Source organism: Nothoprocta perdicaria, unplaced genomic scaffold (assembly GCF_003342845.1).
Source record: "Nothoprocta perdicaria isolate Ctin4 unplaced genomic scaffold, notPer1 scaffold_179, whole genome shotgun sequence".
NCBI lineage: Eukaryota > Metazoa > Chordata > Aves > Tinamiformes > Tinamidae > Nothoprocta > Nothoprocta perdicaria.
In genome coordinates this window covers 616,295-683,525 of record NW_020454971.1, presented here as the reverse complement: position 1 = coordinate 683,525, position 67,231 = coordinate 616,295, and the positions used below count along the sequence as shown (strand labels likewise).

The following is a 67,231-nucleotide window of genomic DNA, read 5'->3' as shown; positions in this document are numbered from 1 at the left end:
AAAATAAAATAAAATAAAATAAAATAAAATAAAATAAAATAAAATAAAATAAAATAAAATAAAATAAAATAAAATAAAATAAAATAAAATAAAATATAAACAGAAATAGCAGCAGGGATGACGCTCTACTTATCTGACCCTCCTTGCTGCAATATTGAAAGTAAAATCAAAGTGGATAGCGCAGCTTCCCTGAGGAACTCCATCCATCTCCTCAGCACTAGCTCTTAGTTAGGAGAGCTGAGTCTCTTCTGGGAAAAAATGAGCAACTAAGTTTTGAAAAGCGCTGGGTATCCTGCAGTTCCTACCAAAACAGAACAGAGCTGTTCAGAAAGTKTAGTCATTCGTTAAGATGCCTAATGGGAACTGACGGATGCAAAGTTGTTCTAGAAATCGGGCCTTAAAAATCTGTTATCAAATTCACTGCTTTCGTATAAAAGATTATTTGTATCTCTTTGCATCTACTTTAGCAAGCAGAAGAAACCACAACACTCAGATTACCGTAACATAAAATTAGCAGTCACGTTCTCAAGTGGGAGGCAAAAGATAATGCTGCACTAGAAGCAGATAATGTGGAAAAAGTCAATGTATGTTTTTACATGCAAAATTATGAATTAGTTCTGTGGCCACAAAGGAAGGTTTTTGATGATACAACAGCAACATAAATGCACTTTTTCTCAGGAAAGTCATAACAACATGCATGAAGATTTGAGCTGGACCCACACAAGCATAACACAAAACCAAATTTGCTCCCTGACATCTTTCTCCCCAGCCACCTGAGAAACACTGAGGCTCCACTGCAGTGCTCAACCAGCCAGCTCTGATTATCTGCCTCTTTGGCTCACCTTACCTCCCATTCGTAACAGGGAAGGGAAATAAGGGCCAGGTTCCCTGTTGCCTTGTTCTGTCTGTGGTCACATTACGTTAAGAAAGAAGGGATTTTGATGGTTTTTTTAACTTTCATCTCTGCTTGCAATGTGTCAAGGAGAAGACAAGAGGTATCAGGCAACAAAGTGCATCTGATAACACACCTTTTTTATTCCAAAATTATAATCTGTACAGCATTATTTTATACTGAACTGTACATTTTTCTTTCCTAAGGAAAGTAAGGAAATCTCAGCAAAACCCATGAGAAGCACTTCGGAGCACTGAACTTGTATGTGAACTTTATTTTCTCACAAATTTCTCCCTGTGCTTTTTCAGTGGCAAAGGCAAGACCAAACTGCATTTACTATCCTTAGAAGTCAAATAAAGCAAGGTTGTCTAGGGCTGTCCGCTTGACACCTGTTGAAGGTGCTGCTCTCCCAAACACTATGTGCACTGTTTCAGCGGCAATTTGAGAAGCTTTCACCTGCTCTGCTTCCCAAACATCTCCCCATGGGGCTTCACCACTTGGTAGACTATGACAAGGAAAGGGCAAGACTTACAGAAAYGGCAAAGTTAGTATCAAAGCAAAGCACCTCAGGTGCAGAGAAGAAAGCAACATGATAATGTTAATAGCCTTTTAACATATTAAACACACATCTATATAATATATTGCTTGTGTATACATATGTATATGTACAGACCTAGCTTTTATACACACCACTGTCTAGTGGGATAAGAATTTGTGATTACAGACACAATATAGACAAAGCTACTATGGTTAAACCCTTTGTGAGAGTTATTAAGCTGTTGACAATATGAGAATCAGATGAATTTACCACTGGTTCGGTAATTGTCTTTCATATATGAGCAACCCCCTACACACAACTTTTATGATTCATCATATTTATTTTTTGTTTCCTCAAGCAACATCTTTTATTAGTTGCACACTCACTACAGAAATTTAATTTCTGCAAGAGAACAACAAAGCAGTTGATTATTATTATTGAGAATCTGGTACAACACAGAGTGAAATAAAATCTATAAGGCATTAAAATGACAGATTAGGCAAGAGCTGTATTCATTTACAAGTGTTAGAACATCATGTTAATGCCTCACAAGCACAACATAAAATGAAAATCAACTCTTTCATGCTGCTTTACTAATACTGCAAAGCTCCACGGAGCACAAATAGTAGTCCCAGTTAAAGAGGCACTGTCCTTTTCCAGCTTTGATGTGCAGCAGGTTTACCACTAAGCCGCGAAGGAAAACCCTCTTCGGATATTTACTGGCAATAAGCTTAACATTTTTATCACTTGCCTATCTACAAGTGGCAGATTATGTCTATCAATTCATATAYGGCCCTTGGTTAATGAAATTTTGATATCTGTGCTCAAAACTCTACGGTTTAGATATATCGAAGAGTCCCATATTAACAAATGCGCTTTTCACAGTCAGTGTTAAGGCTACTGCATCCTGTTTTAGATTCAGATTATTCAGCAGCTTTATTTACTACCAAACTTTTGAACACAGTGACAGGACATGCAAATATGACCTGAAATATTCACTGCATTCACACCAGTCCTAGTCTATGTCTTTGATATTGTGGTATTTGTATTTTTGTGACCATGTTTGATGATGTTAGCATCATGATTTCCTTGGACATATCACCATTCTCTCCCCATTCCTTTTTTCTTAAACTCACGCCTCATCAGAGCAGAAAGGTATGAAAACTGCTTTGAAATATGATGCAATTTGCTCAAATTGCTCTCTGTCTTGAGAAAAGAAAATCAGTGGATTTTCTTTAGTAACAACAACTCTAAGAGCAGGCCGTTACGTGTTGTACCTGAACGCACTGTCAATGACTGAACCTTTAAACGTTAAGGCACACATGAGCTCCAAAGGACACCTGCCACTTGTGTAGATGATTGTGTTGTATTGATATAAAACTTAGTAACATATAAAAAGCCTTTTARAGAGGATGGGTGAGTGTTTAGCCTGTGCTGAATGCCATGGAGTTGTGACTACCAAGCTACTGCTGGCRTGAAGGATGGTCCCAACTCCCAAGCCAAGGTATCTCCTGACTGGGTGAAGCAGAGCACGGGGCAAGGACAAGTCTTGACCAAGGAGAAGCCAAAATTTGTTGAATAAGTGATGTACTGTGGTGTTGTATAGGCCTGTAAATCAGCTAAATARTGGGAGTTGATCTCAACCACTATCCTTTAAAATGAGATTAGAAATGACATGAAAATGAACAGAAAAATAAACACTGGTTAGGATCCTGTATTTGATAAGACCAATAATAAAACTTATCTAATCCCCGGGCAAAAAATCTCTCTGGTTACAGGTACAGCATTAACAAATAAAAAGCTAATTCCCTATCTTACAGCACTACCAAATAAAAAGCTAATTCCTTACCTACCTTTGCCATAACCTGGTATTTTACACCAAAATCAAATGTGCTACTACAGAACTAAGAGGTACGAACGCAGCAGAAGCAGCTCAGAAACTGCACAGTCCCAACACATCTCAGGGTCAGGCAGAATAAAACCCTGCGGAGCAATGCCTCACACTGGTGTGAAATTGGCATTTTTGGCCATTGATGTGAAATGCATAAAATAAAAGGGAAGTTGCAGACATGCAAAAGTATTTAGTAAGGTTCCCTATAGCCAGTTGCACCGTTCGTACAAACACCCATACGGGAGACACAAAGGACATGCCAATATACTTAGGAAGTTGCCCCAACAAATGTTGGTTCTTAAAATGCACAGCCAAAAGCAGATATATACTTAAATATAYATCTACCAAACAGTAAATGATATGATGTAAAATCCTAAAGAGTATGAAGAAGTTGTGAACAGTGCTTTCCCTGAAGGCAAACCTGAACATGGCAACAGAATTTCTGCTCTCGTCCTTTGCAACTTGAAGATGTCCTGTCCTCATCTCACTTGCCAGAATGAAAGGCAGCAGGATGGCAATTCTGCAGAGCTGCTCTAACCTGCCTGTGTCCTGCAGTAATAAATTGTTTTGTTTTCCAGTAAACCCAAAAGATTATCTCTTCCAGTATTAAAAAAAAAAAACTTCTTCTTCCTAAGTTCTTTAACTGTTTCCTTCCAGCTGCACTCAGTTTTTAAATTAAAACTGATTGCTCTGAAACACCACCCCAAAATTCAGTAAAAACCTCCAAAAGAAAAAAATGCAGAGAGGATATTGTGAGTTGTAACCAAACTAGATACACATCTCCACTTTGTYGTCTTCTTGAACCTCAGATTCAATAATAATGTAACAGACACCATTCTAAACAACGTGTTAGTCATACAGGATATCATGTTAGCCTCCTCCCTACCTACCATCTGAGCTCTTCAACTATCATCTCCAGCACGGCACATTTTTTTAATTTAACAAAACTTATAAAAGAGTAGGCTTCATCTTACCTAATTGCAATATCCACTCCCAAAAAATCCACATCTAAATGGAATACTTTAGTTCTCCGTTTATGGTCAATAAATACTTTGTAGGTCACTTTTCACGTGACCATTCTAGATGATTTGCTTTGTGATGAGATAGTATTTCCAAACAACTACATGGGGTCTAATATTTGGAAACAGCAGCCACACTGCAGATAGTAACATTTGGTCAGAGGAGTATTGTGATTTCTTGAAGGGAGCTCTCTACACAAATAGGAGAATTTCTGGAAAAAATATAAATTTAATTTCTTAACACATTTTTTTAAAGCACTTGATACAGTAGTGTATTTGTATGTACAGTTGAAAGATTGGATTGTCACTATGCTACATATATGTTGCCTTATCCTAGATCATAATCTTCTTCTGGCGTCAGAAGGGAATTTTTCAGTGACTAAGGTCTTCTCTCTTCCATGGATAATGCCAGAGTCTTTGCTCTGCTACTGCAGGTTTATATAGTAAGGTGCTGGGAATCATTTTGCAGCCAGATCTTGTGCAGACACATGGATTAAGTGTTTTATGGACCCTTCTAAATGAAACATAAATTTCTCTGCAATTGTRACTTGGGTGATCCTTTCTGCTCTTATCTTCCTATGAATGTGTCAGAGGCAACACAGCTGTGTACACAGGCCAACCCAGTATAAGAAAATTGTGTAATCTTCATGTGATTCTCCCCAAACGTGTAGCGAATGGTGTGTAGGAAGTATTTTAGTAAAGCACAGTCGGTAGAAGAGAGTCACCAACTGTTGAGATAGGCAAAATGAATCTAGACACAAGATTAGAGTTTTGGGAAGGTTGAATCACATCCTTAGATCATATCCTTCAAAAACAGTGAAAAAATCATTGCAAAATCTCATAACCAGATGTTTGACATTCAGTACCTCCCAGGCAAAGATTTTAATATTTTAAAATTGATAAATCAAATCAAAATAATATCATGAAGAACTTAAAAAAAATAGGCTTGATTGGAAAAGATCTTTCTTCTTGAGTTGTTTTTAAGGATATACCCATAAAGTTTCATATAAGGCTTTAAAAAAGAAAAAAAAAAAGCGGTGTGGGCACAGAATAAATGACACCACCTTTTAGATGTAGAATATCATTACACTTTCATTTTACATTTATTTGAAAAGACAAAAAAAAAAAGCCCAAAACTTAAAATAGAATKTACACCTATATTTTTCTTCCCGCCTTGCCTAATTTTGTGACCTGCCTTGAATAGTAAGCTCTCCACTGCTACAAAGACAGAAGAATAACACTATTTTCCTGCTATTTGCCTCTGACACCATCATTCACAAAACAGATTTTTTTTTTTTTAACAGAATATTTCACATAGTGAATTACATCCAAATAAAACCTTACTATGTAAGGCAAACTGCAATAGCATTCCAGCTCTGTGCATTCCCTCGTTATATGGAGCTCGCAGCAGTGACAACGTCTGGGAACGAAGGAAAAGGCAAAAATGGAGAAATATTGGTAAAGCTCAGGAAATGTGTGTGTGTGTGTATGTGTGTATCAACAAAAGATAATAATAAAATCATACACCGCACCAACATAGAGTTCTCTCTCAAATATGATCACCCTTTCAGAGATTCCTTCTTTAAAAAAAGCTAAGAATATCAAGCTTAAGCAAAAGTTCAAATAAACATTTGTTCTCCTTCCATATCTGCACTGTACAAGCAGTTTTACTGAACGCACAATCAAGAATCATCTGAACAGTAATTTACTCAAAGGATTGATGACTAAATATTCAATCTATAATCCAAAATTTTCTATTAACATCTATAATTTTGAAAAGCAATTTTGAAAATGATAGCTTAATTCTGACCAGTAAATTTCTTATATTTTTTCAAAGAACAAGCACCTCTAATGATGTTATTGCTGCACTCTCTTTACTCTAATTCARGGGACGCAGGTATCAACAACTCTTTGTTTACTTGTTTGCCAAACAATCTTTTGCTACAGGTGTCCTACTGTGCAATATTCTAGGAATTCTAGCTTCTTAAAAACTCAGTATTTTTCTCCCAATTGCTGACCACTATCCTCTCATATAAGAGAGGAAGGAAGGTAATGCAGACTAGATTCACATCCAAAAATGTGAATTGATAGATTCTGTGAAGGATTGTTGTTTTGTTCTTTTTATCAAGAGGAAAGAGTTATTTATTTACAGCATTATATTTTACAACATATCTACTTGTGAGTTTACATATACTTTCCACATAGCTGTATATTGAAAGGACCCATAAGTAATTAGAACCATTGAAACCCTGCATCATCCCAGGGAGTGAAAGCCAAGGAAATGAYGCTAATATTATTATTTGCAGCAATAATGGATGCAAAGACTTATTTCCCCCAAGTAAGTTGCAACACACTGGAAACTGAGGATGTTGTAAATTGCCATAATTGCCATTGCAGTAAAAGGATGATTGGATCAGCAGCTGAGTCCTCTCTTGGCCAGTGAGTTTGCTTTGGGAGAAAAATCTGAGGAAAGCTATCATTTTTGAGAGGATTTCAGCAAGAAAAGAGAAAGAGGGAGTTTTCCAATAGGAAGTAGAGAGAATTCAAGAATCTGAAATCGAAATGGGGGCAAGAACTAACGTTGCACAAAAAATCTCAGTCTGATAAAAGAGTCTGGAAGAAGGACACAGACTGGCTTGAAAAAAGAAAAAAAAAGAGTAGCTTGAAAAAGTGGCTGTAAAATAATTTTATGAAATTTTGTGTGTGAAGCATAAACACGTAGCCAATAAAAAAGGACATGCTCATTCTGAGAGACTTGCATCCTCCACTTRGAAAGGCCTTTAATAAGAAAAGGTGACAAGTTGCTTGGAACACCATGAAAAAGACTATGGGGCAGTGCTTCTGCTCCTTCCTGTTGAGGAGTTCTCAAAGCCCTGGCTGCGCTTTCTTGTCAAGGTATTTCTGCTTCCTGATCTAACAAAGATAACCTTGTCACCTATCCTGTTTGACARCGGTGAAAAGGACAGTTGCCATATTATCATCAGTACACTTTTCCTTAGTCTTAGAGCAATTCCCTCCCTTTCCCAGACCTGGGAAGAAATAGGTGCTTGGATAAAAGTAATTCAGTTAAAGTTCAGTCTAGTATAAAGAGATCAAGCCTATTGTCAAAAGGAAATACCTAAGACTCTGTAACTGCTCTCTTACCTACAGACTTACAGGTCTGTCTGTCGTCACGTGCAGATGAAGCACCTAGRGACACGGTTTGACAGGAAAGGTATTGAAGGGCTTACGCTTGGCCTCAATGATCTTGAAGGTCTTTTCCAGCCAGAATGATTCTGTRGTAACTATTCATAATCTCCAAAACTCAGCAGACATGTCTGTACTCATGGAGTCCTAAAGAGCCAAATGGACAAGGGCAAACTATCAACATATCTAGCTTCATCCAAGAGCACTCTTCCTTTCCAGTTTGATGGATCTTCTTACTCACCTTTTTCTTAAAGTACATTAATTCTACCACTCTCAAACTATAACTAAATCAGAAAGCAGGTGGAAGCCACATCTTCATGGAGAGGGGGTGCCGATCAGTTAAGCCAAAGACATCTGTAAGAGCATAATTCACCTCTTTCATTCATTTACTACCCATTTACTACTCTTTGATAGCTGCAGGAACAAAGCACATGGTGGGTATGGTTTATAAACCTTGTGGACTACTACGTGGTGAACAATCACCAGCACCTCCAAACTGAACTCCAGGAGTGGAGGAGGAGGAAMCCCCTCAGCTACATGGAATTAATCTGTCAGAAATCTAACCTGCAGCTTGAAACACTTCCAAATAGCTGACCAGAACAAAGTCATAGGTCACACTGGGCTACTACAATAAAATACTGTTTTGCTCCCCACTGATCTACAGAAGAATCTACCACCAGAGGAACTTCAGACTCTTCCAAAGGAAGGTAACATTTCTGCCACTGTCATCTCTTACGAGGAGTAACTTGGTAGGTCCACCTTTAAGTTACCAAGACTCACTTAACTGGGAAAATCTTTCTGTACTGTAAATAGTTGGTCTCTATATTTCAGTCTTGCATTTGGTGATAGTAGCTGGAAACAGTCAAGAAAAAGTTGACTCAGGCTAAACAAATGACACTTGGGTCAACTATTTCTCCAGTGAATATTTATCAGTTAAAAAAAAAAAAAAAAAAAAGAAATCAAGGTATTCTTGGAACAACACAAAGAGTAAAGCACTAGCCCCACCCTTTCCTATTTCTTTTCTCTAGAGCACAGAACACTTGGCCTCTAAATGCAAGTTTGTAATAAAAAAAGTTTCTAGAAATATGAAGAGCTTTTTTTTTCCCCCCTTTTTTTCTCTCTCATCTGCAACAGAAATTACACTCTTGTTCCTGCTAAATGTAGGATTTCCTTTGGTGGCAAGACAGATCTATTTGGAACTTTGGCTGATGSTAATAACTTCATAGATCAACGTATGGTTTAATTGATGGAACAGATGGAAGACACAGACTCTGCAACATTAAAGAGTTATACTTAATGCATTGGAATAACTGTGACTTGGTTTTAAAATGTTCTTCTAATTGTTTGAATAGTTAAACAGTGCCATGAATTCTATTTGAAATTTCAGTTCATACTGGTTTACAAGTTCATACTATAATTCTGTAAAAATCAATGACTTGTGATTTTCTCAGGGAAAAACATAAYGTATGAATTAACAAAAGGAAGAAATATCTTAATGAGAATTACTACTTGTAGGATAGACCCTGCGTGTGCAGCAGGGTTGGACTAGATGATCCCTAAAGGTCCCTTCCAACTTTAAGGATTCTATGACTATGATAGAGAGCTTTGCATAACCAAGTCCAGGACAATTCAGCCTTCAGGTTAACAAGGCACTTCAGTACATGTTAAAGCCTCTCCAAATCCCCAAAAGAATCTTACAGCATGTATAAATGTTTTGATGAATTTGAATGTTTGGCATAAAGTCTCAACATGCAAATGAGTAAAACATTGAGCAAAAGAGCCAGCTCTTCCAAAACAAAGTATAAATATAATCATATCTTAAGAATTACAACATTTTAACTTTAGATTCCTGTGTGTATTTGATGTTAATTGCGCATGATTATTTACACACAAGATGATGGTGAATTTGTTGACAAATCAAAGTTTCTTTTTAAGGCTACTTGACCCTCAGGTTATCTTGAAACAGTCATTCTTTTTGAACAGTCATTCTTTTTGGTAGCACACAATAAATGCTAATTTGATAAAAATATCTCTCCTTCACTCATATCATTATGGATAGATGAAATTTGACCAAACCTAAGCAGAAATGACCCATAAATCACATAGAGTGGCTGAGGTGGGAATAGAAATGAGAAACTATGTGTTGAACAAGATTACAAACTTACCCTAAGTTGTTGCTACACTACATTCAAGCTATATACAGGTATATGCGTTTATATATCTCCATACATGTATACATATATATTCCAATATCTTTCCCACTCTTGAATTTATAATATCTACTAAGAAAACTAAATACAGCAATGTAATGGGAGAGSAGTGCAGGCTGGATTGGGTCTTTAGACCAAAGCTAGGGCTGCATGACCTGCTCGGCGCCCAGAGGGGCTGCCGAGAAGCCCCAATGATTCAATTCACACAGTTCACACAAACTCCCCCAGTTTCTCCTCTCCTTGCAAGCACCCCTGTATCAATGTGATCCATAGACCAGCTTAAAAGAAGAATCAAGACTCGGCTTCTCCTTGCGCTGCCAACTGCTTTCCAATGGGTCAGTCCACGGTATGTTCCTCTCCTTATCCGAAGCTTGGACTTCAGAGCCGGCACGATCTAGCAAGATTGATTATATAGTCCATGTTATTATGTAACTGCATCAGCCACAGCCCACCCTGGTTTGTTTAGACATTTATCTTGTAAGCAACGCAGATAGGTTGACATAAAACGCTCTAAAATGGCAGGCTTGAAACCTGCTAACCCTCTGCCACTATATTTTAAAGGCGCTGCATATCTCAAAAGCACCTAACTCCTACTCATCTCAAGCAGAGTTAGATAGCCACGTATTTTCAAAGATTACTAAGCATCTGTTTGCATTGCTAGGAGCACAAATGCCTCAAAAACCTGCCCAGTGCCCTTTAGAGCACCTGGCCGACACTCAGAATATGGAATTCTTCGTCTATGCTAATTAACACAGCACAATTACAGGTGTAAGCACTTTCTAATCACTGAAAGCGTGAAGAAGTGGTAAGCTGCATTTCCCCTAACGGCTACACCCACAAAGATTAGATCTCAGTGGAAATGGGGGCACCAAGCCCCCCTGATTTCCTCCTCATACTGCAGCATAGAGTGACTCTTTCCCCTGTAAGATCCACTTCTTTCCTGTATGGAAGGGAACAACTACCAGGAGGAGCTACCAAAATCACTCTTAATTTATCTGTTATATRAGGCAACTCTGAGAAAGGAAGAATTTGAATAAATGCCCCTCTAAACACACTTCAGCACAGCACTGCCGCTGTGCTTCACCTTCCTCAGTGAGGCTTTGGCCATATTTTTTTTTTCTCCATGCTTTCAATAAGCGCATGAGRGTCCCAACCCTGCTCTAACAGCAGTGGAAATCCAAAATATAAGGAGGGGGAAGGCAGCCTCTCCCTCCCGTTAATATTCATCTGTCCTTGATTAGACAGGTAAAGGATCCGCTATGGGAATACAGAAGAAATCATTTCACTGTGTGGCTTCAAGCAGAACATACACCCTGTGAACAGATTGGTGTAAATTGTTATGTTTCCATCATATATGAAATTCAATGGGCTTTTCATTCTCAGTATAAACCTAAACTAGTTAAAGTCTGTATRTAGACGCGCTCTGCTATGAAACAGCAGCTCACATTAAAATTACATTATATTGTTTTGACAGGTCTGAATCAAAGGTTAAAATCATCTTTTTGCTGGACATTGTTTCTGTGATATTGCCCCACTGCCAAGCCTCAGTATGAACAAGCCCAGAATGATGTRAAATATTTCTAATACAAATTTTATTTTTATGTGAAACTATTCAAATGCTGCTGTACAACATGAACTACCTGAACCAAATCAAATCCTCAGGTCAATTCCTTCTTCCAAGTGCTCCTTAGATAACAAAGTCTTGTTCTGCGAATCTGTTCAATATATTAAAGTTGATTCACTCGGACAGTGTGTAAGATATAATACATTAATCTGGGCCATTTCAATTTCTGAGGCTGGGACTATAAAACTGGTGTGCTGCATATCTAATTTTTTTTGAATACCTGATTTATGCATCCCTCTGATGCACAGTGTCGATGGTGTGGTGGATGCGGCTGCTGCATTAACAACGGGCTGCATCAGCACTCAAATCTTATCTTGTTAAATCAGACAAATGTAGCTCAATGAAAAGGAAGGAATAAATGCCTAGGATGGTTGAAAGGAGTGAATTTTAATCCTGTTTGTTAGGGGACTTTCATGGTGGGGGCTGAGTGATTGAGGCTGGAATGTCCACCAAGAGCTTATGGGAATATGAATTATTATATGTTTATACATACACACAGCTACACATGCAATACACACACAGTTTTTCATTTTATTTATGCACAGAAAGGTAAACATCCCCACACCGATACTCATCCATATACAAGCATACACATATTTTAAAAATTGGGGGAAATAAATGGCTTTTAGGAAGAGTAGTTCTACACTCACAAATGCATATTTCTTTCAAGAGCTACAATAAAGGCTTCTTTGGAGTTAAATTATCATTTTGGCCACACAAGCAAAAGTTATCACATGGACTATGTATCCAGAAACAGATTGGATTCTCAGAGTAATTTTATATATTTTTTTATGGATAGATGGAATATTGATGTGGTTCTAGGCACAGTTAATTCTTAAGGAAATGTCCCTGTGTTTGAACAAGCAACAAGACCTTTAGAAACAAGCTTTAGGCCAGACAAGTATAAAGTTCCACCGACACGTTTAGCAGATCCAGCCTAGGTAGGTACCACAAATGAAATTATTATTATTGGAAAGAATTCTTAAGGAAGACCCAAATGACTGATGTTTAATTTKAGCTCCCTTCCTTTATAAATTCTTGCATTTTATCTGCAAACCCTAAGTCAATAAGGAAGCTTTGTTTATCCATCAATAATGACACATTAACGAACAGGCAAGGAGCACAGAGCTGCTCTGTAGCACTACTGCTACACCAAACAAAATCCAAYAAGGACCAAACGCTTGAAACAAAACTATTTGAGTGCTACTTCTGTTGATGTTTCAACATCAACATGSTTCAAACACAAAACCTCACCTTTACATTCATTAAATTAAAATTTCCGAGTCCTGATCCCAAGTTCACTTCACCCAGCAAAAATACCTAAGTAAATAAGARACAGAAGCAGTGGCAGAGGCCCAGTTCCTTAGAAACGTTCTCCATCCAGTCACACAGGAGAGGTTGGGAWACGGAGCCCACATTTGTGCAGGCTAATGGAAGCAAATGCAAATACAGGCTGCCCTCTCCTTTTTCCTAAAGATTGCCATACCTTTCCTACATACTGTGTGGAGATGAGTTGAAACCTGCATTCCTGGGTAGAGAGCAAAGAGGCAGGGGAAAAAAAATAAAGGAGATTTCTGCCAATGACGCACAATTTTACTAGTAAGCCGAAGTTGACAGGCCTGGCTTCTTTGGAGAAGGACTGTGCAAGAAGAGGGAAGCTCCAGCTCTTTGTTAACCTGGAGAACACCTCCAACATGCAAACAAGAACAAGTTTTCCATGGAATGAAGCCAAGGCCCTGGGTTCAGCGCGTCCCCGGATCAGCACGCGGMGCCCACCGCAAGCAGCGCGCGAGGGGCACCGGGGCAGCGAGCAAAACACACCGGCCTGGGGGAAAGCACGCAGAAACCGAGCGAATCAAGATAATCGTGCTAATTATCCTAACGAAGGGAACGGCCGCCCCCTCCCCGCTAGGCGCGGGCAGGCRCGCCGGGGCACCGCGCGACGCTCGCGCTGCCGCCGTGTCTCTCAGCGCATCCCCCGGGCTCAAAACGCCTCCCCAACCGATATCCAGCGCCTGCAGCACCTCTTCCGATTTTATTTTTATTTTTCCCCCCCTTTATGGGGAAAAAAAAAAAAAAAAACCACACACCCAACAAACAAACAAATCAATCCGGCCCAGGTCAGGCAGGGTGGACCTCGTTGCCAGGGCTAATTTGCTTGTGCGGGAACAAAAGCGCGGCTCCGCCGGCAGCCCCGCGCATGCTAATTACGCGGCGTGCCCTTGAGAAGACCTTGGCGGGTCACTCGGCAGTTGTGATCTGTCACTGACTTCTAATCATGTATTATCGCCCGGGTGAGGCGGAATGGTACCCGGAGCTTTCTGTCTTTGCGGCAGCGTGGCACTCTAATTACCTTATGCCAAGTGGATACGCAGGGACTGAATTAAGTGATCACTGTGATTGCCTTCAAAAAAAAAAAAAAAAAAGAAAAAAAATCTTCTCTTTATCCTTTGTGTTGCTGCTCTGCAATTTACATTTTAAGATGCCAGGGAGCTTTTGGTAAAAAAAAAAAAAAAAAAAGAAAAAAAATCTTCTCTTTATCCTTTGTGTTGCTGCTCTGCAATTTACATTTTAAGATGCCAGGGAGCTTTTGGTGAGACGGGAAATGCCACACTGAAAACAAAAAATGTGATTTTAATTAAAAAAAAAGCTTAACACTGAATTTAAGTCATACCCATTTCTAAAAGAATTTAAATCCTGTTAAATATTATAGCTCAATAAGAACCTTTCAGGAAACTTCTTGGAAATTAAGAGACAACCTCTACCTTTCAATCKGCAACTAAAAGAAAACAAAAAGAAACCTAATCTCTCTAAAGTTTCAACAATTCAAAACTGCTACTTGACAGACAAAAATAAAGTGGTTGCTCCACATTTTTACTATGTCTGTATACAGTCCCATACAACAAAAGCTATAGATTAAATTTAAAGCCTGAAAAGCTTCATCATCGTGTTCATCATGTTCATTAACAACAGTGAAGATGAGTTGACCCTGCAAGTCTTACAAATTTGGTAGCAAATTTCTCGCAAATTGGTTAATTCTTTCAGTGACAATTTTAGGCTTCTGTGTTATAACAGCTACAGAAAATGATCTGTATTTTACCCTGCACTTTGAAAATCTGTTGGAGCGACATTACACTCCTCTATTGTTGCATAGCAACTCTCAAAAACTACAAAGCAATCTGTTATGGTAAACCAGTTGTATTAACATCTGTATTTGCCCAAAGAATCATCTAACGCCTTTTGCAAAGAAAATGGGGCAGTAYGTTTTCTCTAGGTTAAATAAGCAGAGTAATGATTTATAAAATTTGATAAGATACATTTTTCAGAATCATCCTGGAAAAGATGAACTCTGAAGTGCTACTTGAAAGTTGTCATAAAACAGGCAAAAATTCCCCACAATGCTATATTTATTGTACCACTAGCAGAAAATCAGGATTTCCAAAGCCTTTCTGTACTGTATGTCAATATTGCGGTATAATTTTTTTTTATAGAAACAAACTGGAAAAAAAAAGAAGAAATAGTCAATAAAAACTATAAAGGACAATTGAGAAAAAATTGCAAGCCTTATTTTCCCTGCATCACATGATGCACAAGCAGCATTATTTGCTGAAACCTCCGTTTGCTGGGGCGGGGGGAGAAGGAGGAGAGAGAGGCAGAGACGGAGAGAGCGCGCGCCTAGAAATAAGATGCATTCCCTGGGTGGCAAAACAAAAGAGCCCGAGAAAAAAAGAAAAAAAGGAAAAAGGAAAAAAAAAAAAAGCTGTAGAAAGTTGACACAGTCAAGAATAATGGCTAAATCTATCAAGTTTGATCAGGTCTGCTATAATGAAGTGGAGCTTCATATTCCGAGCAGGGACAATGAAGACAGAAGTCAGGCTCTAGAAATGTGCTGCTCACTTTGTGCTTGGAATATGCAGCAGCCAGCAGGGAGCCACGAGATAATTACACAGTATTTGTGTGGTTCCAGGAAGCTTCCTGCGCAGGTTGAATGCCCGCRCTATATTAAAAGGCAGCACAGTGAAATGTTTTTAATGAATATTTTTGTCAGAGAAAGAAAAGGCATTTGAATGATTTTTGTGTATGCAGGGAACCAGAGGTGGAACATCACTGTCAAAATACAGGTACCTTTATTTATATTTACTCCATTATTTACAGATTCCAGTGCCTAATGTCCTTTCAATAATACAAATCACAACACCGGGTTAATGCTATTTAGGGCTAATTGCACATACAATCCCTTAACTAATGTTTGCTGGTAATGTGTTGCAGCGAAATCCCACATCAAACTGTGGCTCGAAACTACTTTTATTTTTATTTCCAATAGCAGCTGAAATGTTTAGACATATTTAATCAGAAAACTCAAAGAAGAAGTAACACAGATGTTGATACTTACTATTCAGTAGCCCTTGGCAGTGATAGATCTAAAACACAAGAATACATTATTTCAGCATTCTGTAATTCTCACCTAACAGATGTGAATAATCCACTGAATTAAAAAACCCAGACATGATACTCATAAATGCTCGTTTTGCAGCACAAGCAATTGTATTGATCAAAAACAAGACTTTGGTAAAAAGTTAATTTGAAAGGTTTGTCACTGGTCCAGATTTCAATATTATCTACACCTAAGCAAACCCATATTTTGCTGTTTGCAATTAAAATCACTTCTGGTATGCATGGACAGAGATAATTTACTGTTATGCGCTCCTCACAGAATCCTTGTGGAAGATTAAATAGAATACAGCCCTCCGAGAAACACATGCATATTYCTGCTTCTTAGTCCTGACCAGCGACCACAATTCCCAAGCATTCCCTGGTATGCACAATTTTGGTAGTTTTTAAATAACCATCACTGTGACTATTATAATTATAGCAATTCAAAGAGAATTTCCCTGGCTGAAAAAGGTGGCRCAGGCACCGCTCAGTTGGGCGGCCGAGGTCAGTGGGGACCTCTACCCATCCTACCTCAATTCCATACAATGCTCAGGGGGAAAAAAATAAAAATAATTATTCCTAAATCTAACCTACCCAAAAGGACTGGGAGAAGATCTAGTGGCTCCGTAGGGATTTTCTCAACTTCATTGTTGGGGAGAAATAATAAAATCCTTTCCAGCCTACGTGCAAACAAGGGAAGTACATGGGAGGAGATGCTGATGCTTCAGGTGACCCATTGCATTAGAATGGGTTTCTCAACAAAAGATATAAAAAGTTCATCCAAATTAGTAATAGAAGAGAGAATTCCTTCCTCTCCGCTTTTTAGCTCATTTTTTAGCACAGTTTTTATGGGGTTTTTTTTTGGAATTATGAAAATCAGTATGGAGAAGAGCAATTAAGTAAAAAGATGCTCCTTCTGAATTACACTATTGAAGGAGAAAAACAATGAGTCAACATAACATACTGAACTAGAAAGAATTGTTTTTCCTTTTTTAAGAGGACATCAGAAAATTGTTCAATGCTTCTGATATAGTTTTAATAAATAATTGATACTTTGGATATGGATGGTTTTAAAAGTCTAGGTACTTATGAAGAAAGGTTAAAGTGTCCCAGGTTATGTAATAGCATAATTATGACAGCAAATTAAACCCCAGGGTAATGCCATTTAATTCCTATTTTGCTACTGGAATCAAATGCATCTATGGATGACTCGTACTTTTTTAAACTTTACGTTTGCTTCTTCAGCAGCTTTTTATTTTTTCAAGAGGAATAAAAATGAAACTTCATTGAATCTCTGAGTACTTAAGCAATGTTACTTAGTCCTTGATATCCACAGAGACCGATTCTGCACCTCTGTATGGAAGATTAACCATAGGCAGGAAGCAGACTGGACATAAAAGAAGAATAAAAGGGGGTTCACATATTTATTTTCCGCCTCTTTTCTTGTTTTGCTTCCTATTTTAGCCACACAGAATAGAGCATTTTTAGAAGTGACCTAAGGACTAAGATCGAATAGCTTGCCCAGAATTATCAATGCAATACATATATGTATATATACACACATACACACATTATTTTTGCCACAGAAATGAATATGATTTTGACTCCCCTCTTTGTCTATCTCAGCTCTAATTTGAAAGGAAATCTTTCAATTACTAGATGAAGTAAACAGTGTCACGTTTGGAACCCAAGTAAACATTATAACCTACATTTCATTCCCCTGAGCAAAAGAAAAAAATCCTCCCCTACTGAAAAGGCAATGGGAGTTAAGTAATAGTTTTCATTTTATTTTTGGCAAGTTTTTAAAATTTTTGCTCTTTTGAATGCTCAAGCCCTGCTCTCAAATGGCAGGGATGAGAATAATTATTACTTTGGACCTCTGGCTGTTTGCAGTTGCCTTTTGCAATCAGAGCAAATAGTTTGCAACGAATCAACCAAGACAACTCATGTTAGCTCAGGTTCAAACTGCTCTCTCTACCAAATGTATTTTTCAGTAACTAAAATATCTAACTACAGCTGATAACTTRTTTATCCAGAGCTTTCATACAGTTGCCAGAGCTCAATCGATATTAAACCATTCATTTTTGTTTTGTTATTGTTATAAACAAACTGAAAGCACAAACTCAAAAGACCAGGTTTGCCCTTTATTTACACCTGTCCATTTAAGTCCATTACCTGTCTATTACTTCAGTTTTACTTGAGATTGAGTAAAGAGGAAATTCATTAATGTCTTTCAATCCATTTGCATTTACTCGAGCTTTACCAACACCATAATTCGGCCTTTAAAACAAAATTTAATGGAAAAAAGCAACATTAATATAATCACTGGTGTACACAGTTTTTCCTTACAACTGCCATACAAAYTATTTAATGTAGTCGGGGTTTCTTTTTGCATTTCTATATTAAGCAGTTATTTTGCCAATATTTATACACACCCAAGCACAGACACAAAGTACAAGCAGAGCTGGGAATACCAACTGTAGCTGTTAGTCCCATTGCATGAGATGAGCTTTGTATCAAAAGGGAAAAAAAAGGCTCTTCTCCATTTCATATGCTTTATTTTATTCAACCAGCTCTTTTTCACATTGTTATAAGCAGTGAATATAGCACGGTTGGATTCAGAAGAGAACCTTAAGCGTTATCATAATGCTTAGAAGCAATGGCTTCACACTGTATAATCTATCAAAGGTGTCAGATTTACAAAATGCAGATTTTCTGTCACATTTGGGCACTRTAAGCACTGTATCTTTTCACTAAGGTGCTGACTGCTGTTTTAATGAGGCCCTTTGGTGGCTGTAAAAAACTGAAAGGAGAGGATTATAGGGGTTACCCTAGGTATTGTCTATTTGTCTTACAAATTTCACACTAACTACCAATTACATCGCCATAAACCTTTTGGCTACTTCAAGCTATATGCCATATAATACATAAAAAATACGCTATGTTAACCTCTTCCATATTATACGAGTAACTACAGCCACTGATGCAAGTAACATATCTAATGAAGCCAATAATGAGCCTCTTTAAAAGTAGTCTTGTTATAGGAATAATATTAGAGCAGTTCAGTTAAAGGCTAAGGTCCATTATGGCTCGCTTCCTATGTTCTGCGGGCCCAGGTCTGAAAAGATGCTGACACACTAATTCAGGCTCAAGAAGGGCATTAATCTCACAACCTTCTACTTGTCATGCTTAATGGGACATCCTGCCTAGGTGAAATGAACCTGATGTATTCAGGTAAACATAATTTAATAAGGAGGAAAAAAATAACGAAAGAGCTGGGGTCCAGCATAATAGCAAGGAGAATATTTACAATTTAGTTTTAGCAGAGAGGTTCATTAATGTTTTACTGAGAAGCAAGCAATGCAAAGGGAGAAAAGGGCAACTCACGTAGGATTTGTTTTTTTAAAAAAAACTGAAATATTAGTGCATTTAAAAGAATACATTAATTTGGCGGAGGAAGAGATGTGCTGATGTGGGGCTTAGAGCACTTGAGTGTAAAATCGAGATCTGAAACCATACAGTATGATATTTAAAAGGCAAGCATGAATGTCAGCGAGTAGCTGTATATCCTCTTTTGTCTGTCATCAATCATAAGCCTAATAAGCCACCTAAAATTATGTCAAAAAGATAGGGAGCACTACCAACCATGACTGCTAGGGAAGCGCGTGCCTTCCTTGCGAACCAGGTGGTAAATGCAGGACCCACCTCTCTCCTCAGAAAAAGCACAAGGTACCACAAGGAAAACGCACCCATACACAGTCCACCATACACAGTCCATCACTGATACAGTGCTCTATGATGCTGGATATAAAAGTGTTTTTCACCATGTTGGACACTCCCGTATTGCAGAGTTAACATTACGAAGAGTAGGAAAAAAATAAAATAAAATCAGTGTGAGCTGCTTGGAAATTTATTAAATTGGATTTTACCTCAGGAATCCAAGTCACCAACCTAAAAAACCCCCAAACATTAGGATGAGCCTTCTTATCCAAGAAGATGCCTTGACTTGCACACACCTTGCCCTTCACTGCCCCCAAAGACAAAATGTTGGGCTACTCCTTTTTCCCCTGGAGGAGAAAGATTAAACCCAACTTGTGAAAGGAATAAAACCTTTCTAGGTGCTAAYTGGTGATCAGAATGAGTAGAGGGCTTCTGAGAAAGCAGAGCTTGCCACATCACCATAGAAGATGAAGAAAACATCTTCAGGTGTTTTCTAGCAAACTACATGTGTCTCCCTTACTTTCATCTGTAAAGGCCCAGTGATGGCCAAGTACTCTCCTAGTAATGAAGGCTCAGGGGAACATTTGCAAARACTCTTTTGCTGTTGCTGAATTTTGTTTGGATCCTTATCCGCAGTCACCGGATAACTAGGTAGTAGCCTTGCATCTGATCACTAGAGCAGCACTGTTGAGACTGACCAGTTTTAGGCTGTTTATTTTCTCTAGTTTCTTAACTGCTGTATTTATAGCACAGTTGTGTCGTAGTGGTGGTGTGTCCCCAGAAGAAAACCAAACCTACCTGTCTTCTAACATCTAATCCCTTATCAGATGCAACTGGCAGCATAGCAAAGCAGAGCCCAAACTGCATGTTTTGCATTACTAAAAAGAAATCAAAATTCATCTTTTAACAAGCCCCCCCCCCCCCCCAAAAAAAAAGTACAGAAAGAACCATATTCAATTGGTCCCTTACAGACTCGCACATACACATGTTAATCTTGTTAAGCCTTGAAACACACACTCAAAATAGGCCTTTGCTGCCTCACTGGCTCCCAATGCACCTTTTGACCATAAACATCTGGGTATTTTATCTGGGCTGATTTTTGCGAGCCGTTTGCTCTAAAGCTGCTAATACATGCCATTTCAATGGGGCTCTATGGTGCCTATTAGGTGCTGGCCATGCTGCGAGAGGGTGTGGATTGCGGAGACGTATGGCACCGTGGGGAGCTATAGGAGACATTCAGCTGCTGGAAGGCAGAAAACCTCCTGGAGTTCTCAGGTGCTCGGAGGAGCACACTTGCTATTAAATTATTTCACAGGGAGAGGCCTATTACCAATGAAAGCTGATCCTGCTCTTACAGGCTAGTGCAAAGGGACCATAACCCTCTTTTGGGGGGAGACGACGTGTCCAGAGGAACCGATCCCAATCCCAGGGCTTCCAAGGGGCCAAGGACAAYGACTATAACAGGTTGGTGCACAAAGGGTGTTGGATGCACTGTTTCCCATCCTGCAGAAACCTGGTGCTGCTAAAGGATGGCCCAGAGAAATTAATAGTTTAGAAGCCCRACAAGAAGCTGTCAACTTGCATCTACTCAAACAAGCAACACGTAAGAGGTAGGAAAATATCCGCAGTACCAATTTCTTACTATGGTCTCTCTTTCAGTCATGTCTTCCTGGAACATAAGCTGATTTAATAGCCTTTTAACTTAGTGGAAAGACGTCCACTGACTCTTAGGATTTCTGAAATAAGCCCTGAACCTGCACTCTTAATCTCTATTCATTTCCAAAATTCAGACCTTATTCAGGTAACATTCCTAGATAGGTTCAAGCAGATAAAATACTTAGGACAACAATGACGGAAAACTACAGCGATACCTCTGTATTAATGGCCCAAATAGATATTTCTGTACTCTTAGCTTCTGTAACTGCAAAATACTTGAGAGATTTTCTTTAGGAAAAGCCTGCCTTTTTTATTTTAAWATAAAAACAAAAACCAGAAAGATACTGCCTGTTCTTCAGAAAATGTATTTAGTATTCAGATGTAAGTGCCTATATTTGTCCATGGCTTCTTATATCTATATTTGGAGGTAGGGAAGCGTTAGAGTTGTGCCATATGAACTACTGCATACTGAATGAAATCTTCCATATGCGAAAATAAACACATTAAATATGCAATTTTGAAACTACCTGTTGCTGAGAACAACAAAAAAATTACAAAATACAAAGATAGCAAATCATTGAATCCTAAATTATTTTAATTAAGGCTCATTTCCTAGTTTGAGTGTTCCCAAACTGCAATCAGAGCACAGCTAGCTCATCTGGTGAAGCCATGGAAACACACATTTCACTACAAACCGGCCACACCACCAAGAGCACCAAACACTCATATTATTGCCACCAAAGCCTGACCTCTCAGGAGCTTTCTTACTCCTGCTAGCCAAGCTGGATAAAGTAGACAGGCCAGAAGTGCTATTTCAACGCCACGTTCAGCTCTACAGCACTACTAAAAGGATGAGATGTAATCCAATAAACTTGCGGCAAAGGACAAGTGAGAAAACTCAAGTGCACAAGAGTCTCGCTGTAGTTTCTTGGGCTTGCACAGAAGCCCTACAACGTCTGGAAAAAATCCCTTTCTGAGAGTCCTGATCCAGAGGCGCACAAGAAATTCACTGCTTGGTGGTTCTTAATCATCAAGGAAGGAAATGTGGTGCAATAAGAGCCATATGTTTCCCTCCACTCTTTCACTCTTCATCTTAGCACTTAGGCTACGTATCATCAGCAAAGACTGGTTTCCATTTCCACCAGAGCCAGAGAGGACAACAAGAATCCTACCCCTTTTTCTCCATGTTAAAAAACAAAACCTGAGAGGCTAGTGGTCTGAAACTGGGTAGAAACTGCCACAATTTTCAAAACTCCGTGATTATGTGGAATATATCATGCTTCTTAAGTTTTAGACATGAAACAACAGAAAAAAAGATTTTTCAACTTCACTGCAGTACAGGAATGCACACGTTCCTTATTCTGACATCAAATTAATACCCCTCAGTCTACCAACTTTATTTTTCAAGTTCCATTATTCTAAAGTGAATAAGAAAAGTTCAGAAGGTTTGCAGTGAATATGAGCTCAGGACACAACACTTTATCCTGCTGCCAGCACCTTCATACTAACATTGCCCTGAGAGCCTGAAGTCCAACGATACCCATCTGTGGAGATGTTTTGATCCACCTTGAARTCAGAATTTGTATGAACTCTGAAGAATCAGCAAAGAGGCACAGGGCTTAAAATCTGAGCACGTAGGCCTGGGATGACTCAGTGTTAACTATATTTCATATTCAGAGGCATATCCATTTCCTTGCAGCATCTCCAGTGCCCCCCAGTTCCCCTGTTCTACCACAAAGGCATCRTGTTCAACCACCCCTTACACAGCGAAGAAAGCAGTGGCTCTCTGGGCTAGACAGCCTGTCCACATTTATCAGAAGAGTTCCCTGTTAACTTTGAGGGGAGAAAGGAAAAAAAAGTTTTTGGATTCAATGCCTTTTAGTGATTTGCTCTGCAATAATTCTGTGGGAAAACGCAGGCTTTGGAGCAGGTATTTTTTCCAGCCTCTCTCCTGTAATTCTCTAGCTGTTGCTTGTTTTATTTATTTATAAATAGGAGCTTCATATAAAATAGGCTCTGCAGAGGTGGATAARAGATATCACCTTAGGCACCTGTATTAATAGTTCGGTTACATACTGTGTTAAGTCTTTACTATGGATGAGCCTGGGTGCAAGGCAGACAATTCTTTAGAGCTAACATTTTCAAAAGGTRCCAAAGACAATGTCCCTTTGAGATCTCTCTGAATTATCCAGATTAAAAGATAATAATAATAATTTAAAAAATATGGAGATCTTCTGTCCAAGTAGCTTTACTTGGTAGCACTGAAAATATAAACTGGTGGAAAAGTTGGCAGGAATAAATACTTCCACSGTGTTTCTAAAGCTGCAATTAACGTTAATGAAGCCATGCCTTGTATGGCAAAGAGCTATAGTATAAATGGGATAAGTAAGAAAAACGATCAGCCCTTGTGCTCTTCCACTACAGTACATCAGGGCATTGCCACTGTAAAGCCATCTTTACTTTAAGCCATTAAATAAAACAATATAAATCCGCAAGCAGGTGTTTCTTGTTGCAGGAGCGCTGCAAGTTGCAATGCAAACAACCTAATTTCAGCATCTACGGAGAGCGCCGAGTAAATTTACTGATCACTGATGCATTGAGCACGGGGAGGACACAACCAGCGGGAGCTTCCAGCAAGATTATCCTATTAAAGCAGGAAGGCTTCACGCGGCTGCTAAGGAAGTAGTCAAAGGCAGGTGATGCAAGGGGGGCTCGACGAGCGGTCCGCGGGCCCGCTGTACATGTTAAGTTGTTGTTTTCTGCTCAGCTAAGCAGCAGAGAATTGATATGTTAGCAATGAAGTGCAATGACAATTAAATTGTAACTGACCTACATGTTACCGTCATTACGCTTTCTCTTTTTTACTGCTTTCCCTCTTATTTAATCACACAGTATGGGGTTTTTATTAGGCTGTAATGTTAAAATCTTCATCCATTTAGCCATAAATGTTTGACTGGGTATCTATCAGGCGTCCTCACGCTATACAAACAAAACCATTTTGCTGAATCATTGTTGACTTGTTTGTGGCCTAATTTAATGAGTGTAATAACTTACATTACTACCCAGTTAACATTTAGGAGCCCAGAGAAGACCTGCGAGCAAGCTACTGTATACATTTCCTATTCATATCACTCCTCTTTGCAGTAAATTTTATACAATAATACACACTTCTCCCAAGGCTGCTTCTGCTTTTACGGGGCCTCGGTCAAGTTCGCCCGAGCCAGGCTGCAATGCCTAAAAAATCAAGCACCTCAAAATTGAGTGCAGTTTTTGGCTTTCTAGGTATTGAGCGATTACTTGCATAGCAGTTAAGATATTAAGGCAAAAATGAGCCTCGGCATGTGTTCATTAACTCGCTTCCATGGAAGAAACCATGTAATTCAGAAGGATAAAGAAAAAATACAACAAAATTGCCAATGCCAAAATAGAATAAAGCTTGTAAAATAACTGTAAAAACTCAAGAAAGCTAAATCAGCTCTGTCGGGTCAGGCAAAACAAGTGCTGCTACACTACAGCATCAAGGGCAGACCCAGCACCTGGTCCTGGTGCCTTCCCTTTGCAGCACCCCAAAGAGCAGCTGGTGACCAGCACCTCTGAGACACTTTGGTTTCTATTTTACTCTCTCAGGAAAAAAAACCCACCACTACTTTTTTTCTTATCACTATCTCCACTTTAAGCTTTTCCGTAGCATTCAAAATTCCTGTAGAGTGATTAAGGAAGAAACTATAGCCTCATACACTAACTTAGTGCACACATGGCAAGGAAACAACATTTCCCTGCTTGCGAGGCCATAAATCATAAATCAAAACAAAAATACAAGAGGGTGACAATTTACGAACAAGTTGCAAAAGTTGAAATTTTCCACTTTCTAGGGGTAAAAAATACATATACACACACACACTTTCATTTTTTCACACATGCAGTTTAACAAAGGGATATCACTGATTTTTTTTATTGCAGACATAATTACAATGAACCAAGCTGTACTGCATACTAAGGAGTTTCTATTGTGTTATGCTGTACTGCATAAATCCCCAAAACATTATACATTCAACTGTCCCACAGATAAATTAAGCATCCTCTTATTTTTGTCCCACAGAAAAATAAAACTGACAGTGGAAAAGATTGGTCTGACTCCATTATTGTAGGTAGAACTATGGACTATTAATCTACTTAATCTTAATGCTTCCTTTCTCCCTCCTTTTGATCTCTTGGCCCACAACACTGCACAACGCCCCAAAAGGGGCAGGAAAATACACTTTTTAAGGAGAGAAGAGACCACCAGGGAGGAGCCACCATCAGAATAACTACATTGCAAATGTCTTGAACAACAGCAAGTAAAAGCAAAATTGCTTCTTATTTCATCCTACTGTAACATGGCCCAAGTTTCAGGAGAGAGGAGGAATGCGCTACAAGAAATTCMAGCAGTCAAGTCTTGGAAATGTCGYCTGGTAAGTGTTCCAAGCCACAGTCTGATCAACGTCTACACTAGAGGAATGAATATAGAGATGTTAAATACTTCTGGCAGAACACTTTGCTGATTTTTAGGGCTGTGAAACCCTTATCTGGCAGTTGATGTAGCAGTGAACTCCATAGTTCCTGTTGGCTAAGACCCTCCGTCAGCAGGTTATCATCACAGGTAGCCAAACTCTGGCAGTAGGCATGGGAGGACAGTTCAGGTGTAACAGCAAGGATACCACAAGAGCTTCCAAACAGAGGGTTTGGTAAATAGACAAATTAATTGCAACTACTAGACACAGTGACTGCATGCAGGTCACTTGCTTTTACAGGAATGCAGGAGTRGAACAATTAATCCATCCTTGTACATTAATATCCATCATTATCAGAGGCAGCATAATTCTGAGCATTGCCAATGATGAGTCACTTGCTGACTGTTGTCACTCCTTGCTCTGTTACATAAATGCTGCCCATAAATGTATGCACAGCCTTGTTACCACCTGTAGTCAGTGCAAAGAGCCGCTTTATTTGATTTAGGGGTTTTACCGAGAAGGATAAGGACTTGAGGTGCAGCAAGATGCCAGTGACTGGATACTGAGGATGCCTGGAAGCCTAAGCTTGCACCTCACCTTAATGCTCAGTCTCAAAATATACAATACAGAAAAGCTAAATCCTGCCAGACACTGCCCTTAGGTATTTTTCACCCTCTACACTTGCAACATTTCAGTGGGAATYTGATATGGAAACCTGTTCCTATGTTCAGGATCTTCCATTAAACTGGGCTAAGCACTGCTTTTGACCACCTTTTTTAAAAGGCCAAAGCCCCAAGTATTTAACATTTATAAAACTGTCAGAAAGAATACATTATTTCCAATTGTTTCACTGGAAATGACTAAATTCACACAACCACAGTGAGTGTAGAGAATTTACTCAAAATTAAGGCTCTTGGAGGTACATAAGAATTCCATCGCAACTTGAAGTGAATTTAATTTTAATCATTCACACTTTTTATAATACTTTTGGCTAGACTTTTTGTTTTGGAGATAATGAAATACTTGAAGTTTCTTTCAGAAAATGTCCTAGTTCAACTAGAAGAAATGATCAGAGAATTAAACTAATGATTTTATTTTGGGTAGAACAAAACATTTCAGTTGTTTTTAAATGCAATTTTTTCATTGTCTTTCCATGTCAGCACTAAAAAGGAAAAAAAATTTCATGCCAATCATACAGAATTTATTCATTTGGCTAAAACACTTAAAAAAAAATCTCTCCACAGCCTTAGTCAAAATACATTGACTGTGATAGTGGAATAAAGATGTCAACCAAATAGTTTCTCTTCCTTTATCATTTCCTCGTCTTTTTTTTAAATTATTTTTGGACGATTTTTCTTCATATTATTTATAAATTCTTGCTTCTTTCCTCAAAAAGTGCACTCAAATGACACTCCTCTCCCTTCTCAGGGCTTGTTTCATCAGAATGACAATATTAAGTAGCAAGCCTACTCTTTTTTTAGGATTCTGATCAGTGTCAGAGTGATGGGAAGATTGTTTTGAGTTCRAAATAACCAAATAGCTGCAAAAACACATATATGAATCAACCATGTAGCATCTCCCTGTAAAATTCCTTCTCTCAGGATGTTACACTGCAACATAAAAAGCAGCAACTGTCAGAGATGCTCTACATACTTATTGACATCAGAAAGCCTCTTGAAACACCTCAAGAAAAGCAGAAAACAATGTACTAGTCACCTCCTTACTTCCCAATATTTAATTTCGGGAAAATGATCATGTAGCAGTTACTATTTTGTAAGCACTACCCCAGTCATTATGCTTTTAGTGAAACTCCTGAAATTTCAACAAAAATGTCTTTAAAAAGTAAATATGAAACATGCAATATTGAAAGTGGCTTTTATTTTGAGCACTAACACAGTTTTACCATSAAATGAAGATTTTTCCCTGACCTGCAACATTAACAGCACACTCGCTCTTGATGCAATATTGGTCCATTAAAAAAACAAAACACTTTTCTYGGCAAGATCTCAAACTTGAATAAATCCACTCAATTTTTTAAAAACTATAAACCTATCAGGAATAACAAAATGAGTAGATTATCAAAGAGCTCCCTATTTCAAAGTATTAATCAGGGCTTAATTTTTATTTTATTTTGCTTCTTTATAAATGGATAAAGAAATTTAGTGTACACAATTATGAGAGTTACATAARCTGAAGAGCAAAGGCAACAGCTTCRGAGGTGGCTCAGTATCCCTGTGGGCACAAGGATGCCAGACAACCTGGAGAAGCAATTCATTTCTGCAGCTTGCCTGGAGCAGGCACAACAGTCCAGCAGGAAACAGCATCCCATTTTGCCTTGGAAAGATGTCACTGACTTGAGACAACTTTCAGGCAACAGCTCAGACAACTGAAAGAGAATTCCCTAATGGGCAAGACTCAATCCCATGGAATCCAGCAGGAAATGAAGGTAATATCCATAATAGAATCTAGTGTTCTACAACTTCCTGAGCAGAGGATCTGCAAAAACCCTCCTCCCCAAAATCCCATGTTAATTCTTTCAAACTTTAGCCACGGTTGCTCGTTACGCTGCTGTTTCCAGTACGTAAAAAGCCCTGGGTTCAGAACTGAGATGCACCAAGTGCAAATTACTTCATGACCCAGGGAAAACCATGAAAGCTTTTATGCTGGATGAACRTACAAAAACTGGAAGATGAAGTTAATCCTTCAGGTTTAAGAAAAATGAAAATTTCCTTCCAAATCACAGTCTTGAAAGCAGAGAATGAACTCTCAGAGCATGCGAGTCCCTCCCTCGCCGCACAACAACCTGGTCTTATCTTTGCTTTGTGCTGGGAAAAGCTAGAATTTACGCTGAATTTAAAGCATTACATCTTCCTCCTCTTTAGCTAAGCACCAGTGTGCTAAATTCAAGAGTCTCCCACACATCTTCCTCTTTATATTTCAAATTCACTCCTAGCAGAAACTAGGAGAAACACTCCATGAGCTTCCATTATGTTTTCTAGTAATTCCTCCAGAGGATGCATTTGCCAAACTCCCTTCACAGCACAATATCCAAGCAATTTAACCATAAAAAAAAACTCCATTTTTGACAGTATTGCAATTGTAGTACTACCAACTTTGCTGTGAACAGGTTTTGTTCTGGTATCACAGTTTAAATAACCTGTGCTACTTCAGAATATGTTTTATGAGAGTGGGCCATGGCAGGTTTAAGAAATAACCCTGAAATTTTCTTGTTAGCATAACTGTTGGTGTTAAATTTAATTGTGCTATGTGTCTGAATAAAYGCACACAATTCTGAACTGTTACTCTCTTTCTACACTAAAGCTTCTTCCCTAACCCTACAGATTTTAGTTAATCGGTTTGGCTTGAAATTCAAAAAGCATTAAAATCTCAGTTATGTAACATTTTTTACAGCTCCTGTTATCAGGAGGATCGCTGACCGTTCCTACAGTAACTTCAGTTAGCAGCCACAAGGCCACAGTGCTGCGGAATGATTAAGTCTTTGGGGCAAAATAAGTTCTTTAAAGAGGTTTAAGTGACAGTAGATGTAAGCKAACCTAACTTTTGTCCAAGAAGTTACAATATATCAAACATGTAATAAATCATGGCCATGATTTATTACATAATGTGGTCCAGGAAATGACACTTTTGCATCTCTTGCTGTGGTCATAGTGACGTTTGGTGACAGTGCAGAGTGATGCTCCACTGGTATCTTACAGGGTACTCTGCAGCACTGCAGCTTCACACACTCTAGACCACTCACTTGCACTAACTCAGTCAACTTGGACATACAGCCTCATACAATTTTCTTTGCTTAATTTTAATACTGTGAATTAAAACCTCCTACAGCATTAATACCATTAAAAGCAACAAGGGAAAAGAATCACTTCCCACTTATTCCTGCACTCCACAGACTCACGCACAGGCTCAGGATAAACCCTGGCAMGCTTCTGATCACAAGGAAAATCATGTTTCTGCTGGTGAGCACCAGCCAGCTCTAGCTGTAGAAACATACAACTAGAGACTCAATAACCTTGACGTAYTACACATGAGTATATCAGCACCTCCTATAGGAAAATCTGCATGAAGAGTACATATAAAATAACAAAATAAATATATAAAATAATGGATTCATCGTCCTGCAGCTGAAGATAAATATTAAATAATCATATCTGCTTCTGGCTGAAAATTAATTTCTTCCAAGGCAAATAAAGTAATACATATATGCGTTTCAATTCCCACTTGGCAAAGAGCCTATTTTCAGCACGCCGTACGTAGGCTTCTGAAATACTACAACTACGTTCATCACAGGCACTTTTAAACAAATAGAGTTTTCTTCCTTTGGGTGCCAATTCACTGTATCTAATCATAGCAATTGTATATTGTGTGTATATATACACACACACAGCTAATACATACGCATATATACATGCACGTGCACACACATACATAATTTAGAGCATCTGCATTCGCATCAAACCTGAATATTTGGTGGAGCTAGCTCTGAATAAGCCATCCTGAGCCAAGGGTAGCACAGACACGGTACTACAGCATCTCCTTAAGCTATGTTGGTTCTGGTAGCAAGGAGAGTTCATGTGGCGTGAGTTCCAATAACACTGCACAGAAATGTTTTATGCTATTTAGACATAATTAAAATGCCTAATTTGTAAAAGCATCTTAAAAAATTGTTTTAATATACTTTTACACATCAAAATGACCTACTAGATACTGCATTTAGTTGCTTCTGAAAAACCTCACCRGGATGCTAATCTCCAAGTGCCCAAATACTTCTGCCAAAGTCCACTGCCTGTTTTGTAGCCCTGTATACAGAATAATGAGCAATTACTTACCATTTCAAAAAGGATGGAAAGAAAAATACAGAGTGCCTCAAATCATGAAAATCTGAGAACCATCACTTAATATTGTGGCTGCAATACTGCCTAATGAAAGGATTATGCAAAGCCATGGCTTGGCTTCACTTGGTCTTAAAGAATATTTGGCCAGTCATGAAGGAGGGTCTCCTCTTGGTCCTGGATGCTCACGCTGCAGATGCTCATATCTCCAACAAGGCTTAAACCCAGGGACTTGCTCATGAGCTGCCATTAAAAATCCAGGTGTGTCCATGTCTTGACACCAGAGTACTGGTACCAGTCCCAGGATTTGGTCCCAAATCTGGTCTTGGCAGATACAGTATCTCTACACACACTGCATGCCTGATTCCCACTGCAAACTGAGCTATGCAGCCTCATGCTGAGCCCCTGCTTAGCGAGTGAGCTTAGCTTTCCACTGCCCATTGCATTAGCTACTTATCTGTCATCTGGTAATTCCACCGGGTGGGAATGGCTTTATTCTACACTAATAAATTACTGTTCATGTACTATCCCACGTACAACTTGCAAAAGTAAGTGGTGTGACAAAGTCAGAGCATCATGGGCTTTCTGRCAATGCACACTCATCTCTACACCTTCCCCACCAGAACTCCCTTCTACTGTTTCCACAACAATATCTGGATGCCTCTTCCACCACCTTTCATGTACCCCATCTCCCACATTGCATATTTTATTCTCTTGGCTGTTTAACAATTCACTCTGTTCTTACAGCCCTCAGGTTCAGTCAAGCAGGGGTGAACGTGCTCATCACAGAGGCTGCAGAGCCTGCATGCCTCTCAAAGCCCATACATTACCATACCACCCCATACCTTGCTACCAACATCCCCATGCAAGCAAGGAATTCAGATTTACGACATAAAATTTAAGTTTTGACTCTTCTTTGGCTCCAACAGTAAGTTCTTGGCACAAAACATTTTCTTTGAGGACTTTGAGACAAGTGCAAGTCAGCATTCAACCTGAGACTGATTTGATAGCGCACCCAAAAGCTGTTCTGACGTCGCATACACAGGCAGACCTGTCAGACCTTGGTGGGGGAGTTGATCTTCTGAAAACATCCAAGTCTCCTGAACCAACAGATGAGCTAAGTAGATGGTTGCACTGGATCCCAAACCATGAAGACGGGGATTAGGACACAGCTTAGGTCAGCTATTTTGACTCAGTTTGGTGATTCAAGCAGCAATGCACAAAGTAGCACATACAAAAGCAATATTATGAAGCACTACAGGTCTTGCACACTAAAGCAACATGCTTTCTCTTGCATCTTTAATTTGGTGAGTATATCTAGGTCGTTAGCCTCACAAGGACAAATACACAGATTAGACTGATAAGGGATCCACTCCTTAGCAAACGTAGCATGACAGAAAGTACATATTGCCTCTGCTGAAATCTGCATTCCCAAGCATCCTCAGAAGCCAAACATGAGCTGAAGCTGCCCGTTGTCTTGAAAACTACTGGTCAGATGCTCACAAAAGTGGGCATAACCAGCAAGAGCATTGTGATTAGATAAAATTTCACAGACTTGAAATATTTCACAAACTGTTTCCAGTGAACTCTTCTCAGGGGAGACAAAGAACACTCCCTGGAAATCTGTACCTTGGTACTTAGGATGCTAGGATGTCAGAGCTCTAGATTCAAATTTCCGGTGGACCAAGTGATCTGGAATTAAATCAATTGCATTTGAAGTCCACAACAGACTAGCCATGCTACTAACAAATAAAGAAGTTGAGAAAATCCATCTTTCACCTGAAAAATGGATACAACACTAAGAAACAAGCGTAAGACTCCTCAACACAACTCTGAAGCCTTCAGAACCCAAGCAATATTTGCCCATTTGCCCAGAAGCAAAGCACTAAGGTTACAAAAGCCAYCTGCAGGCAGTGCTTCACATAGAGGCCAGTTTACAGAGGATCTAAAACTGCTGAAATATCAAGTGCAAAGGGCTTCACTTCCCTATAACATTGCTTTGGGGAATCAGAAATTCATTTTCCTCAGATATTCTTTGTTCTGCCTCGTAACCTTAAAATTGTATCGTTATCGTAGACGTAATAGGCAGAAATTAGCAAGTAGAGGATGCTTTAGTATCATTAGGTGTGTTAGGTGTGCTCCTCTGCAGCACAGAGTGCCCACCTGGCAGCAGGGAGGAAGGGACAGCTACGAAGACCTTAACTCTGCGGCAATTTAAATACACATATAGAATCATAGAATGCCGAAGGTTGGAAGGGACCTCAGAGGTCATCGAGTCCAACCCCCCTGCTCACGCAGGGTCACCTAGAGCACGTGGCACAGGGCTGCATCCAAGTGGGTTTTAAAGATCTCCAAAGAAGGAGACTCCACAACCTCTCTGGGCAGCCTGTTCCAGTGCTTTGTCACCCTCACAGAGAAGAAATGCTTCCTTAAGTTCCTGTGGAACTTCCGATGCTTCAGTTTGAAGCCATTTCCTCTAGTCCTATCCCTGCCCACCACTGAAAAGAGGCCGCCCCCCTCCTCCTCACTGCCTCCCTTGAGGTATTTATACACGCTGATCAGGTCCCCCCTCAGCCTCCTCTTCTCCAGGCTGAACAGGCCCAGCTCYCTCAGCSTTTGCTCAYAGGGCAGATGTTCCAGGCCCCTGATCATCCTSGTAGCCCTGCGCTGGACTCTCTCCAGCAGCTCCACATCCCTCTTGTACTGGGGAGCCCAGAACTGGACGCAGTACTCCAGATGTGGCCTCACCAGGGCTGAGTAGAGGGGRATGATCACTTCCCTCGACCTGCTGGAGACGCTTTTCTTAATGCGCCCCAGGATCCCGTTGGCCTTCTTGGCCACCAGTGACAGTGCAAATAAAATGTGCCACCATATGACAGTGCAAATAAAAGAACAAGAAGCCCTTCAGTTTAAGAAGGGTAACAAACATCCGTAGTACAGCACTATAAGGGAGGGTTTGGAGATAAAGCACAAAGGCAGGCTCAGAACAACAGGGTTTCTGAGAGCGCTCACATTAAGGCTTTCTGGGAAGAAAGATGGTAGGATACTGGGCAGTGGGAAGCTTGGTTCAAAGTTTCTTGGTTGGAAAATGGCTTTTGGCAACCTGTTCTCGATATGTTCACACACATTCGCTAAGGACTTGAAAATCTAAACAAATACTGCTTTTCCATGCAGCCAGGAGACCTCGAAAGGAGTACATTGGTTGTGGACTTTCCACAAATTTCCGCAAATGTAAAACACCATTAAAAAAGTTGAAGGGTGATATTGCTTTTGGTATGCAGCGTTATTTTAACCAGTACATTTTTAGAATACCCCTTTGGAGCTGTAGAGGTGCCACTGCAGCTCCCTCATGCCAGTACTGCCAAGTACCACAGCCAGAACCCCTGCAACAGGTCAAACTGGAATCACTGAGGAGCTCCAAATTGCCCGTGACTGCCCATTAAATTAGTGCTCTTCATTAAAAAATGCCTTTTGAATTGCCCGTACTTCAGCACATCCAGATAGACGAATATGCCTGTGATTTTTCAAGGTCATCTGAGAGTTTCTCATATTTTAAAACCACACTCCCATTCGATTTTGTTTTTGTCCTCGAATTTTTACACTCCCCAGGAGCAAAGCCATCCTTTGCATGTGCCAGGTTGGTCAGGCTTCCCAATGGCAGTCGGTAGCAGGCATGCTCAGGATTTTTCTTTCGCCACATTTGTATGGAAATCATCCTTTTGTTGCCATTTCACTCTTTATAGATCAGTTCAATATCAAGCTCATAAAAAAAAAAAGGAACAGAAACAGATGCATTTCTGCAGCAAGGATACGTGCACGGAGAAGCACTAAGAGCCCGTGTTCTCCAAGGGCTGTGGTCAGTGCAGGGGAGGGCTCCACACCTACTCAGGCTTTCATAGCAATCATGTTTTTACAATTTCAAATTTAATACATTTTCTAATATATTACACGTTGCCTCCCACGTATTTAAACTGTACTTAAAAGCATGCTAAGAACTGGTAATTCTTTAATGGTTGTTCACTTACAAGCGATTGTGGGTCATTACACAATCATTTAAAGGGCATTAATGAGAACCATTTAATGGTTTTAGTAGAATATCATTGTAAGGGACAGGGGAAAAGTTACTGGCTGTAAATTTTTATGACCATTTCTTACAAAACGTATTACTTTAAAGATTTATGTATGTAACAATGAGTACAATAAAAGCCACGCTAAAAATAATTTGAAATCAAAGTAATGCATATAGATAAGGACCTACTTGCTATAGCTTTGCATGCAGTCAGTACAATTTTCTTTCTTGCTAGATACCCAGCTACTTACAATGCAGCTTCAGATCTCCTTTATGAAAAAGTCATAGCAGAAAAAAAATTTCTCAGGTCTATGTTTTAACAAAGCATAAGCCGCACTTCAGAGGCTGTTTTATTTTTACTTTTCACTCATTGTTTTCCATTTACATTTTTTCAGGCTTTCGAGGAAACAGCACAATAAAACAGCTTTTAACCAGCATACAAGGAGAATTACTTCTGCAAAGCATCTTGAACTGTACATTTGGTTGGCTCTTTATAAATGGAAAATAAGGACGAACTCTGCAAGCCAGAATTAAAAGGTTGACTATTTCCCCATAGGGAAATTCTTTATTTCTATACTAGACGAGGGCATACCTTCAAAACTACAAAAACTTATTTTGAAAACTATTCACATGGAAGCATTAACCTTATTAAAGTGCTTTAATAACAAAATAGTCATCATTTTATGCCTGGTTTTGTCCATTTGTGATTCACATGGAATACCTAATGAGGAAGACAATGCCCTTTTTTCCCCAGTATTCCTGCATAAGTAGGAGAATATTTCTAATTAAAAAGGCAGAGTTAGTACAGCACATGAATTGAACTGAACCATATCTCTAGAAATGCTGATATTTTTACTGTTTGTATTAAGTAAGGATTGTATTTCTCTCTGAATCTGGCCCAATACCCATTACCAATAAGATTAAGATTTAAGATAACTTGGCCAAAAGATGGTGAATTACAACTTTTAATTAAAACGTTGAAAATAGTTTCTTTAAAATAAACATGGTAATACTTTCGAGATCATTAATTTTTTATGTAAAGAACCAAACCAACCTGAATATTTTAAAGTGTGACATTATAGTGCCAAGGAAAGGGAATCTTCAGAAAGTTATCGATGCAGCAGAAACAAACAATGCAGTTAATTCCTGCAGCTTTTTTTTGGTCTGTGGAAACACTACATTTCTTTCATGACGGGTTTTAAACTCCTACCACCCTCGCTAACATTCAACTCCACTTTGAGGTGACAAACGCAAGCAAAGGGAACTTCATTTGCTATTTTCCTATGTTTTCTTCACCACTCTTCTACTATTTTGAAATGACTGCATTAACCCAAGAGCTAGACTTTGAACTGATTTAAGTTTATGTTTGAAATTGCATTCACATGAAAAGGCGAACGGCACAACCAATGAAGTCAAACATTGAATTAAAATACTTCTGCCTTTATTCTTTGGTCAGAGAAGTCACTAACCATTAGTCTATGTGGAGAGAGAAAAACACAAAACCTGTCTAAAGCGTAGGAAGTTACTACAGATACGTGTTCTATAAACTTACTGGTAATTCTAATTACTCCACATTCTTTAATTAAGCAGAATCCTGGCAACCAAAGTCAGTTATACCCCACTCTCGTGCTTATTTAAACATTGCAATCCACAGGTAGGGGAATGCAGGGGTTATAGGAGCAGAGGAAGCATCTTCCATTCATGCAATTCAGCGAGCTGGGATTTCACTGCATGTTGACYAAGGATACGTGAGCTCTCTCTCAGCCTCTAGCAGCCCTTTTCTTGGAAAGTTATCCCTTTTCTTGAAGCCTCCTCAGCAAAAATCCTCCCTCCCACCTCACTGCGGCATGGTCACAATATAGGGACTAATGGGTATAGCACGAGATCAAATCCATTTTTACCGCCAGGCTGAAGTAGGATTTAAAACCCAAGTATTTGAAAGCAAAAGGGCGATATACTAAAAATCAATGGGCCACTTCATTCCCTGGGTTTGCGATCCCTCACTATTTGCATTTTTCAACTCTGCCCCATTTTATTTTTTCACTGGATATTAATCACTGCTAACTGCATCCCTGTACCATTCCCCACCTCATCAGAAAACAGCACCTGCACTCAGAGCACAAAATTAAGAGAGTCATAAAAATCAAGGAATGAAATGGCACATTGGCTTGGAGTTTCAGTCTTTCGCCTCTAGGAATATGGTATTGTGAAGAGAAATAAGGGGCAGGGGGAAGATAGAGAGACCAAAAAGCAAAAGTTTAAATAAAAGGAATAATATGAACATAGGCAATACAAGAGAATGGAAAAAGAGAATAAAAGTGGTGAATGGAACCAATGAAAAAAGAAAAAAGATGTATGGATGAAAGAATAAGAACATGATTTTCTTTACACACTTCCACACATTCGTGTGCTACAGCACAGATTAAAATTAAAAGGTGAAGGCAAAACTAAAAGGCAAAGCACTAAAATTGTGGACTTTTCTGCAGCTCTGCTGCAAGAAAAAAAGGGAATTAAATGCTATAAATACATTCAAACATTAAAGATTTGATTTACAGTAAGAAAAGCAAATAAATTGCGAGTTATGATTTGAGGTTGTGAAGGTCTCCAAACACTATACGATTCTTAGTTATAACGCTGCACTGCCTAGATTCACTAAGGTAGATGCAGAACAGAGATTCTCCCTAGCTATTTTTGCTGGTGTTCAAGATGCTCCACTTGTGCTCACCTTATTTTTTTTCTTTAATAAAGTCAGACTGCACAGGCACATTTGTAATTACAATACCATGAGATCCACCCCCCCCAACGCACATAATAAAACAATACAGCATGTTGTAACTATTGACTTAAAACRATAGAGAAAAAAGAAAAAACACAAGTGATTCATGAAGAGGATTATGAATTCAACTGTGGCATATCTGCAACTGAGGTAGGTAGAATCCTAGAAATCATACAAATGGACAGAAAGTCCAAAATGGAAAACAGCTATTTACTCATAAAATATCTTACCTTAAAAATGACTCACACCAGTAGAAAAAGTCCTATTGTTCATATATACACACACACACACATATATATGCATCCACATCCACTGACATACACATATGGCTTTAATCCATTAGTTTATCCCTAAAAGCGTTCAAAGTAACCATTATAAGGGAAAACTTGTTTAATGTTTTGAAGTCCTGAATTTCCTCTTTTTGCTTCACAGAAAAAGTTAACTGAGAAAGGGTAGAAATTGAAAGTAAGTACAGAATTCCAAGATAATTAAATTCTGGTGCCCTGAAAATATATTGTAAATTAAAAACAACTGTGAACAAAAGAAAAAAGAATAGTAAAAGTAGCTAATGACACCCACTGTCCAGGAAAAAGAAAATAAAAAAGGCAAAGTAATTCCACGTAGATTACAGTAACTACAGTAAATAAAGGCAGATCTGCTCAATAGTCTTGAAAAAGTGATTGGTAACAAAAAGCAGCATGGAGATTGCTGATGTAGAAGAACTCTAGGCAGACATCTAAACGCAGCCATCCAAATGCACAAAGCCAAGGTTTGGCATGGACAGCTAACACTTGTATGAAGAAAGCATTTCTCCAAGATGTTCTATTTGAGGGTAGCACTATTGAAGTAGTGCAATGGAATACAAACCAAAAATGACAAACCGTGATTTAAACAAAGCTCCCATCTCCAGAATTGGGAGAGGTTTGTTTTGGTGTTAACTGGAGAACTACTTGAATACAGCCCTGCACAGCTCGAGCAACTGACCACAGACAGAACAGGGTTAATCATCCTCCAAGGAGGTTAAGCAAGGGTGCAATTTGGTGCAATCACAACTTAATTTCTCTATGTGACACTGAATTTCTGATRTGGCAAGAGCCTTCTGCTCAGAAATACATTTTCTGTAGAAAATTCAAAACTCAAGGTTTTAACATCTGATCTACAGGGTCACTGGAAGACAGAGGAGGCAAGTTTACTGCACCCAAAAAGATCCAGAGATACCACATAGGGGCATATCCATCATCAGTAAAAATGATTTGGAGATACAAAGCAAAGAAAAGCAGCTAGAAATGGCTTTTTATTATGTTATTACAGCATTATCATATTACAGATTGCAAAGTTTCCATGGTGGAAAATTCCTTATATGAAAGGATACTGCARCTACCACATACTAGGGTCCAGGCTTTCATCCCCTCTTATCTTTAGCTGTTACCCCAATACAATAGTAGCTGCTATAGCACTGAAGAGCTCCAGYCATGATCATGGTCTCACTATGTTAACATCTTAAAAAACCACTGCTACCTTTCCTTTTATGTATAGTATCAGAAAGTTAATGCTATACATGTGACAACACAGAAACAGCCACAAGAGACTCATACAGCAGCAGTTTGGGATGATGGCATTGCCAAYATGAAATGGAAAAAYCATATTGATAAAARAGAGCAGACAAGAAATTAATTTCTATGAGATTAGAAACAAGAGACCCGTATGCTGTTCACCAGGAACAATGTCTACAGAAGTATGAAGAATGGGACAATGGACAATGCTGTAAAAGCTGTGACTTTACTACGGCCAGACAGTAGCTTTTGCTTTTGTAAAAATTGTGCAGAGGCATCACTAAGAAAATCACAGCAGAACCTAAGTGAAGCACCCACCTTGAGGGAAGAGAAAAATTCATGATCCCAAAATTATGGTCTGCTTCCCTAAACACAAATAGGAGAGAACAGCACCAATGACAGGTGCAAGTGAAAGGGAATACAGCCACCTCAGCACATCCAGAAGGAAAGCTGAAGGAAGCACATGTGAAACCACACACCTTTGTCTTGAATTCTTTGGAGAAGAGAAGTTTTTGTCCCAGGCAGGGCACAGAAATACTGGATTTCCACCTATGGGGGCTGTAAAAAGTAATGATCTATCCAAAGCCTGGGCCAAAGCCTGCAGCAGGGCTTTGCATTCACAAACCCAGGGTGCCTCTGCTCATCAGGCAGAGAAGCCACTCAGCTTAGGTAAGAGGAGAGGGTCATTGCCACACAGTACCTAAATATGTTCTGTAGTAAGGAGCAGTGTCTACAGACAACAAGGTGCAAGTGGCTTTTTGGTGAGCCACCACGAGAGGCATATGAGCACCACGGAAAGTGGCCTCAGGGCACAATTGAGGTGCCAAGTTATGTCTCTGAATCTGGAAGTACATTTTTAGCTGTGGCACGAGCACTGCACTCCATGAAACACACTGGGAATCTGTAGCTCCCCTACCTCAGGTCCTGTCTGAGCACTACCAAGTCCCTGGAGTTACCTCCTTGCTTTAGATTCCCCCGGTGTAGYGGAGAATAACACCACTGCTTCATAATAAGCCTCTTGTGAAAATTAATGTTTGTTGCACAACATTTAGAATTTGTGAAATGCCACCTAAGTGATAAGTATTACTGCCAGCACCATCATCAGTGTTGCCCTAAGTACAAAAGATACGTAAAGCTGGCTCCTGTAAGAGTAACTTCATACATTAAAAACAATGCAGAAAATACATAGAAGAATGTCAAATTCTTTTTTATTTTCTTTGGAATATCAAATGACCAAAACRGCTCAAGATGAGCTGATGTTTGACAACCACATTTTATTACTAGGGGTGGTATCTTCTGCCATGCTTATTCCAAATGGGATGTGCTCAGCCATGTGCTTGTGTTCCACAAGTCGCTACTCTGCCTCATCAGYAGGACCCTTTGGACAAGGGTAGCGGAACCCACCGCTGCACAAGGCAGCTGCAGCTGAGACTCTACCTACGTGCAGTTTAATACATTTGTGCTCTTCAATTTTCTCCTCTTTTGAAGTCTCCTTCGCTCTTCTCATCCCATTCCCTTTCAAGGGAGCAAAGGTAAGGTCATCAGCCACTAATGCAATACACTAGTTAAAAATGCGGGGTTTAGCATTCATATTATACCTAAAATGTAAGGGTACAATCCAATATGCAATGAGAGGTCCTAAAGACTTATTCCCTGCAAGGCAGAGCTGCCTAGGAAGCCCTGTAGTTACTTACAAGCTTGGGATAAAGGTATATCCAGTTCAGACCTTGTACCCTATCAGCTTGGTACATTCTGGCAGATTCAATAGCAGCACCAAGARCTATTGTTCTCTGATGATTCGTTTCCTCATTAACCTGCCTGGGGCTTTAGGCAATCAACTCCAATCAGGGAGGTATTTACATTCAGAACAACGGAAAATAAGAGACTGCCCAAAATACATTGTGTTCTGCACAATATTTTAGAGTCCTAATACTACTAAGCGCTATGCGATTCATACTGTGATGATCACATACCATGCTATAATTTACACGTAAAAGTTGCAATTGCTTACCCTTGACCTGCCCTTCATTATATCCAAATTAATAACTTCTATAATCCATACTTTCATACACACACAGGTAAAAAAAGGAGTCTTCAAACAATACAACTATGATACAGTAGGTTAACAGTAGAAATACCTTTCATGTACTTTCTATATCTTTTACTCCTTGAATAAGATCACTTAAGTCAGTATGYAAAATATACAAACTTCAAGATCTTCTCCATTAAAATCCAGTATTACTGCAGAGAACAGAAAAGTATAAATAAAAATACATATCAAAGTCACAGAGAAACTTAAAACTTGACAAATCAGCCCTTGCAAATATAAAATGAAGGAGTTTGTAAACTGACGGACAAAATTAATGCAAGTTAATTCACATTAATGCAAGTTTACAACACRCCAGTTTAGATTACAGAAGAAGAAATATATGCATAAGAAGCAGTAGCTTCTTTGTGTTTTAATATAGCAATGCAGAGGGCTTTCAAAACCAGGAAATTATCTGTCCCCAGAGCAAGCAATAGCCAAGTAAAACAGGTAATAGCAACGCACGTTGTAACGCTAGCCTGCAAACAAGCATTAGCCCAAACTAAGTGAATTGCTAAGAGCCTGGACTACGGTACAGCTTGCATCTTCATTCAACCACTGAACTGTTTTTTTGTTTGTTTTGGGTTTTTTTTTTAAAGGAGGTTTAAAAAAAAAAAGCACACAAGGGGACATTGGCCTCCAGTTGTTTTAGAATAGTGCTAGTGTCTCCCATGGGCAGGTGCAGGTCATTAAGCACCCAGCATAGAGAGCTGGGGATAACCAGGATCCYAGAAAACAACTCCTGGGATATAGGCCTGGCTTACAATTCCCCTGCCATTGTACAGATTTCCCCCCCCATCCCTGCAACTAAATAATAGACTACACAAGGAGAGAAAAGGAACCACAAAGGGTATTTCCACTGCACAGGATTATTTTTCTTGTTTAAAGTGGAGGGAGTTGGAGARTAGGACAGGAAGAAAAGTTGACACACACAAAGTGACAGGAGAGGAAAAAACAGTCATTCATTATATTGTACAATGACATAAGGAAATACAAGAYGGGCATTTAAGGAGAAGACCTGAAAATGAGCAGAAACTAAAAGCTACTAAGAACAGAGAAGTGGAGAGGGACCAGGGCAGTGCTAAGATAGCAGGAGAACAAGACAAGTACTGAGCTGGGAGAGAGAAGGGAGGAGCAGCAGCTGGAAGTCCGTAGCAGCAGCTGAAAAGGAGCCAGAAAAGTCAAGCAGAAAGTGTTCTCTGGTAGCTCTAGACTATGGGGAGAAACCCAAAATGTCACCCTATGCCCTGAATGTCACACTCCTTTCATAYATACAGAGTCCTTAAGATAAAGGGTGCTCTCCTCTAGAAATGAGGGCATCAAAAACATCAAGAGGACGTGGGGTTTTTTGGTGGTGGGTTTTCCCATTCCTCTCTCTGGTATTAAATAGCACAGCCTCAAGCTGTTCTTTATAGCTGCTAACATCTTCAAATGAGGCCTTCAAAGACTAGAGGCTGAACTCTCCAGGGTGGACCCTCTTGTCATGATTAGGCTGAGCATAAATAGAAAACTGCAGTCAACAACAAACTTATAAAAGAGAATGTTAAATATTATGCCACAGAGCCAAAAGGAAACTGAAACTCTAAGTCCTGAGATACACAGTGTTCTCATCAAAACATAACTTGGTCTCTTTGTTTCTAATCTTTTCTGCTTTTTTTTTTTTTTTTTGTTTGACAATGAAAGCCAGTAGAAGAGGAAGAGCAGGGAGGAGAGAGACACTCATGGTAAGACTAATGACTTCCACTGCCTTTTGCCCTCCTAACAGCATTAGAAAACCATATGCTGAAAGTACATTGGGGTCAATAAGGAGATGACAATTACAAAAGAAAGTACAACGCAGAAACTGCAAATTTTACATTAAATAGACAGTTTTCAAAGACAGTACTTTCTCATGATAAAGATCTGTACTTTTTAGGTTATTTAACATGCAACAGCGAGGTCAGGTGTTCCAGCCCGCCCACAGCCTCTCTGCTTGGCAAGTCATTGCCACTAGAGAAGCTTAAGCAGTTCACTGCTTTTTGCCCCAAACTCGCCAAGCTTGTTGCAGATGCTCAGCATGCAAGAGATATTTGAGCACCCTACATAGTTTCTTGACCATCTGCTTCTCTGCCGCTTAGAGCTCTGCTTGTTCCTATGTCTTTAGCTTCTGCAGTTTCTCATATTTGATGTGCACACAGGCTAGTCTAGAAGACACCTACAGTCCTGCACCTCCAGAGACACAAAGACACCTACTACCAGCACGTGTAGGAGAGTGTTGCAGTATTAACTTACTGTCAGGTTTAGCATACACACTGCAATGTACAGATAGCTTTCAAAGTGATATAAAATCCTAAGTGGTTGAAACGTCAATATTCTCAAAAACAATCGCTTACAAGTACAACCAACAGAATACATCTTATTTTGATTTTCTAAATATTTAAGAATACCTTAAATCCTTTGCATTATCAGTAAAATATATTCAAACAACAACAAAAAAGTTAGAAAAATAAAATGYTTGCAAAAATGCAATTTCATAAGCAGTAGATTTACCAAGAAAACGTCTCTAAAAGCCTTGGGTTCCAATGGTAACTCTTTTCTCTRCAATTCTATACTTTGCATAAGCAGCTCAGGCTTAAAGAGCTTCTGTACCTTTCTGCACCCAAGGTCTCCTGAGCCACATCACATGAAGCCAGGTACAGTTCTAATCCTGGACCACCTGACTAAGCACCACTAATTTAGGCTACTGGCATTACTTCAGCAGAGACTGTCTTTGTGAAGGACAGAGACAGCAGACTCCCTGCACATTCAGTAAAATTTCACAAATATAGATAAAACTCTACGTAATATGTACCATCTATGCTGCACCAAGAGGGAAATCCAGAGCTCTGCCTCAAAAATTTGACAACGCAGTTTCTCAGCTAAGTTATACTTACTATATGGAAAAAGCATACAGCTCAATTCATGAACTACCTGAAAGTAGTCAATAGCTGTAAGGACTTTGAGCAATCAATTTTATGCTACAAGTTTCACTTTTCAGCAGCCATCTGCATTGATCTACTGCATATTCCTTCTCAGCATATTCCTTAGAATCATCTGATGCTGGTATAAGTTGTTTGRCAGAGTAGCCCACACACCTTGGGTGAAATAAGTGTTATAAAAATAACATTTTCTAGACCTCTACCCCAACAACTAATCCAAATTTAAGCAGCTGTCCTCCCGCATTACTARGGAGGCCTTACTAGCATCTTGAAAATAGCAGCCAAAGTTCAATAGAGCTAAAAGGGTCAATTATAAGAGTAATAACCACAAGAGTTCAAAGCAATTAAGATCCAAGCTGTGTCTGATATAAATTTAAAAATTTAAGTACAACTTTTTTGATAATAATGGCAGCATATTCTTTTGCAATTCTAYCTCTGACATATCAGCGATATCAAAGCATCAAGACTCAGGTGTAGAAGTCAAGKTCCTCCCTCCTCCAGCCACCACCAACGTGATCTTTCAGGTAGGTTTAGAGATTACGACTCCGCATTAACATTCACGCCTCTGCTTTTGGTGCATGAAGTCTACAGGCTTTATTGGAGAAAGGAACATTGGAGAGGAAATGAGGGACAGCTTAACAGCCACACAGCAACTGCAACCCATATCATRGCAGCACTGATGCCATGGCTGCTTGTCTGGATTTGGGGCTCTACCACAGGCCAAGGACCTTCAAATGCCTACAGAGGAGAAAAAACTCAGCTCCCATGTACTGCTGAGCTCTTGAACAGCCCAAATTGAAAGGAGACCATAAGTTACAGTCACCATCACAATTTAGGTTCACAAAAAGGAAAATACTCCATGCTAAAATGCATCCATAACATTTAAATCCTGAAAGCTGGAGGTGGTATTTTCCCCAGGAGTCCTTATTTTTAATACTTGCTTCCACAAAAGTAGGTTTAGACCAATTTTGAAGAAAATCTCCTGTTAAAACAACTAGTTGCATTACCAGGATGCCTGAGGAATGCAAGGGCAAGGTCTCCCCATACAATAATGAAGTTAATGCACCAAAGTTTTGATTTTTATTATCTTTCAAACACAGTTTCAGATATAAGATGCTAACCTCCAACAACAGACAAGGGAAGCCACGCTGAGACATATTTATAAGGGGAWTGGTTAAAGTCAAATCTCTGCTTATGCATTTTAGTGGATCACATCAAGAATCAAGCCCCAATTCTTCTGTTTTGACAGTTTTGTAATGCAAAATAGAAAACACATACAGTAGAAATACAATCAAAATCCTTGCTACTTGAGTATCTGGAAGTCTTTCCTGTTTATAAATAGTAAAAAATGTATATTTATGTAAAGGGAAACACTGATTTACTAGAACTGATTGCTTCACAGTCTAATTACTTTTCAACTGGCTGTTCCAAATTAAGATGTCATTGATGGCTTTTTGTGATATATTTCATTTTAAGCAAATTTATTCTATAATAGAGCACATCATAATGGAAAGCAGAGTTCCCACTCTTCCCTCCTCTTTGTAGCCTGATATCTTGACAAGTAAATTAAATTTAGCAGTTAAAATGCTTCCATTAGTAATTTTATTAAGTTAATTAAGGAATCTCTCTTTCTGAATTTTAACTACATTGACTTCAGCACAACCTTGATTTTTAATTCCATATATTTAGTAGCCATCATGGTTTGAGGCAAACAACTACACAACATTCTTGAGTACARGAAACCTAAAGAAAAAAATACTTTTTAAAATGAGCTTTTGAAATTTCTTTTTAAGTGTGAATTCTTTTGCTTTGTATAAAAGAAAAATAGAATAGTCCTGCTCAAATCTAAGCAGTCGGCTTCCTATGTGTAATTCAAAAAACTACAAGTCATAACAATCACACAAACTGCATATTTAGGACAGTTAAAATTGGTAAAGATGGCCAAGTCAGTATTAGAAAAGGAAGAACCAGCTGAGCCCTTAYCTATAGCTTAAACAAATCTCATAGTTCTTGGTTCATGGGAAATACATTTTATAAATAATGCTTTAAGCTATGTTTTAAACACAAAGCATGGATATTACCAAACATTATGAGAACAACTGTCCTCTCACTTCAGAGAGGAGGGATATATGTGATCTCTCCCCCCAAATTTTCCATTGCCTCCAAAGCAAAGAAGTCTCAGTAACTTGCATCCAAACTAAATTCATATGTTGTAAATGAAAACTAGTAGAGTGCTTTACCTTTTCAGTCATCACACCAAAACATGGAAGAATACTCTTGCAGTGTTTTCTCAAAGCAAATRATCTAATTCATCATGTCATCATCTCCTCATAAAGGAAGTGGATACTACAACAAATAGTAAAACACTTATTCTGCCCCAGAATTAAGGTCTAACATCTTAACGTTCTCTTGTCCATTCCATGGTCTGCTGAAAAGAAAGGTCTATGAAAACTGAAATGAAATTATTAAAACCCAAGCACCAGCTATGAGGATCATAACATTTACTGTGTATGACAAGGCCCAGGGGCATGGTTCAGCATAGGCAGATTAAGATGTATGGATGCAATACTGCTCTTTAAAAGAGCTAAACATACACAAGCATATGGTACAAACAGCAGCTTTGAAGGAGAAATTATTTGCTGTTCAAAAGACTTGTTGATATGGATATTACAAAAAATCCTTCAGATGGCTTTACTAAAACAGAGAAATACTGTAGGATTCATTGATTCAACCTGAATTTAAGAAAGGTCAAGTAACATCTGCAGACAGTCCTTCACGTTTCAATACTAGCTTATAGTTAGAGAAGGTTGAGATAAGTACAATTTATGAGTTAACTGGAGAAAAATCATTGGAATAAAGCAACTGTAGAGCTCACGCACAAAATTAATCACTCAGCTGTGAGCTAACTGGACATCCTCTACTCTTTGTTACAGGACCACCTAACTAGTAACTCATGAACTATTTAAATCTAGCTAGCAAGACATACAGTCCCTATGTCCCAACTCAGCTGGAGATGAAACAGGAATTCTTTTCTACCCCTTCATAAGGCACAAACTTGATCAGTGGTACAGAAAGAGGATAGACCAAGAAATCACCAACATCTCCAACAAATGACAAATCTCTCAGAACTAGGGTTTTAAARTGAGTGTCTTCTGTGCAAGAAAGGCTATTCAAAGAAGTCACATGCACAGATCTGATACTCCCCACTGTTGATGATCTTTATTTGTTTTTAAATATCARAGGGATCAAAGGGATCCTCTTACTTGACTGGATACTGGAGCCTCATTTTCTGAAACCTGCCTCAAGAAGTATCTTCAATTGCTTCTTCACGTTTCAGATTGTGTGTGAAACAACTCAAAGTCAACTTCACCTTCTTGTAACCAACTGCATTAAACTACAAGCAGAGGAATCTGGATTTTCACTATGCAGAAAGCAGCATCTTGGTGCTCCCAACTCCCTCCCAAACACAAGCAGAAAGTATAGATCCCAAAGCAATTTGCTTATAGAACTAAATAAAAAACTTAGAAAACTAAATGACTCTATGTTCAAAATCATGTCCAAAGAAAAGTGCGCTGAACTGTGTGCTTCCACCTGTAGTCATCTTGAAGTGTTACCTTTTAAGTGATACTAAAAATAACGGGCTGCTTCTCCCAGGAACCCAGGCTCTCTCTGCATTCAGTCAAGCAAGAAAAAGCAACCACTTTTAAAAGAATAATATTACATTGATTTGGGTTAAGAGATTCTAATAGCTTTGTATGTTCTTTCAATACATCTGGTTACTAAAAACTATGTGAGCAAATAAACAATTCTTGTTGAAAACATTTATAATTCTAACAATTATAACAAAAGAATAAGCCCTTTAAGAAAAAAATAAAAGCTTCAAAAATATAACAGAGGCGTAAAGTTAGAAGGGATCACAAGCGGTCACAGAGTCTATCACTGTGCTCTAAGACAGGATCAGGGATATTTGCATCATTTCTAGCAGGTGTTTTTCCAACCTGTTACTTAACACCTCTAATTGCAAGGTTACACAATGTCTTTAAGCAGTCTATTCCCATGGTTAGAAAGTTTYCATCTGAACTAAAAAGCAACCACGCTAATAATTAAGTCAATTTATGCTTGTGGATACAGAGAAGGAGGACTGTCATATAACCTTTTGCATTTGAAAAGTATTAAAATGCCCTTCCCAAACTACTTCCTTCTGAACCAAAGAAAATAATCCTTTTAATCAACTTCCATTTCTGGACTACATCTTCCAGTATTTATCTCTGAGGAGTCAAAAACAAGGCTCTGATTTTCCCACACTTTTGAAGGCAACGGAATCAGCCCCCCTCTCTTCTCCTGCATTAGTTGTACTGTGGAGATTTTCCATCTTTCGTTATGCTCAATCAGCTATAGTCTTTCAAATAGGAGTACCAGACTTCCCTCCTCAGCCTAATGGGACATCACCTTGTCAAAACGCATAATTTACACAACAATTAAGAGAAATGGAGCTTAGATAAGGGTTAAGTTGCCTAGGACTCAGTCCAGAATACACTAATGCCATGCTTGCTGGACAAGGGTAAGAGCTGAATATACCCCTAGTTTTGCAGTAATCAAGGATTTATTAATTCTACAGCCCTGAATGCATGCCTTGGGCTTTGGAATAGTCCCAGAATTCTTATTTCTTGCATTCTCCCAACAGAATACACACACAAGCAACTTCTGGTAAGACAGAGATGGGGGCGGGGGGGAAAAAGAGAAAAAAAAAAAAAAAAGGTTTTCAAAATCCTTCTAAACTTTAGATTTGCTCCTAGTATCTTACTAGTACAGAAGTATTTTCCTTCATATAATCTTTACCATTATAAATATACATTTTTAAACACTCTGGCCTTTACCAACGCACACAATTTGCAGCACAAAGAATAAGTTTTGATGTTTCGTTACCATATCCTGGGCACTGTAATGAACACTTCAGTAAAGCTTGCATAAAACACATAAACCTACTACCACAAAACAAGACTCTGTACTTCCTAATACATTTTGTTCAACTTGCACCAGGCAAAGGACTTTCCCTGTAGTCTCTTAATACAAGTTCAGATCAACTGAAGGAAATCTGAAAAATCAAATCTAGCCTTCCATAATTTGATTTGTAGGAAATTGAGGAACAAAGCCTTACAGAGGGGGCTTTAAATAAATCATAATTAATTGCATGTGCAAACGCATCAACTAAATTTGGATGCACAATTAAATAACTAATCACAATTTGGAAAGGCTGAAAATTGCAATTGCATGCCAAAGCAGACAACCATGGCCCTAGGCCACCCCAGGTGTTTCTGCTTGCTCACRGAGCCAGGCACCAGGTTCTTTGCCATGGAGTTCACCTGTTGAATGCACCCGAGTCAACTTGCATCACTGTTAAACTAACAGTCACTGTGTTTCATAATGGGTCAAACATAGCATTTTTAAAAAAGTGTATTCAAGAAGATGTTACTAGAGCAGATGTTACTGAGGAAGGAAAAAAAAACACACACAAAAAAATCTCAGTCTGATAAGATATATAGATCATACCTTCAGTTCAAATAAATTTACACAGTTAGAAGTAAAGGCTTCTCTGCCAGACTCTCCCCAAATGAAGAGTTCTAACAACACATTAAAAATCCCAACCAACCTATCCAAAAGGGAACATAATGACTTAAATAGCAAACATTCATGAACATTTACAGAACACTGAATTAAGATATCATTTACTCTATGTTTAATGGAAATGATTCCTTACCTGCCAACTTCTTTCTTAAAGATCTTCCTTTCTATTCCAATTTTGTCCTGCCAGCAAATACAAACAGCACATTGAGATTTTTGGAGGTACTATCATATGGCATCAAATTAATACATTTTTATGYGAGAAGGGACTTAAAATATAAAATAAAAATTGATTTCAAACAGTGTTTTCCCCATCACTGCACCCAGAGTTTCACATCCATGCCTCTCTTGCTGGATTTTTCTTGCTCTACACATTAGTCTCAAAATTCTTCCCATTTCTAATTATTTCTTCATCAATAAACAAAGTGCTGCACAAGTACATAGCAAAGCGAGTTACATTTCCCTACACTTCTCTAGGCTAGTGTAATACAAGGGTGAAATCTGTGTCATACAACCTGGCAGCTTGAGCCCTCCCAAATTTAAAGGGGATGGGGCTGAGGAACTATACATTTGGGTGCTGGGCAACTATGGACAAGGATGCTCCTCTCTGGAAAGCATATAGGCAGTGGAATTACCATTTTTAATTAAATCATCAATAGTAATCCTGTTACCAGGAGCTGGAAAACTCTGTTTAATGAACTACACAGTAACAAAGAAAATAAAATATTTTAAAAGCTGCAGCATGAGAAAATGATAATTGGTCCAGACTTCACGTGCAGAATGAAACACACAGGGAGGGCATTAGCCCTGAGCAGTATCATGGCCTACCAGAGAACTGCTTTTCTGCCAGACCTTACACAATTATTTATTCCAAATAGGGGGTGCTTTAAGTGCTGCATTTTTTTCCTCATGCAAAATGAGGAGCAGAGCAAGATGTAATCATGATTGTGTGGGAAAGTTTGCAAGCTTTTAAACAGCTTGATGCTGAAAGAAACATTTATACCACTATCGCAAATTGGTAAGAAGAAACCAATTTCACACCCCTGTATCATTTAAAATGCCTTTGATCATTGCTCAAAGTACAGCTAAACAGATCATCTGCAAGAGCTCTGTAACAACCTAACCCTTTTGTAGGTGTTGCAGTTAGACTGGGCAGCTGAAATTCTTGAAGGAAAGGGCCTATTTTTCAAGTTTATATGACTAAAGAACTGATACACAGAGAAAAGTAAACCTACAAAAACACCAACAGCATGTAGCTTTTGCAAGTAATTCCCATTTACCAGGAAGGAAGGCAATGCAGGGAAAAATCTTGGCAGCATAGAGCTGAACTCCTTACTCACACCATACTGGGACAGACTAAAGCCACAGAAAAGGAGTAAGTTCTTTCACTTAATGCCATAAAATTTAGCAAATGAGACATTTTTTCCCCTCCTAAATGAAGCACAAGATCTGAGTCACCTACCACTGTGACTAAATGGGGGATGAGAGGAGGAAATCAAGGTGGGTAGCTTCACCTGAACACTTTTAACCACAACACATATTTCTAGCAGATCCCAGCACACTGAACTTCTCTTTAACCACAAGGAAACCCATACATGAAAGCCCTTGGTTTACTCACCACAGGCTTCCAGGACTGCAGCAGGACCAGAACTAAACGCCCAGATCACCAGACAAGGCCCCATTCAGGAGCTTACACTAACTCCCACTTAGCCAAGATGGTTGGCAAGCTCTTCCCCTTTTGGGGCTGGGCTGTACGGACTCAGGGTTCATTGCTCACCTGGGATCCTAGAGAAAGGTGTTGTGAATTAAGCTAATGATGCCTCCATGAAGCCTCCCCCACTCCTCAGCTGGGCTCAGGCTTTCAAGATCAACCCCAATGATCTGGGGCTCCCTGAGTGTGGCCTCATTCCTACCTGACCCGGCCCATGGAACAGCTTGGCCTCCGAGATGGGCAGAATTAAAAGCTATTGAGGCCTGCCTCATTTTTTTTAAACACATGCACGCACTCTTTGAAGGAAAAGAGCAATCTAGAAAAAAGGGAGATTTTGCAAAATGAAGGCCTAGGGGGCCTTTATAGCCCCTTTAGTAAATGTATAAAGTGACCAGGCCTCCATGCAGGGTCATACTGGGACAGCAGAACTGCTGGATGCCAGTTGCTCCTGAGAACGGATTACTGCAATGCTCAGTCCTCCCAGCGACAGCTTCCTAAGTAATTTTTGCTTTAGCCAAAAGACCTAATGTTTACTTGCAGGGGGCTAGCAACAATTTACATGCAGCATTTGTAATCAAAATAAGCATTTTGATATCGAGGTTAGCAAATTGGGCGCAATTCACTTCCATTGCATGCAGAGCAAAAATTAGTACGTGAAAAATGTCCTACTTTTCTATGGGTATGTTCAAACTAACTGCACGCTTTAAGCACTGGGACAAAGTATATTTCTAATTCTTGCAAAGATGCCCATTCACGTTGATAATCTCTGAAATAACAGGGACAAGGTCACCATCATCTTGCTCAGGATCAGCAAAGGACAGTGCTTATTATATTATTTCCAGGAAAAGGAATGCAACTGCACCAGCATGGACTTCTCCTCAATTAATTTTATCTTGTGCCAATTTAGTCCTTTCCTCTCATGCAGTTTGTCCCCATTTTAAACTTTCCTTCCACACAAATACCACTTTAAAATGAAAAGCTAGACTGCTTTACTCAAAGTCCTGATTTCATACCCAGTGATTTTACTCAGGACCACTTTCATGAGTGTAGATGGAGGAGTAGTTTGATGCATCAAAAACAAAAGTAGGTCTAAATGTCTAAAGTGAGGTATTGTCACTTGCAGGGAAAATTAAGTTATAAAAAGTTTTTGATCCTTCGTTATTCAGCACAACATATTAATCAATGTAAATACGATCACAGTAGCCTGGGAGAGCGCAGACAGGCAGTTAAAGGTGACATTGAAGCAACGTACTTCCTYGCTAAAGATGGATCAAGCCAACTACTGCAAGGAGGCAATGAAAGTAGCGTGTAAAGTCATGAGCAGCTAAAAATGTCATGGATTTTTAAGGCAGTTTTCGTGGGTGAGGACAAAAATTTTGACATTGAAGCAAGTGGCTGGTATTAGTGGCTCGTATTATCATCATTAAGAATTCAAAGTAAGTCACCACTGACACAATCTTGTTTTTGAAAGTGTTTCAAATATCTGAGTGGACATTTCTAGCTCATCCTGAAGAGGAAAAATGCTACTACCAACATATCAGTAAAGAAGTGCAAAAGAAATAGAAAGACACATTTGTGGGAATTTATCAGGAAAAACAAACTCACACGTATATATATATATTATTCAATAATAAGTATACCTAATCACACACAAATATAAAAAAGCCCACACTCAGTGGTCACAACATCATAGAGCTTATAAAAAGAATAGATACAACACCCTTAAGCTTTCCCAGATTTCTGATAACTTCATTTAAAGAAGAATAGCAAAAATACATTATTTATAGTTATATTTTTTAAATTTTATTTCTAGGGAACCTATCRCCATATCATGTGTAGGAAAAAACAGCGCTGTTGTACAGTTCTACAGTACTATCATTGTCATGATGTTGAATCAAACTAAGCTCAGTTCCAGGAGAACTCAATCACTTGCACATGAAGATGAGGGAGGACTGTGAAGAAAAAAATATGAAAGTACTTCTCTTTGATGGACAGGAACTCCAGTTAAAGACACTGACTTCTAGGTCCTCAGGAGAAACTGAGTGAAAGAAACTGAGTGAATATTTAGGTCAGAGTGAAAGATCTGTTTCTCAGATTGCAGACACTGCAGATGGTGGAAGAAAGCTGTAATATGTCAGACTTCACAAACTACCCAAACTCTGGTGATGAAAATTATGGCAAAGGACATGGCTGAATAGATGTTCACAGCTCTGTACTCAACCCATTTGTCCTAGGCATGCCACCAAATCCTCATAGTTAGCATCACCTGCAAGCCAAATCCACTTAGCACTAACCTTATTAATCTGTAGAATATGGAAAAGAAAAAGAGTCCAGCAATGGCTGGATGCATTATCTAAATCATATGTTTAAACARCAAGAGACGACAGGTTTGGTTAGGGAGAAAAAAAAAAAAAAGAAGCAAGCTTGGATAAGAAATCTTCACACATGTTTAATACTGAATGTACATCTTACAAAAATGGGTACTGAGAAATAAGAAGGTCAGATACATGTCAGATAGTCCTTCTGGATAGGGGTCAATATGATCAAATGATCCAAATTAGTGACTCAAAATAGTTATCTATATATTCTGTATATAGCCTATATATAGATAATACTCTTACTGCTATCCCTGTGTAGACATTTTGGTCATTATGCAACTCCACACCTGATCTCTCAGGTTGCATTTCCTTTTTTTTTTTTTCAGATGACAGGAAGACAGAATATTATTTACACTAAGACCAAATCCTTTGAGGTACAAATGGGTGGTTATTTTAAAGACAGGCTGACTCCATTTCAGAAGTGCTTTGTGGGACAACTCCATTGACCAGTTCTCTTTATWTGGTTTGTGCACCTGAGAAGCATCAGTCACATTTTTGCTGCCCAGAGCAGTTAGCTGTCTCTTCATTGCTGCTCCTTCTCCAGATCACTCTTCAAAATTTTTCTGTTTCATTTTAATTTATGACTGACACTTCTGACACTTTGTGTTCAAGCACTGATGTGAGGCCTTGCATTAAGGAGATATAAAAATAAACCATATATGTAATTTATGTTCTCTTGTGATTAAAGGTGTTTTGTTTCAGACATCCGTGACAATGTATTTGAAAATAGAGTCTATAGTTTCAATCAAAATACCGCTATAAATTTAAATGAAACCATTTTATTTGCTTAGAACTTTCTTTCTTTCAAATATATAAAACAAGGAAATCCCAAACATAATAAAAGCTCTCTTTTATACTTCACTCCAGAAACCGTAAGACTGGCCTGCATCTGAGTACCAAATATGGAACAAATTTAATAAAAGGGTTGTTAATATAATATGTAACAAATATGAGGAGGGAGGTATTCGCATAGGCTTAACAGAGTTGGGAGGAAGCTTAGCATAAAGGACTGTTAATACACTTATAAAAAATGCTATACACGGACAGAAGGAAAACTGCAGACAGCAGTTTCATTTAATGCATTTACTTTCCACCCTGTGTGATTTTGTGAGTATTTTAAACAACCAGGTGTGAATCCAGCAGTGGGTTTGACGTTTCATTTTTGCTTATTTATTTTACTGGGGGAGGAGCAATTACTATTGGTCTAATTAATGAATTTGCAATAGCTACATCACAAAGAAGATGAGAGTTAAAGATCAAAGTGTGACTGCACCTTAAAAGTCACTTGGGAGCAGATTTACATGTRAGATCTGAATCAGCCAGATTCGGATAGCCGAACCTCTAAGTCCTTATGCTATTTTTCTCTCCTGATTGGCTCTATGCCTTGAGAGATATCTAAACAATAGCAAACACTACACACTGGGACTTAGGAGAAAGGTGGCCTCCTGGGGCCTATTGTGATTTTCAAAAATGCCTAACTTAGTCTGAAATCAAGAGTAATTAGGTGCTTGTTCATTTCTGAATGCCTAATATACAAGTATCTGCATTTCCAGATAGCAAAACACCTTTAGAACAATATCCTTGATCTTTTGTTGAATTTAACCACTTATGGGCACAAAAGCGCTTTTGGGGAAGGAAGAAATATGAGGGTCACAGTCAGGAAAATAAAGGGATTGTGATGGAGACRCAATGAGTTTGTTGTCCACAGCTGGACCAGGTTGTGAGAAATCTGCATRGAAACCTTGTTATCTTGGCCTACATTCATCCCTTTTTGAGAAATGGAAATCCCTATTCCTGTTTCCAAATGAAGAAAAGGAGTCAGGGAAGGTCTTATCCTCCCCGTGCAGTGATTCTTGATCAGAGTACCCTTTGGGTGCAAGTAGCACCCACACACCTTTGGCCTGAAGCCCCTGTGGGACTCAGGGCTGGCCTGACACAGGCCCCTGTGCAAACCTCTAATGGGCAAGCACAGCTGAGCTTGGCTTCCTAGTCCTGCGATCCAAAATAAACCTCTCTGTGAAAATGCMTGGGGAAGAAAAGGCTAAAGGAAACAGAAATATAATGACTGTGTGAAAAGACAGAGGTAAGAACTCAGCTGGGGAGAGGCTGGCGGCTGCAGAGTGATGTGTGAGGCAAACAAATCCAAACCCTGTGAGACAGAAGAAGAGGTTATCATTTTATACAGGCAGGCTCTCCTCTGTCCTCCTGGTTGGTTTTCAGAGACCAGGAGCACAGAGGAGCACCAAAATAGCCTCCACACTACATTCCTGGTSTCATCAGTGGACATTCTTCTCTTCTTCTTCCCTCATCTTTCTTTCAGTGCCTATTTCATGATTTCCATCAGCTCAGCCTAAATCCACAAATATTCCAAGTCATAAAACATGATATCAATGTGCTTAGAAAATATTTTGCAAGTGCAGGCGTTGCGGTAGCACAGAACAAAGCACTCGAGGTTAGTGTGGAAAACCCTGTGGAAACCTTGTTTACCCTTTGCGTTCTCCTCTCGGCCAACACCGAGGCTCATCTCAGGGGTGGGACAGCAAATCATCCCCACAGCTTGGACTCAACTAACTTTCCAGAGCTAGAAGAAGGTCTCACAACTCAGACTTGACTGGTGCCACTGGGGCTTGACCTCTGACTTGGGTCTGATTTGCACGAGAACCCAATCCCATAGAGTTCCCTGCCCAAGGCTGGGGTACTTGAGCAACCTGGAGTCCACAGTGAGGGGATCTGGTGCTTAAAAGCACTTCTTGCTGTATCTTCTAACCCACTGTTGGTTATCTGCTAAGCTTTTGCCTCTCAGGTTACAGGATCACTCCTGTACACCCATCTGACCTCTGTCTGCATGAACTCCTGATTCATATGTATTTATATAAACCCAGAGTAAGACCTACTTGCTGCTTTCCATTACAACCACTCCAATAACAACAGGTGACTGACATCAGGRTTTATTTCACTGCTCAATTCAGTACTCTGTACCTTTTTTCCTACCTTGCACATTGGGAGACTCATTAATATCCCACTTTGAAATTTGCTGATGTGAAATACTCTGTAAATGCAAATTATTGCACTAATATTAGGTTTTAAAAGTGTTCTGTTTTTTTTAGAAGAGCTGTACTTAAGAGCTTTATTCTTACTAACTTCCAGCATCCACTGAAAACACTTTTACATAAAATAGAGGAAATTRTTTGTGAAATAATCTTATGTTAAAGTTCCCAGGCTCAAAATTTAAGCAACTGGGATGATAATGTATCCTTTTAATCTAACATGTATTTACAAAATCTATGCAAATCTCTCTAAAGTCTGAGTTGGTTTTCCATAGGAAAAAAAAAAAAAAGATTTTGTACCTTTTTCTGTGCACTAAATATTCAGTGCCAGTAGGCCAGCATGCATGAGTAACTCTATAATAACAACCAGCGTGCACACATGGGTGAACGTGGAAAGGAAAGAAAACAGATCTTAGGTTTAAGCTTCTAAAAGATTATAATAAAGAAAACTAAGAAAAAGGCTCCCTTTCCCCATAAGGAACAGCTACCCCAGGACCCCAAGCCTCAATCCAGAAGCGAATCTCCAAGTGCCAGAAGGAAAGGTCAAGAAACGCTACCTACRGCTACCAAGACTTGGCAGCAGTTGCTTTTGAGTGTGTTGCAAACCCCACAAGAAGCACAGAAATGTCATTTCATCCACTGCTTTCTGTTAGTTTCATGGCAAAACAGAGCACAAGCAGCATCTCAGCTCCAGGCTCCCTGGTTGCTTGGAGCGTTCATGAACTTCTCCCAGCTTGGGGGTCTCCACGAGACGTTTTGGGTCCCTGATGAAAGGCGCTGAGCTTCGCTCGGGCTCATTAACACACATGGACAGCGTGGTGCTTAACAGCCAATATCACCCATGATCAATGGAATGTAGAAGGAAAAAAGAGAGGGGAAACTGAAAGAGAAAATATTTGCATTTCCCACCTGTGGCATTTTTTAAATGCGGTGATAAGGAACTAGGCTCATTTTCTTAGCTCCTCGTATAGTAAACATCCTTCCTTCTCTGAGTGAGTGCAGGGCCTGTGCTTTCTACCAACATTTTCTGCTCACTTGAAAACTTAACTTCAACAATATAAACACTGGTGCCTATGAGCTGGGCTGAAATGAATAACACAGCTATTTTGTTTAAACAGACCATGCTGGATCTTTAAACCTTTTTAGGTGGCATGACCAGTGGGCTGGGGAATGCAGTCTGTTTGGACAGTATAAGACCTTTGCTGTTGTTGGGGAAACTCTGGCTTGATGCCTCTATCCCTCTAAATAACTGAAATAAAAGTGCCTTGAAATTAGAAACACATGCGGTCTACAGACTTGTATKTTCACTGAGCAGGATAAATAGGAACTTTTCATCTCTCCTTGAACTGTTCAGGCATACAGTGCATATGTCTCCTTAGCCAAACGATAGGTTCCCCTCAACCTCCCAAGGAAAGGGAAATGGGGTTCCTGCCTCCAATAAAAACACTGTACTTCAAAATACTGGCCAAGAATATCCATTCTTTATGTATGTCTCCTTCTCTAAGTACTACCAGCCTAGAAGGCCACTGAAATGTGGTTTTACTGGTGTTCCCTGAAAAGGAAGGGCCTATTGGTGCATTTCAGCACATAGTTGTTGCACAGCCAGGCGTGGGCTTGTTGCAAATTCTATTTTATACTTCTTGTTTTATCAAATGAAAATGAAATTGAGAAGGGATATAATCCYGTATGCGAAATAAATTGCTGGGATAAAAAGAAGCCCGATTCACTTTATAACCTATTAATAAYAGGCCTTTGCAAATATGATTAGTAGGTAAACTCCTATTATAATGCTTTTCCACAGTTCACATGTATCAAGATAAACCTTGAATTCCAAGTCTTTCATGTACCTATCTAAAAACATAAATAGAGGTTGCCCCATAAGAGTGAATAGTTCAGTCTCTCTGTTGCTTACAAATACTGTATTAACATGTTTTTTGCATCACTTATGGAAAAGTAAGCAAGTGTTTGGAGCAAAGGTCCAGCAAAGTGGGTCTTCTCACTACCAGCATCTGTGAACTGAACATATGATCTGACATTTGATGATACACTTCAATCTTGCTATGGCGTTAAAAAGAGAAGCTTCCCTGCTAAGAGTTATCAGTCCTTCCAGTGTTGTAATTTTTTTTTCTTGGCTTTTCCCTCAATTACCTTAATAGAAAGACAGATAAAAATACAGAAAAGTTTGTAAGGAACAGAATGTTAATGGATATTAACATCTTCCAATTATGCTTAGATTACAAGCTTTTATTTTTGGGCTACAGGTTTGCATAGCAATATTTAAACTATATGACCTCCCGTGATACTTCAAGAAACAGCGAGCCTATTGTCATAACAAATATCTAAATGCTTGGAAGCGGGTGACAAGATATTCTCAATGTCATATAYATAGAGGAGTTTGACTTTTTTTTTTTAAAGCAATGGAATACTCAGTGATTTCAAATGGAGATGCAGTAGAAAGACAATCAATGCTAATTTATTCTGCTTTTCCTGGTTTCCATTAAAATTCTATTTCTTCAGGACTATGTCCCTATGTATTTTTTTAAATTTCATACTCACTACAAAATCCTTGAGAAAATGAGTGCAACTATAGTGTCAGCATGACAATGACCATTTCATGAAAATATTTCTCTGATTCCTAGGCTCACTGAAGTATTTACAAATTTTGGAATGGCTGAGTATTGCTTATATTCCTGCAGCTATTTGGCTTTTTTTCCCATATTAAGAATCTCAAAAACATTTCCAGATTTTGTTTTTTTCTTTTATTTCATAACATCAAGTGGCTAATCTAGTTTCTTAATTGAAGTTGTGTTTCATGCCAGATTCTGAATCCACTTAAAGTATTTCAAATTCAGGAATACATCCACAAATGACAATTGAAATATGRTATTTTGAAAGCTTAAGGAAAGGAAATTTGGGTTTACTTTGCTTGTGGCAGCCATTTGGAAACTCTGAAGCCCTGACAACACAAGCTATGCCTTTTCTACTTTTCTAAAGGCATTCGCTTTCTCTAATTTTTCCACAAATTCACCTAGAAACCAACATTTATTTTTGCATATGAAACACAGATACCAAGGAAAAGTAAAGTAACAGAGAACATTTCTGAAGCTGAAAGAAGTTTTAAAGATTAATGCTTTGAAGACCCCAGTCTGTCTTACAAATCCCAGCCAGTTCTGCTGGTCTAGTAACCAGTTCAGAACCAAAGTGTCCTGGTTTCCATACTCAGCTCTGATGTTTACCTTCTCTGTGGACTTGGACAAGTTGAGCAGGGCTCAATTTGATCATGAAATAACACATATGTATGCTCCAATTCCAGAATAACTGAATATCTCTCATATATTGCATTACATTGTATTGTATTCTATTATATGCATACTCACAACATCCCTGAAACATAAGGGAGAGAAATTATCTCAATATTACAAATAGACAACTGAGGCTACAGGGCACACTAGCATCACTGACAATCTGCTTAAGAAGATTTAATTAAGAATTAAACAGCTAAACCCACGTCTCCAGTGTGCAAGTCCTACTTTCAACAGACCATCCTCCCTCCCTGCCTATGAGATGCTCTCTGTTCCCCCAAAATTCAGAGATTTCAATTCTTAATTTTCTTAAACATAAAATGGAAGTATAAATACTATGTTCAAGAGTTTAAAAACAATGGTTGTGATGGACAGATTGAGAGAGGCTTTCATTCACTCAGAAACCAAGAGGATAACACTGAACGTGATTTGTATGGGAAATGTGGTACCTAACAACATAAACTCTCTCAAACAAAATGACTGATTCATTCCCAGGGAGAGGCAACAGTCTCTATATATTTAAGCACATGAGGCAAACAGAATTACAATGCGTAAGTACTTCTACATTTTAAGATAAAAGCATAGAGTTCCCAAAACATACAAGAAAATTAGCATTTGTGTTTTGGGGACTGGAGCAAGATGGACACGTTCCTGGAAAAAATAAAATAACTGGCTTTTTCACCAAATTATAAACAGCTCCCTCTCATTTATCTATGTAGAAATGACAATCAGATTTTCTTAACACCATGCAACCAGGCTAGCTATACCTCTGGCTTCCTTTTTGATATTTCTGTTTGTTCTAAAGCCCAGATGACAAGAAAAAGATGAAGGAAGTCTGTGTATTTATTACTGATGCAGATAAGATTTACATCTGACATTCCAGAATAATGGCATCTACACTAGCAACTAAGATATTCTTGTTTCAGAACAGAGCAACTTTTAAAATCCCCTTTTAAGCTTTGCAGCCACAGAAGACTCTTAATAATTGATTATAATTGATTTTAACCTTGTCCTAACCTGGGCAAAATGGCAAAGCCAATCATCTTTGTCCAGATGGGATATGAGAAAAGAGCCCCCAATACGCATCTTTAAAAGCTCCAGACATGAGCAGAAGATAAAATATTTAGTCTGCAGAAGCCGTGACCTCCCAATTCTAGCCAGTTTTGAACTTGAATTGATTTCCGACAAGGCATCTGGGAGATGATTACAACAAAATGCACTAAAGCTGGGCAGCCTTTATTTTAACATCCCAGCAGCTTAACCTGTTAATAACAGCAATTGTTTTAGGTACAATCCCAATTTCTGTAACAGACACTAGAAATGGATAACAGCAGCACGGTGACAGCGGCAACGTGCAGTATTAGAGCGCGGCCATTCGTGGTGCTCCTGTTGAGGTTGCAGCAGCATTTCCATGGCAAATCCCTGGTTTTCAGGACTCCACGCTCAAGTGAAGCCAACAGTTTTCCCCAAGTGAGGATGAGTATGGTCACAACTTGCTCATCACTCAAAGAAYTGGTTATGTGAAATAAGAGAGAAAATACTACAGAGCAGTGTCGTTYTTAAGACTAATTATGCTCTTCCTTGAAGGACAAAAAGGTCGGTGCCAGGAAGCAGGTTCATAATGAACCTTTCCCAGAGACACTTCCACTTCTGCCTAAACAGGAGGATACCATAAAATTTTGAAGGACAACCCAGATTCGTGACTTACGTAGGGATCAAAAGTTGCTCGACTTATTTACAAAAGCAAGTAAATGGAATTAATTTCATGAGTGAATGAAATAGCGTATGGCGCTATGCGGCAGTAATGCTAGAAACAGACATCACCCATAAAATCAAACCACACTTCTATCTAAATACAAGACCCAACCTCCCTCCTACTTTCACTTCTTTCCTTGTAGAATTAGTATCTCATATTGTGAATCGTTTAAGCACAAATATACTTGCTTAGTCCAAACTATGAGTCACAGTAAACTCTGAGGCTAAGTATATAATTTACAGACTGATGTATTATCACAAACTGTAAGGGAAGGTATGACAACCTGACCATACTTAAAAATATGTATTTGTACTTATATGTACCTATGTATAAACTTAAAGAAATTTATAAACTTCTTTAAAAATATGTATAAATGTATGAAGATATAATTCTGAAACTGCAAATGAAAGAGTCGGAAAAAATAGATGGAGAGAATGGCTGATACCTACTCTTACTTCTTCCCATATAATTTGCTAGGTATCAGCTAGTCAGCAAGCTTTTCATTTTTTTTTCCAATACTGTATTGTTTAGGTTTTACATTAATAGCATAATAAGAAGGTCTTCTACTAAAATGCTGCTTTTTCTAGACTTTGCYAGTTAAATGACAGACTTAAATGTTGTGCAAATTCTGTAAAAATCTAGAAGGAAAAATGAAAATAACCAGTTTATGAAGTCTAATCCAATCAAAATTAACACCACAAACTATTTCTTACAATCTCAATAGCTATTAAAATATTCCTTCTTTTAATATATAGATATCTCTTTAAGCTCTGATACCATATTCCAGGCAGTGCATGGATTCCTCAACATGTTTTTTTCTTTGACTTCACCCCTTTTCCATTAGAGTTTCAGGCTAAACAAGTGTGTAAATGAAAAACAAGTCTGCATTTATTACCAAAACAATATTGAGATTTTCACAAGTAACCCGGAGACAATTACAGCTGTTGGTACCATATTTTCACCATGGAAACTTTTGTTTTCCTGAACAATTGAAATTACAATCAGATGTGCTCATCGCTCGTTGAAGTAATGAACAATGGTACATCTGAGGGAGAAATTCAAAGTGCATCATTTATCTTATCCTATTTTCAATTAGGCAGAATAAAGTATACGACGGTTCCAAACTACACCATAGTAACAGGGTAAGTAGATTTATTACCACTAGAGTGCTAATCTTAGCAGATGGTTTTTTTTTAAAAAAAAAAAAAAAGTATATTTTTAGCATGAAATATGCTAAAGCAATAAATCTGAACAAGGTGGATGTTATCAACTAATATCTCCCTAGTGTGAGGTAAAACTCCTCCATGACAACTCAGCATTCTTATAAATTCTGGGTGAATGCTGCAAGATATAGGTCCCACTATAGGATGAAAAATAACAGAAATTAGTAAACAAAACAAAACAAAAAAGCATCCAACATGCAGCTTAACCCAGCATAGCAATTAGAGGGAAGAGGTGCAGAATTTTGCTTAGCAAGATTTTTTTCTACTAGACTGCTCATCTTTTTCTTACAGAAAAGTTTTCATTGACTATGGGAAAAATATAAATCTAGAAATTCTCTCCTTCTTTAAAAAAAAATAGTGTTTTTTTTTTCTTAACAGAAAACAAAAATACAAGCATTAAAATAATCTTAAGTGGAAAGTATGTGAGACTTGGGGAGAGAAAAATAGATTAAAAGAGAGCTTTTCACTTTTCAGTCTATCACATAACAAAAAATAGAGAAACATGCAACAGTTGAATGAGAAACCACTGCTACCAACAGAGTGCTAYAAAACATTTAAAATTCAGAACTTATGGTCCTGTATCTTTACAGCAATGATGCAAATAAGTTATTATGCTTAACTGAGTTTGGGTATTGAGTGAATTTGAATGTATATTTGAGTTTTCTTAGGAGTATGACTTTCTAATCAAATGAAATAAGGTGCTCAAATTAGGAGGCTTGAAATAGACTTGCAAGTCTCTGTATAGCAAGTTAGTACCAGTTATAAAAATAGAATATAGAGACAGACTCGCAAAAAATAAATTCAAAAGACACTGTATTCCAGTGCTTCAGTGAATCCATCAGCAGTGGCATTAATTTGCCCTGAAATACACATCTGAGCTAAAATGTTGAAAAGGCATTTGGAATATGACAGATATTGGAAATATCTAAATACAAAAGAAAGTTGAACCACCTTCTTATCCACTGGCTTTCTATTTGAAACCACAGTATAACATAACAGGGCACTTCAGTGCTGGATGATAATGTTGGCAAGTGCAAATGAATACACATGGGTGGGGGGGAAAAAGAAAAGAAAAAGATGAGTTTGAACCTATTATGGGTTGTCTGTGGACCACACTAGCTCAATGGTTAGTGTCARTCAAGAGCAGGAGTGCTAAGAAAGGAGGAACAAAACTGAAAGGATGACCACAACACTTTATAAACCTGTGATGTACTCACATTTTGAACACTACCTACAGGCAGTAGCATCTTCTCACTTGAGGAGAACATAAAAGAACAAGAAAAGTTGGAATGGTCAAGGCTCCTGAAATGATCTCCTCTAAGGAGAGTCCAAGTGGAGAAGAACTCTTCAGCCTTGAAAAGCCATGATCAACTTCAAGGTGGTGAGCAGGACAGAGAAGCTGCACAGGGAATGAGTGCTCACTGCTCCTCCTATTGCAAGGACAAAGAAGATGCTACATAAATTCAAAAAAAGCACTTTGGCAATTAACTCCTCTCCATTTACCCAGRGACTACAACTATTGCCTCCTCCATATCTTTATATTTCCCTTCTTCTCTTCTTTCCTTCTTCAGCRGAGGGCTACAAAGATGATTAAGGGAATGGAATATCTGTTSTACAAGGAGAGACTGAGTTGGGCCTGTTTTCTCTGGAAAAGAGAAGGCTGAGAGGCCTTCTGAGAAGGCTGATTAATGTGTATAAGTACATGAATGGGGAATGTAGGGGGAAAGGGCCAAGCTCTTCTCAGTGGTGGCCAGTGACAGGATAAGGGGTAATGGGTGTAAGTTGCAACGCAGGAAGTTCCATCTCCATATTAGGAAGAACTTCTTTCCTATGAGTGTGACAAAGCCCTGGAACAGACTGKCCAGGGAGGCTGTGGAGTCTCCTTCTTTGGAGGTCTCCAAACCCACCTGGATGCCGCCCTGTGCCCCATGCTCTGAGTGTCCCTGTGGATCAGGGGGATTGGACTAGGTGATCTTTAGAGGTCSCTTCCAACCTCAACCATTCTGTTATTCTGTGATTCTCACACTAGAAATATCTTTAAAGATGTGTCACTAGTCTTTATTTCTTTACATAGTTTAAAAAAATATTTTTCCTGCTCATAAGTCCTGCAAAATATTTGCCTTTTCCCAGCACCATGTAACAGGCATTTAATAAGTAAGAATAACTTATCATAAAATACTGAGCAGGACATGTGTGGTCCCCAGATATTGCATCAGATTCAGCAAGGTGGGTAATGAAGTTGAACTGATGACCAGCTTAATGGACACAATTAGATCAAAGAGTAACAGGAATTAAAGAACCCTATACATAGAAAAGAGAGAGAATGTATACATTATATATATTATCATATATCACATATCTCAGACTAGAGGATTAGCCATAACTATTCCATTCCCAAATCTTCACAGCGAAAACTGTCCAAACTGAAATTAATATAATGTAATAACCAAAACATTGTTGTAATCTTCATTTTCAAATCACTTGGCTGCCTGGGTCACATTTTTCTTTTTAGACATATCAGATCAGAAGTAAAAATGAAGAATTTATATTTGCTCAACAAAAGCTAAGAAGCTCAGTTCTGTAGTTTCTGCTCAACAGCAGAGACTGTCAAAAGGAGAGGTACCTGAATGCAGACTACAAGATGAGGCCCACAGAATTTAAATAACTCCCTTATCTAATAAAATATAAAACCTTATAATAAAATTGAGGCTATAAAAATCATAGAATTAATCTACATTGTATCTTTACAGTTTTGCTTCAATAATAGAAGCAAAATAAATTAAGGCTTTAAAAGCAGTAATTTTGTTGCTCTAAGATTTGGTTCTTGCATTTTTATGCCTCGATTAAGAATTTGCTTAATTTGCTCAGTTCAGGTATGCCCTGGTCTCATAGGCTATACAAAGGCAGAATTAATTCTTTTTTTTTTTTATATATGTATATAAACCTCAGAAACTTTTCATAAGCCTTACAGATTAAACATGAGATCAGTCCACGAAGTTTAGATTTATTTAAACTCTGCCAGCACAGCACAGGAGCTGAGGTAGCATTTGGCAGAGGGGGCTCCTTACCTACCACGTTGACACACAGAACAGTATTTTTCCTGATTGAGAGGGGTTCAGAGCCCTGCTGTGCCAATGTAAAGCCCAGCTACTCACCTTGCTCGCTGTCAAGATTTCAGATACCGTGTGTGTAAGAGAAACTTCCTAAGAGACTTCGAGTGGGCAAAGATAAACGTGAACAACAAAATGCACAATATAGGAGCAGAAGGAAATCAGAGACCTCATTTAAGGTGGGGTTACTTTTGCAGCAGARGCTACAAGGAGGCACCCCAGCAACTAAGTGATGGATGAAATGTGAAGAAATAGGGAAGCAGCAGACCAGGAGCTGGAGTGAACAACGCAGAGCGGCAAGAAAATGAGACACCGGCTGCCTGCAAAGACGAGGGATCATCGGTGAGGACAGCAAGGCCTCTGGAGTAGCAATTATGATCAGAAGGGCTCTTGTTTGTGCCCCAAACAAAAACGTTCCGAGGCTGGATCCTGGTCCCAAGGGGACACGGCATACCTGCCGACGGCAGCGTTAGTGCTGAGTGCTTGTGCTGCCAAGCACACTGCTCTCTTGAACCTCTGCACGTCAGGACGTGGCTCAAAAGAAAGCACAGCACCGATACACTGTGCAGTCCAGCAGTATTCCGGACGCACGACGTGGGAAGTAAAGTTACAGCAAAAAACAAACAGCTTAGAAAAGCCAAGCGGAGCACCCTCTATATAATTCCCGGGAAGGATTTATAACCTATATAAACAAGGATCATAAACCCATTGGCAAATAGATACGGGCTGTCTCGGAAAGCTGCTTAGCTTACATGTCAGAACACGGGATTCTGAATGAACGCCGTGTGGCAAAGAGATCCACTCCAGCTACGCAAGGCAAAGCCTTCTGCAGGTTGTGAATGTAGCAGCTTTTCTTAGCAGAGACTTGATTTTTGATCCTTTTCAATGCCTGGATTCATGTTCAAGGACAGGGCACTCAAGTAATCTTATGAATGCACTTTGTGCTGCGTGTCCGGATGAAAGATTTTCATAGAAAAAGAAGCTTACAGCATCTGGCCACTACACTTCCATTCAGCACAGTACTGAAGGACTTAAATGGAGATATATACTGAGGGGTCACCACCCAAAGTGTAATATGCATGGCAGGGAAGCTTTCAATCACCTGTCACATGGAGTCAACTTGTTATAAAT

The 67,231-nt window shown here is 38.9% G+C and overlaps 1 long non-coding RNA gene across 2 annotated transcripts; it reads right to left on the bottom strand.

Moving 5' to 3' along the window:
• Nucleotides 1-9,354: 9,354 nt before the first annotated feature.
• LOC112944922 lies at nt 9,355-51,250 on the bottom strand. Of its 2 annotated transcripts, XR_003248872.1 has the most exons (4): nt 51,192-51,250; nt 49,710-49,756; nt 15,754-15,781; nt 9,355-10,130 (listed from the first exon to the last, which is right to left on the bottom strand). It is a non-coding gene; the product is annotated as an uncharacterized LOC112944922 (long non-coding RNA). The 2 variants fall into 2 exon arrangements; XR_003248871.1 differs by lacking the exon at nt 15,754-15,781.
• Nucleotides 51,251-67,231: the final 15,981 nt, after the last annotated feature.